The sequence below is a fragment of the Peromyscus eremicus genome, chromosome 3 (assembly GCF_949786415.1).
Source record: "Peromyscus eremicus chromosome 3, PerEre_H2_v1, whole genome shotgun sequence".
Lineage (NCBI taxonomy): Eukaryota > Metazoa > Chordata > Mammalia > Rodentia > Cricetidae > Peromyscus > Peromyscus eremicus.
This window is the reverse complement of record NC_081418.1, coordinates 53,176,317-53,239,732: the sequence shown is the minus strand read 5'-3', so window position 1 is coordinate 53,239,732 and position 63,416 is coordinate 53,176,317. Positions and strand designations below refer to the sequence as shown.

The 63,416-nt window shown below is 46.0% G+C and overlaps 2 protein-coding genes across 2 annotated transcripts; one reads left to right on the top strand and one right to left on the bottom strand.

Annotated features, from left to right (window-relative positions):
* The first annotated feature begins 22,073 nt into the window (after positions 1-22,073).
* On the top strand, positions 22,074-27,176 carry Fam131b (family with sequence similarity 131 member B). The gene is made up of 4 exons (XM_059256592.1): positions 22,074-22,161; positions 22,427-22,624; positions 24,383-24,526; positions 24,751-27,176. Exons 1-4 carry the CDS (start codon positions 22,074-22,076, stop codon positions 25,221-25,223), a joined length of 903 nt encoding a protein of 300 aa, XP_059112575.1. The 3' UTR covers positions 25,224-27,176.
* A 2,104-nt stretch (positions 27,177-29,280) lies between these two features.
* On the bottom strand, positions 29,281-58,460 carry Clcn1 (chloride voltage-gated channel 1). The gene is made up of 23 exons (XM_059256591.1): positions 58,275-58,460; positions 55,000-55,120; positions 54,430-54,561; positions 53,693-53,821; positions 53,379-53,512; positions 52,087-52,164; positions 50,957-51,035; positions 45,449-45,574; positions 45,049-45,133; positions 44,746-44,847; positions 44,190-44,274; positions 43,803-43,952; positions 39,018-39,087; positions 38,730-38,840; positions 36,525-36,738; positions 36,160-36,293; positions 33,373-33,605; positions 32,879-32,999; positions 32,531-32,610; positions 32,295-32,333; positions 30,329-30,433; positions 30,166-30,252; positions 29,281-29,655 (listed from the first exon to the last, which is right to left on the bottom strand). Exons 1-23 carry the CDS (start codon positions 58,458-58,460, stop codon positions 29,284-29,286), a joined length of 2,973 nt encoding a protein of 990 aa, XP_059112574.1. The 3' UTR covers positions 29,281-29,283.
* Between the last annotated feature and the right edge of the window lie 4,956 nt (positions 58,461-63,416).

The window sequence follows — 63,416 nt, the reverse complement described above, 5'->3', positions numbered from 1 at the left end:
TACTTGTACAATCCTTTATCATCCAGGACCATCCACCCTCATTTCTAGAGGATTGCTATGTTCTGGTTTATTGTCAGTCATTCCAAAATGACTCTACCAAGAGTTTTCAGTCATTTTAATATCCTTGTAGATGACTCTTCCCCAGCATGTTTCCTTTCCTGGCTTTATCCATTACCACCACTTCCCTCACAAAACATAATAGAAATAAAATATGAACCACACCCATAGCTTCTTTTAACATTAAAATGAGAGGCACTATTTTAATAATATACTTTTAAGACTTTTTTTTTTTTTAGTTTGGTCGTAGTTTGGGGGTATCTCATTTTCATGTATGTTTGTGTACTACTTACGTGCCTGGTACCTGAGGGGGGCAGAATAGGGTGTCAGAGTCCATGGAACTGGACTTGTGGATGTTATGAACTGCCTCTGTGTACTAGGAACTGAACCAAGATCCTCTGGAAGAACAGCCAATGCTCTTATCAGCTGAGTCATCTCCTCTGCCCCACAATATACCTTCTTAAACTGGTATTTTTAAGATCCTACCATTTCAATGTGTAACTGGCAGTTTAAAAATTATTAGTGAACTATTTCTTCTTGGTGCTAACTCATGAGAATTCACTGTGTATTTTACACTGTAGCACATTTTTGTTTTTGTTGTTTTGTTTTTCGAGACAGGGTTTCTCTGTGTAGTTTTGGTGCCTGTCCTGGATCTCACTCTGTAGACCAGGCTGGTCTCAAACTCACAGAGATCTGCCTGGCTCTGCCTCCCAAGTGCTGGGATTAAAGGCGTGGGCCACCACCGCCCGGCAGCACATCTTTTAAAAATATTATTATATGTTCCTTGGTAATTGCATATGTGAATGCAGTGTGTTTAGATCATATCCACTTCTCACATCTCCTTTGTAACTCTCTCTGGATGCCCACACACAGTCTCAAGCCATGGATCTCTTTTTCCTCTTCCCCTTCCCCGTCTATTTTATAACCCACTGAGTATAGTCAGTGCTGCCCATATATGAAAGAGTTTATCACCATTCCCTGGCTCACAGGCCACGTTGCTAAAGAGAACTGAGTCTCTTCTCAGCAGCCGTCATCTGCCAAAAGCTCCTCAGTTAGGAATAGGGCCGTGTGATTCCCCCCGAGAGCACATCAAGGAAGACAAGTCTCGTTTGTGTGTGTGTTTATTTTTGACATATTTCTAGTGGCCACCACATCACACGGTACAAATAGACATAGTGCCACTGCTTCACTCTGAAAGTCTAAGCTCCCCTCCCTCCACCAGCTTCTTTTGTCTTCTAGCCCCCTCTCTTCTTTTACTTTAATTCACATAATTCTTGGATCCCAAGACCAGTAATTCCTCTTTCCATTACAATGCTTCCATATCAGTTTACGTTCCTTGGACAAACAATTGATAACGCCACGCTCCTGAACCTGCTCTCAGTTCCCTTATGCCTCTCCCTTCCTCTTTGATTCTTGCAAAACCCAACCCTGGGTTAGGCTCCACTCCACTACCATGCCTGCACCTATATATTTCGCAGGGTTGGGGTGTAGCTGGAGTTTTCTCTCCAGGTCCCTCCAAGCCCCGGCAGTTCCTTAGCCCACTTATAAAATAAACATACAGATGCCTATATTATTTAAACTGCTTGGCCATTAGCTCAGGCCTATCATTGTCTAGCTTTTACTCTTATATTTAGCCCACTTCTATTAATCTATACTTTACCACGTGGCTTGTGGCTTATTGGTACCTTACATCTTCCTTGTCCTGGCGGTGGCTCCAGAAGACTCTCCCTCTGCCTTCCTGTTCTCTCAATTCTCCTCTCTGTTAGTCCTGCCTATACTTCCTGTCTGGCTACTGGCCAATCAGTGTTTTATTTATATAGAGCGATATCCACAGCGTTGGGGAAATACTCAGACCTTCTGGCCAGTCTCATTCGAAAATTCATGACAATGAACTTCAAGTGGCCCTCGGCAATTAATTCTGCTTCCTGATAAGTATCCCAACTTTCATGTCCATTTACTTTCCCAGTCTCTAGGAAGACTTGTAGACCTCATCCTTAATTTACTTATTCTTCAGCTTCATGCACAGCTGATAGCCTCGCTTCTGGTTTCACTGAAGAAATCAAACTAATTGAAAGATCTTCCCTAGCCACACTTCCTCCTACATTTCTGCCAAAATTATTCCTTGGCCTCATCTATTCATTCTGTTCCAACAACATATGCAAGATACACTCTATGGTAGTTTGAATGTAATTGGCCCCCATAAGCTCCTAGGGAGTGGCACTAGAAGATGTGGTTTTGTTAGAGTAGGTATGGCCTTGTTGGAAAAAGTGTGTCACTGGGGAGGCAGGCTTTGAGGTCTCATATATGCTCAAGCCACTCCCAGTGTCTCAGTTCACTTCCTATTGCCTTCCAATCAAGATGTAGGACTTTCAGCTACCTCTCCAGCACCATATCTGCTTGCACACTGCCACGTCCCACCATGATGATAATGAACTGAACCTCTGAAATATAAGCCACTCAATTAAATGTTTTCCTTTATAAGAGTTGCTGTGGCCATGGTGTCTCTTCATAGCAATAGAAACCCTAAGACATGCTCCTACCTTGGAGCATTGCACTTGACATTTCTTGTGCCTAGTTTGTTCTTCCACAAAGCTAGGCATGGTAGAACACGACTGTAATCTCGTATCACACAACCTTTCCTAGGTACACATATCTATCACCCCAGATAGGCACTGATAAAGAAAAAAATCCACCCAAGTGCATCTTGGTGAGTCAATGAGTTTATAAGGGGTTACACAAGAGCATGGGTGAGGGATTGCTTACAAGAACATGGGTGAAGCTAGCTTGTATCACCTAAAAATCCAATCCCAGCATTGGTAATATCTCACAAAGAGTTGTTCCCCTGAGTCCCAAACTCCAGTCAACCTCTAGCACTCATCCTCTAAGACCACATCTAGAGAGCAGGAGTGAGTGGTGACCAGTGTCTCAGAAGGGCCTTTGTGACTGCTCTCACCCCATTCTTTCTGTGAGGGGGTGTTAACATCCTTCTTACCATCAACATAGACCTAGCTGTCACTGTGTTGTTCTGTTTATCTCGTGGCCATACTTGTATTCTGTAAGCTATTATCATCTACTTCATGATAGCCGACAGTCATGCCATACATGTGCCAGGACATAGATCTATTACAACACCCTAGCTAGCAAAGACTCCCCCTCAAAAATAATCCAAATTAGAACAAAACAAAAGCACAGTGTTCTTCAGCTGTGTTATTTTTATATCACTGCACCATATTACCTGACAGAAGAAGGAGAGGAAGGATTTATTTTGACTCAGTGAATTAGAGCCCATCTTGGTGGGGAAGGTGTGTATAGGGCTTATTCTGGAGCAACAGAAATGTTCATGGTACCAACCAGGGCTACATCCAGAAAATGGGGCTTGAGCTATAATGCTTAAAGCCCATCCCTGTTGACCCATGTCCTCCGGGTGTGCCCCAGTACCTTGACAAGTTCCAGCTACCCCAGATAGTTCCTCCAGCTAGGGACCAAATATTTAAACATATGAGCCTGTGGGAACATTTTATGTTCAAACCATAACATCTACTCCTGTCCCCCACAGGTTCATGGCCATCTCAAAATGCAGATCATATCCAGTTCAACCTCAAAGTTCCCCATGGTATTAAGAGTTTCAGCATCATTCAAAAGTTGCAAGTCCAGGTCTGGTGGCAGCCATCAAGTGAGCGAAGATGGGTGAATACAAATACATCGAAGAACTACAGCAGAAGAAGTAGTCAGATGTGATGTACTTTTTTCTGAGGGTCTGCAGCTAGCAGCTTCTACACTGCACAGGGCTCCCCATGCCACACAGCCTGATAAAGCAGGCAGGCTGGGATTCAAGGCCTAGCAAGGTTATGTCATGTGTAGGATTCATGTCCTCTGTGGTGGCTATAAATGCCCCTGTTCCTAAGGATGCAACTTATGAATTCTTTGAAATTCTCTTCATTGATCCATTCTGTAAAGCTATCAGAAGAAAGCCTGACATGCAGTGGATCACCAAACCAGTCCACAAGCACAGGGAGATGTGTGGGCTGTCATCTGCAGGATGCAAGAGCCTGGACCTTAGAAAGGGCCACAAACTCGACCACATTATTAGTGGCTCTCATTGTGCAGACTGGAGAAGGTTCTCTCCAGCTCTACCATCTAATACACATAATGTTTGTAAAGTTCATACCCGCTGAACAAAAGAAAAGCAAAAGTTCAAAGTACTTTTGAGACTTAAATTTAACATAATGAAAAGGGGAATTAGATACTTTCAATATATAATGACAAATAGTGAACATCCCCATTCCAAACAGGAGGAAGGAATGGGGAAATAGCAAGAAAGGGTTGGACCGAGGCAAGACTGAAATCCTATAGGGCAAACATTAAACCTTGGGTTGCTATGAGGCATTCAGGGTTTGTGGTGGCATCATGTGGGCTCCCATAGGCTTGGGTAGTCCCACCCTACAGCCCTTTCATCTGCAGCATTTTGTAACCTTTCTCTTGGACTGACTACACTTGGTCCATGCAGGTTTCCTCAGCACATGTTCTATATTCCTGGCATCTCCATCATCTTAGGGTCTCTACTGTAGCTTGAGCGTCATCCTATGAGTTTTGTATATTGGCCTCTTGGGGCCTTCTAGAAGGAAGTCTGATTCTGCTGCACACTATCTAGCTTTGTTGATTGGATTTTTTGTTTTTGTTTTTTTTCTTTCTGAAACCTTGACTCAAGCCTCCTTATCCCTGTTATTCTTGCATCCTGCCTGTCTTCAAAATCAGCACCAATTAGATGGTACCACCTCTCTTGCCAGCTCAAGATGTCCTCTTCTGACAATGGCTCAAGTGCTTATGGCTGACCCAGGGGAGACATTTTCCTGGATAGCTTACACTGGAGTCTCTATCTTTGCAGGCACTTTTCTTTTCTTTAGTGCATGTTTTTTAAGTGAGTTTTCAGTTTGATGCCCTGGAGCCTTCTATGGGATGGGTGGTTCTTCCATATTGCGAAGTGTCTGGTTTCTCTTTAATTGCATCAATCTCCTTAACAACCGTAGCTGGCTTTCCCTCACCAATCTTGTCTGAAACTTGAAACTTCCTCATGCTCCTCTGCATACCAAACTACAAATTTTTCTCATATTTCTGCTCTACTTTCTGTTCCTTGTCACTGAAAATCTACATAAGAGCTGTGAGCAATAACCATATCACAGCCTGGGTGGTATGCTGTCTTCCAATTCCTTGCACTGAGTTAATTAGTTCATTACTTTTTAATTAAACTGTTAATCCTGCTGGGTGAGAATAAGGCCACTACAATAAATTTTGAGTCAAATTTGAAGCAAACTTTAATTTAATACTGGCCAGTATGATGGACTCCAGCCAGGTCCATTTGTGGGATCCCAGAAAATGGACATGAGTCACATTTTGCAGAGGCTTAAAAAGGCAACCCCATAAGGCCACTGGATTTCCCATCAGGTCCAATCAGGGGCAGGCATACATTCTGATGTATTTCCTGCCTACTGTATCTCCCCCCAACATGTGATCAAGCACATCTGGTGAAACTGGCTAAGCAAACTTGCTTAGGGGAGTGTAGCCTCCAGCATTTCAGGAAGCATCTGTCCTTGGGCAAGGGCCTTACAGGTTAGAGACATTTTCATTTTATGGATTTTGTAGGCACAAAATTAAAACTGAAAACGTAACTTTGGCTCTCACAAAACCTCACTAAAATCTTGGGGGTCACATGCATAGTGTAGCCAGATTCTTTTCCAGAATAATGAGAATGACCTCTAGCCCATCTCCTGATATAGTCCTTGTTTCTCTCTGCAGCCTCAGGGGCATAGTGTTTATTAGCCACATTTCTATCGGCATTCTGGTCTTCTGAACTCCCACCAGAGTGGCCTACTAAGCTCTGCATACAGCATCCTAGGGCTTCTGCAACTGGATGCCCCAAAACTCTCCCATTCTACCTGCAAACCAGTTCCAAATGAACCATATGGCTAGGCTCGTCGCAGCAATGGATCCTCTCTTGGTACAAATTTTCTGCCTTAGTTACTTTTACTTTACTATGAACAAATACCTGACAGAAGCGACTTAATGGGGGAGAATTTATTTTGACCCATGGTCAAGGGACTTAAGGTTCATCATGGTTGGGAAGGCATGGTAGAGTGATCTGTCTGGAATAGCTAAGTGTTCAAGAGCTGTTTGTTGAGCCAGAAAGCAGAGAGAACTTGGACGACATGAAGGCTAGAATATAACCTTTAAGGTTCTTCCTACAGTGACCCATTTCCTCTAGGTGTGTCCCACCTCCTACAGGTTCCACAATCTCCCAAACATACCACCATCTAAGGAATAAATGTTCAAATACATAAGCCTGTAGGGCAGTAGTTCTCAACCTTCCTAATGCTGCAACCCTCTAATACAGTTCTTCATGCTGTGGTGACCCCCTAACCATTAAATTATTTCCATTGCTATTTCATAACTAATTTTGCTACTGCTATGAATTGTAATGCAAATATCTGTGTTTCCAGTGGTCTTAGGTGGCCCCTGTGAAGGGATCATTTGACCCCCAAAGGGGTCACAACCTACAGGCTGAGAACCACTGTTATAGGGAACATTTATATTGGAACCACAGATATCTATATGGCTTACAGTATCATCTTTTTTATTTCCTTTCTCAAATGCTGTCTTTCCAGTGAACTACTCCATGACCATACTGTGCAGAACTATATTTACCAAGTCTATTTATTTTCCTCCTTACCTTTATTTTATTTCAAAGCACTAGCCATCTTAAACATATAACTCAGTCTTTTTCTTTAACATTAATATATACAAACATACAATTTAGTGTAAATCTAAAATATTCACAAATATAAATATATAAAAACTACATATATTTATATACAAATATATATAAATTGCAAATATAAACATAGTTTTATTTTAGAGGCATGATCTCACTGTGTAATGTAGTCTTGGCTGGCCTGGAATTCACTGCATAGGCCATGATGGCCACAGGCTCACAGAAATCTGCCTGCCTCTGCCTCCCCCATGCTAGGATAAAAGGCATGTGCCACTGCATCTCGCCTAGTTATTTTGTCCCAGTTAGCTTATTGTGGCCTCCTCCCCACTACTTTTGATTTGACTATAAGCCCCAAGATAGCGTGTGTTTGGGCCTCTAGCCACTGGAGCAGTACTGTTACATGGTAGGTGCTCCATAAATACATGTAACTTAGAATTAATGACTAGTAGAAAAGGAAAAGGGGAAGCCATGAGAAAGAAAAATACGGGGAAATGTTAGAAAGTAGTCAACTGTATGAAATGTTCCTGGTGCATGCACAAAGCAAGGTTGAGATGACCAAAATCTACCCACGTGCGGATACAGATTGCATGTGAGTTGCTTCAGGAGAGTGGAGATGCAGACAAGTCGGGCTGAGGACTGAATGGAAGTGAGGAAGAGGAGAAGACAGGGTAAGTGTCGGTGGCTTTTGCAACAATGTGTCTGTGAAGGAAACTAGAGAGATGCAGGGAGGAAGCCTGACACAGTCCAGCTCCCACCTTAGAACAGGAAGGCGCCTTCGGTCTCCTAACAGTTTCAGTAAAAGAAGTCGGCCTTGCCTGACGAGATGGTCAGCAGGTAGGGGAGCTTGTCGAAAGGCACTCCTGCAAACCTCTTGACCTGAGTCTGCCCCCAGGACTCACATGTCGGAAGAGAGAATCTACTCCTGAAAGTTGTGCTCTGACCTCCCCATGTACACCGTCATATGCCCACATCACAAAACATAGATAAATGAAAAGAAAATTCTACGGTGGCGCTGGAGAGGTGGCTCAGTGGTTGAGAGTGAATATTGCTCTGGAACAGAACCTGAGATCTGTTCCCAGCACCCGTGAAGGGCAGCTTACAATCACCCTTAACAGTTCCAAGGAATCTGACACCCTCTTCTGGCCTAGGAAAGAAACCTACACTCAGGTGCACATACATACAGACACACAGGCATACACATAATTAAAAATAAAAATAATCTTTAAAAAGTCAACCTTTCCTACCGCTAGTGCGCGCGCGCGCGCGCGCGCGCGCACACACACACACACACACACACACACATCAAAATGTTAATAATACAAGATACAGAGAGTAATGGTGGATTTTTTGTTTTACTAATCTGTGTTTAAATTTTTTTCTACAATGAATGCACATTTTTCATAACTTTTCATTAAGTTAAAGAAAAGCACACATTACCTGAAATTAAGTTTGCAGCCTCCTTTGAATTTTCTCATCTGGGGGGAGCGGCTAGCAGGCAGAACTATTGACTCACCTAGTGAACAAGGTACAAGTGGTCCCCCACCCCAGAGAGCAAAGGCTATCCCATCTCCTTATCATTGCAAAACCTTAGCTAAACAATGACCTGAACACCACCCCAACACTACACACCCATTCTTAAACACACAGATGTTCTCAGGAAGTCTTCACACACACACACACACACACACACACACACACACACACACACACTGTAGTAAAGCACACACCATGGGATCTGCTCTCTTAAAACAGTCTCTTAAACTAATGAGCAAAAGAAGATGAGTCCTGGGTTTATTTCAATAGTGTTTAATGTTACAGTGAAAAAATCATGGAAAAACAGTCTGACAGAACTACTGGGGAGACATAGATAGGGAAAAGAATGGCAGTCTGAGAGTGAGAGGACCTGCATTTTGGTTCCGGCGCTTTCTAGCTGGGTAGCTGTATAAGTGGGAGGTGGACTTTCTTTGTCTTTAGAAGATAGCGAGGAAGTTGCTTTCCCACTTCTAACATTCAGCAATGTGCAGCTGACACTGTGTGTGTTTGTTGTACTTGTGTTGCTTGGTTTTCTCATTATTGCCTGAGCTTTTGTTTGTCGGAAATGGGGTAGCCTTTCTATGTAGTCCAGGATGGTCTCAAATGCACTGTGTAGCCCAGGCTGACCTTGAATCCATGGTTCTCCAGTCTCATTTCCCAAGGGCTGGGATTACAGGTGAGCACCACTACACCCAGCCCTCGCTCCTCCTTTTGTTTGTTTTCATGTGTGTGGGGGGTATTTTGCCTACATATATGTCTGTGCGTCGTTTGATTGCAATGCCTGATGACCCAAAGATCCTCTGTCACTAGAGTTGCAGATGGTTGTGAACCACCATGTGGGTGCTGGGAGTCAAACCTGGGTCCTCTGGAAGAGCAACCAATGCTATTAACTGCTGATCCATCTCTCCAGCCCTTGTTTGGCCTTGGGTTTTTTGTTTTTTTTGTTTTTTGTTTTTTTTAATCAAAACAAGAGCTTTCTGAGGAGTTCAGCCTGGCCTGGAACTTACCAAATGGTCCAAGCTGGTCTCAGATTCACAGCAATCCTTCTGACTCAGCCTCCTAAATACGAGGATGACGGGCCTGTACCACCATACTCAGCTTTCACTGTTTTATGCCTGTGTATCCCTTCCCTGGGCGCAGCAGGCTTGCGTAAAGTAGGATGTGATGGGTAAGAGACACATGCGTCCACCACATAAGCCGGAGATTCAGGCAGGTGGATTTTGCAGCAGATCCTCACCCAAATAAGCATTTAAAGAGGGATCTGACCTGAGATTTTAATATACCTCAAAAGAGGGAAACTGGCATTGGTTACCTGTGAGAGGGAAGACAGACAGATAGTAAAGAATTCTATCCAGCAGGCTGCACAAGGCATGGGTATCTCCCCCAGAGGAGCCCGCACAAAGATGAAGGCTCTGGGGTACCCTAGAGGAGCCCACATAAAGATGAGCGCTCAGGGGTCCCTCAGAGGAGGTGGCAAGACTCCAGAGCATAAAAGGCTATTTGTTGCTCCCTTTTCCAACTGCATGAGAACTGCATGTGCTGTGGTGAGAAGCCAGATTTTCAGTGCTAAGATCTATTTGTACTCCATGGAAGATGGGGCATGGAACTGTCAGGAGGGTAACTGAGGCTGGAAGAAGTAGCTGCTCTCTGTCCTACAGACCAGCTTCTTCTCCTCCTCTGCCGCTCTTGGGTTTATAACAGTTGACTGCTTCCTCGACTTTAGAAAATCCCATCTGGTCCTGTTCTCTGAGACTTCTAAACTCCTCGCCTCTGACTTCTGATTGCCTAGATTCCCTAGGGCCTACTTCCTAGCATCCTATCTGGTCTGCTACAGCTTGTAACCTGGGCACAATGATAGCATCTTCGTGAACTTTGGGATCTGACAGGAAGCAGCAAGAAAGCACTAGACCCTTGGAGAGAGGAAACTGAGCTCCATTCATGCAGAGCGCTTGAGTTGACCTTAGTCTCGGGGTGTGTAGCTAGTGTCTTGGTCCACTTTCTGTTCTATTGCAATCAGTTCTACCCACCTGATGCTGGGTACTGGACAAGGAAAATATTATTTTGCTCATGACTTTGGAGGTAAGTAAGTATATATTTTGAGTACAATGCTCATGCTCAGCACAGCTGGTACATGGCATCACATGGCAAAAATTCATGTGTGAGCTATGAAGGGGGTAAGGAGAAGTCTAAAATGGGTGCTTAGCTTTATAATCACCCACACTTACAACACTGAGTCCAGTCCTGAGATTCCCAGCTCTCCTGCTAGAAGGGTGCTAATCCCTTCTGAGGATACTCCCCTCAATGATCTAATTTCCTCCCACTATGCTCCACCCTTTAAAGGATCCACCATCGCTCAGTACTGTTAGAGTAGGAAAGAAACTTCCAGCACATGAGTGTTTAGGGGAGGAACTATATCCAAGCTGGAGCAGATGGAACCTTCAAATCAAAAGTAATTCTCTGCTGAGCTTTCACACAGATCTGCTTAAACACACAAATAGTTAAATCCATCTCCTTGATGATCTGAAGCACATTTCCTGTGAGCGGCTCCTGGTAGCATGCGCGCATGCGCCTGCGCACCAGCCTCTGCTGAACAGGTACACGGGATCTTTTGGAGGATTTGGTGAGGCTGGCTTGCCCATGGTATCTGTTACTTTCTTAGCTGAGACAAAATACCTGAAGAAACAATTAAAGGAAGGCTCACAATTTGAGGGCATGCAGTCCATCATGGCAGGAAGGCATGACTACGGAAATATAAGGCTGCTGGCTACTCATCCGGAAGCAAAGCATGATGGATGCTGGTGTTCAACTTGCTTTCTCTTTCTCATTCAGTCCAGTACCTCAGGCCATGGGATGGTACCACTCATGTTCAGTGTGTATCTTCTGTCTCCTGTTAAATATCTCTGGAAACACCCTCGGAGGCACACCCAGAAGTATGTCTTCTATTCATTTCTAAATCTAAGTCGAGTTGACGGTGAAGGTTAACCATCACACCCAGGAGGGAGACTTTTTCCCGCAGGAGATGTGTGGCTGAGAACAGCACCAAAGAGAGCACTCGCCACCCTGAACCATGCCAATAAGCTTCCTTATCTGACTATACATGGGAAGGAACCTAGCTTCGAGCTGCAAACTTTGCAAAGGCTTCAGACTGCAGACAAGTAGCAATCTGTGTTGGCCTGAAGGGCTCATTCTTCCTCACTGTCTAGCAGAGAAGAGATCGGTTAGCTCAGGCTTTCTGTCTCTACTGCCAACAGAAGGCAGAAAGGTGGCTCATGTCATTTTATGGAGCTAACTCTCTGGTGCTATCCTTTGTCTCAGCAAACTTGTCTTGCCCAGTGTAGGACCCTCCACCAGCATAGAGGCTGGGAACCTCGTCTATTGATTGTTCTAAGAACCTAGCTGCAAGGGGGAGTGGGATGAAGAAAGCTCCACACACCACCATGAGGGAGGAGGATTCCCATAACCTCAAGGCCAGACTAAACTACACAGTAAATTTCAGGCCATCCTGGGTTGTAGTGAGAGACCATGTATCACCCCCCAACCCCCCAAAAAGCTCAAAATATATTAAATAAATATGTCTTCATTGCTAGTTGTCAGACTCCGTGATTTCCCATCAGACAAGGCTGTCCCACATCATTATTCCCATTCCCAGTGCCTAAAGCAAACGGCTCCTGTGAACAGCCAGCTATGAGTTGCCCTAAAGCTGACTCAGAAAGGGAATTTCCTGAACCTCTTCCTTGATGCTCCAAGATACAAACTCTTTTCATAGATGTTAAGTGAGATGTGAGTCACGAGTCCCATATGACAGCACCTGAGACTTCTTGCTACAAACCTCCATGAGGAAAAGTGATTACTTTTCCATTTCAAAAATTAGGAATGTAGGTAGATGTGTCCCTTCTTAGCTCATGAACATACCTTAATTAAAGAAAGTCAGGAGCAAAAGAATGGTTTTTTTTTAGTTGTTGTTATTGTTGTTGGTGTTTGTTTTTTGGTTTTGTCAAGACAGGGTTTCTCTGTGCAGTTTTGGTGCCTGTCCTGGATCTTGCCCTGTAGACCAGGCTGGCCTCGAACTCACAGATCCACCTGCGTCTGCCTCCCAAGTGCTGGAATTAAAGGCATGCGCCACCACCGCCCGGTGTGATAGAATGTTTATCAACTAAAATTCTCTTAACTGAATAACACTTTTTATTTATTTTAATTGAAAAATAAAAAGTCTCATACAATATTTTTTTTTCATATTTTCCTGTCCTCTAATTCCCCCCAGATCCTCCCCACTCCCTACCCACCCAACTTTGTATTCTTTTTATTTAAATCCTTTTTCTTTTATTTTTGGGATCATAATATAATTACACCATTTCTCTTTTCCCTTTCCTCCCTCCAACCCTCTCATATACCCATCCTTGCTCTCTTTCAAATGCATGACCTCTTTCTTCATTAATTGTTGTTACATGCACATATGTATAAGTATATACATGTATACTCCTAAATATAACCTGCTCAGTCTGCATAATGTTATGAGAATAAATGTTTATTTATTCATTTCTGCTAACCATTTAAAAGCAAATGAAGAAACACATAACCAAAGCTCTTTCCTACAATAGTAGGATGGAGGAAGGGTTTAGATATGGTTTCATATAACCCATATAACTTCCATCTGAGGAGGAGTGTGTAACCTCTGGCTTCTTTTCTTCTAGCTGCATAATCTTGGAGACAAGAAAGACAATTGAAGGGCTTGGGAAGATAGTTCAAGGAGTAACGTACCTGCTGTGCCAACGCGAGGACCTGAGTTCAGAGCCCCAGCTCCCACAGAGAAGCTGGGTGTGGTGGTGTGCATCTGTAACCCTAGCATTGGTGGGGAAGACTGGGAGGGGGATCGAGGCAGATCCGCAGAACTGTCTGGCCCAATCAGTGAGCACCTACTCCGTTGAGAGGCCTTGCCTCAAAAGATAGGGCTGAGGAGGAGGGGAGATGGCTCAGTGGTGAAGAGCACCGGCTGCTCCTTCAGAAGACCTTGGTTCAATTCCAAGTGTCCACATGGTATCTCCTGACTGACTGTAACTCCAGTTCCAGGGAATCTGACACCCTCTTCTTGCCCCTGCAGGCAATCAAAGTACACACAGCTAAAACACTCATACCCATAAAAACAAAATAAACATTAAAGAAAGATAAAGTGGAGAGCAACAGTGGAAGACGCCCACATTGACTCCTGTCCTCTGTATACTTGCACATGGACATACGCTAATATGGATACACACATTACACACACACACACACACACACACACACACGCACGCACACACACACACACACACACACACATACAAGGGTCTCAAATGCAAGGCTGACATGTCTTCCTATTCGGGCTTTAGTAAGTATAGGCAGAAAAGTCTTCTCCAGCTGCAACATGATATTTGCATATTATCTTTTTCCCTCTGCCACTCCCATGCCCCGACTCTCAATATATAAGCTTGTCTTCTACTTTCCAGAAAGAGATGCCATCAGATGGGAATCCCTCATCTTCCTAATGCTAAAGCCATGTGACCTGCTAGCATTGGCCCATATCCCCTCTGCTGGAGTGGAGGAGCAGTGCAGATTCCCTGTGTGTGAGCCCCTGCCCACCTCTTTACCTGCCCAGGGAACTAATCTTGCCTGTTCTTGAACTTTGAACTCAGCTGGAACTTCTCTTAGTTCTTTATCTTAATCTGATGTCTCCCATTAAAACAAAGACACAGACCATGAAGCTGCAGGGCTTTGGCACTCTCTATTGCTGAGGAACACCACAGGGTTGGGCAGTGGGGCAAAAGAAGTTTGTGTGTGGACTGTGTGTGGTGAGAACTGTTTATCCTCTGAGCTGAAGTGCCCTCTTAGAGTCCTCCCAATGAAAGGAAGCACACACCACCAATCTCCAGAAAATCCCAGTGTATTACTTGGTCATTCCATTTGTGACTTTTAATCAGATTAAACCCCCAAAGAATAAGAGAATCCTCCACTGTGTATATATTTAGAGTTCAGGAGGCTTGAAGTATTTTTCAATGCCCTGGATCCCTAATATAGTAACATAGATGCTTTTTATATTTATTTGTTTATTTTTAGATAGGGTTTCATATAGCCCAGATAACCTTGAACTTGCTCTACAGCCAAGGCTGACCTTGAATTCCTGGTCCTCTTGTCTTCACTTTACAGTAAAATGCTATTAGAGGTCTTTATCATCATATCCAGCATCAAATATTGTGAAAGAGTGACCATGAAGACTTCAAGAGCTGGAGATGAGGCATTCCATGAAATGCTGCCTTCCATGGCTGTGGTATCATGGACACACAACAGTTATGGATACCTAGAAAAGACTGGCTTTTCAGCCTTCCATTACAGATAGGGAAGGTTCCTGCAAGGCCCTTCCTATGGAGCTGTTGATTGTTAATGGTTGCCAGAATAGGGGAGAAGGGTGTCATTTTCTTCAATGGTATAACCACTGGGGTTCTAGGGAGAAGATGGAGTTCACAGGAAAAGGGATAATAAAGAGTAGTGGGAGCTAAATGTAATCATAACACATTGTGTATGTATATAAAACTCTCAAAAAATAAATAATTATCATTGGCTTAAGTAAAACAAAACAGAACTCAGGGCTTCATGCATGATAGGCAAGAGCTCTATCACTGAGTTATATCCCTGAGACCTCTATTGCTTCTCCGTAAAATCATTAATAACAGGTGTAAAAGCAGATGTAATTTTAAATATATATTTTTTAATAATTTCAAAGGAGTGGTGAATATAAAGACTACCAGAGAAAAAATTCCCAATGACTGTTTTGTAATATAAGCATTTGTGATTTTGACTGGTGATGAAGACACACTACCTGTAACACTATTGTGGATTGTTGCCTATATGTGTAGCTCAGGTAAATGCCTGCTATTGAATATAAGTGTAGTTTCTTCCCATACAAGGTTATGGATTTTTTTCATTCTGTCCATGGATCCTGGGACAAGAATCTGCATAATATACAGTATTGTCCCTGAACTTGATTGTGTCCTTCTGTCCAAGAGCTGGTCCAAGGAGACACAGGCATGCACTAGTAACAAGAGAAGGGAAGACATGGTTTCACCTTGGGATTGTGTCCCAAAGGGAACCAGGTAGGATGTGTCACACAGGGGCATTCTGCCAAAGCCTTGTATTGGAAGATTTTGGAAATGAACCAATTAATATAAGGGTTTTGTTGAGGATCAAACTGTAATCTTTGGTTAGGTTGGAGTTGTGTAAAACTCCATTGCTCAGGAAATTCCACCAGTTACTTGGACAGAAAGACTGATATCAGGAAGGCAGGAAGGATATGTATGTATTTTAAACAAAAACTAAAAACTATAATTTTGCATTATAGCCTGATTTTAATAGTATTAAAAAAAATCTGTTATGAATGATTTTCCATGCCAACTAATGTAGTTATGAAACATTATTATGGGTCACATACTATTTTGTTACAGATATGTACCACAATTTACCTAGTTCGTTCCAGGCATAATGTAAGTTGTGCTGTGCTCGCTTCGGCAGCACATATACTAAAATTATAAGTTGTGCTGTAAGAGATGCAGGTTAAATTTTTGTCCATATTGTATGTTTTTTTCCTTAGAATATTTGTATAAAAAGAATAAATGTATAATTTACAACAAGAACAATGCATATGTTAAGGATTTAAGGAGTGTGTGTGTGTGTATGTGTGTGTGTGCTAGTTAGGTTGTTGTTTTTTTTGTTGTTTTGGGTTTTTTTTTTTGTCAACTTGGCATAAACTAGAGTCATCTGGGAACAGGCACCCTCAATTGAGAAGATGCCTCCCTCAGATTGGCCTGTAGGCAAGTCTCAGGTACCCAGCCCACTGTGGGTGGGACCCCCTCTGGGCAGGTATGTGGCCTTGGGTTATCTAAGAAAGCAGGCAGAGCAAGTCATGGGAGCAAGCCAGTGAGCAGCGTTCCTCCATGGCCTCTGCTTCAGTTCCTGCCTTGATGTTCTTGCCTTGCACTCCTGCTCTGACTTCCCTGGATGATGGACTATAAGCTGTAAGATGAAATAAACTCTTTCCATTTCAAGTTGCTTTCAGTCATTGTGTTTATCACATGATGGGGGAAATGTCTTTCTGTAGGCTGCGTAGATGTGTTGCTCTGATTGGTTGATAAATAAAGCCGTCTGGCCTATGGCAAGGCAGCTTAAAGGTAGGTGGGAAATTCAAAGAGAGAAACAAGAGGAAGGCGGGAGAGACACCAGCGAGCCACCCAAAGAGCAACATGTAATGGGATGCAGGTAAAGCCATGGAACATGTGGAGATACATAGATTAATAGTTATGGGCTAATTTAAAATATAAGACCTAGCTAGCAAAAGGCGTGAGCCATGGCCATGGCAGTTATAATTAATATAAGCCTCTGTGTGTTTACTTGGGGGACGCGAGTGGGAGAGATTTGGCAAGTGGCAGGCCGGGACACAAGAAATCTTCCTACTACAATCACAGCCATAGAAAGCTGACTAGGACAGGGTGTGTTCCCGGGAATTGAACCTGGGGCCTTGCATTTTCTAGGCAAGTGCTCACACAGCCCTTCTGGATTCTCAATCTTTCCACTAGGTCTTCAGAATAGCTTGTGTTAAGGTATAATGTGTAAAAGCAGATTTTAAATATTTTATATATATTATTAGTACTGTCAAATTGTCTTCCAGGAAGCTTGTTTCAGTTATGAGAACTGGAACATTTAAGCCCCGGCTCAAAAGATTCAGAGAATGCCCCTAAGTGGTGAGAAGTCACTGTCTTTGCAGAGATCAGAAGGCAGCTGGCCAGAACCAAGCCCCCATGTTCTTCTGTTCCAAGTCCACCTTCCAGATCTGCAGTTAGTGTCAGTGCCTGATAGAATTTACAAGAGGCCCTTCAAACCCATGACTTGGACTTAATCCCTGAATTCATATGTTAATGGTATTTAGAGTCAGAGTCTTAGAGCAATAATAAGGATTAGATGAGGTCACAGGGGTTGGCACCAGTGGCTTTATGAGAGAAAGAGGCCCGTGCTAACACAATCATCCTGTCTCACCGTTTGATGTCCTCTGAATGTTACAATGCATCAAGGCCCTCACTTGCAGTAGTTGCTAAACTGGGCTCTCGGCCTTCCCAGCCTCCAAACAAACTTCTACTCTTTATAAACTTCCTGGTCCCAGGCATTTTGTTATGGCACCAGAAAATGAAAGAAAGTATCCTCTCCCACATATTCATCTGGGGTTTCACAGGATGTAACTTCTCAATCATAATCTAAATGGCACAAACTTACGTCTGTAAGACTTGCCCTTTCTCTCTGCTTCAAACCCACAAAGGCACCTGCCCCATTGTCCTCTCTAGACCCAGGAAGGTTACAAAACCTATGGATTTGTATCCTGAATTAGTGATGGCTTCTCTTCAGTGGTACCACCCAGACCCGCGTGCTCACAGTTTGCGGTTACTGGTTTTGCTAAGACGAAAGGGTCTCCTTATCCTTTCTAGTGTGTCTTCTAGAGTCTTCCTGCCAGTTGTGATAATAGTGCCCCTTTGACTCGCCTTTCCCATAGGGCCCGTGGTGCCGTGCTGACCCCTCTCGGCAGGGGGCAGTATGCTCCCTTTGCTGCTTCCGGACATTCACATAAGGTTCAGAAAAGTTAAATCTGATTTAAAACCATGTCTTGTTGCCGGTTTCGGGTCCTGATATTTTCACTTCTCTATAGCTGCAATAGAATTATTCCCATTCTCCTCCCATCGCCACCCAGGCCTAGAGCTAGATTACCTGCTCCAGCCCCACACCCATCCCAGAACAGCTAGAGGACAGGGAAGCATCTCGCAACATCCACTGGCGAAGACTTTACGATCTGTTTGGGTGGGCAAAGCAACGCACGTGAAACGCAAGGCAACCAGAACAGCATCCAATCCCGATTCGTGCGTCCCAGATGCAGCCGCAGGAAGAAAACAAGTGTTTGCGGAATTTGGTACCCAAGGCTATTCAGCAGGGCGTCCTCTCATCTCCGCCCCACTTTCTCTCACGGCCTTCTCACCCCGCAGCCCTCAAAGTCCATCAAGCAGATCCTAGGGGTGGGCCCTGGGTTCCTGACCCGGCTCCTGAGACCCAAGCCGGTTATTATCCACTCTCCATCAGCATCTCCTGGGAGCACCAGCGGGGATGGGCGAGGAGCGCAGGGGTGGGGGCTGCGAAGGACAGGCGGAGGGACGCGGCGAGGGGCGCTGGGAGCACGGCTGCCGGTCGGGGGCAGGGCGGGGAGACGCCGGGCGCAGCCAATCCCCAAGCAGCCCCCTCCTCGGCCGCCGAGAGCGGAGCGGGGCGGGGGAGCCAGGCGGTGGCGGCGGCGGCGGCGGCGGCGACGGAGGCTGCCGTGGGGAGGGATGGAGAGGGGAGGGGGGAGCGGAGCCGAGCGGAGACAGCCGCGGCGCTGCAGAGCGGCTGGGGCGGCGGCGCGGCTCCCGGTGCTCCCCCCGGCGAGCGCCCCGAGTCGGTGAGGGCCGGGCCCCGGCGGCCCCCGGAGTCATGGGCTGCATCGGCTCGCGGACTGTGGGTGGGTACGGCGGCCAGGCGCGGGTCAGGGGGCAAGCTTGCCCCGGGGCTCTCCTCCGACCCCCTCCCCCATCCCCATCCTCGCCCCTGGGGACCTCCCTCAGGTCTCGCCTGGCCCTGCCTCGCGCCTTCACTTTCCCTCCATCCGCTGTGGTCCCTCCATCCCTCTGCCCTCGCGCCTCCAGGGCTTCCATCCCTCTCGGCTGGTTGCCTTCTCTCCATCGCCCTCCCGCAGGCGCGGTCCTTCCCCGATCACCTCTCCACCAGCTTCCTTCTTTGCTGTTCCCCACTCCCGGTGGCCCCATCCCTCCATCCCCAGGCCATCCGCGTCTACTCCGCCGTGGCCAGAGCCTCCCGGCGCCCCTCTTTCTGGAGCAGCCCCTCTTCTCAGAACCTCCTCCCCAGCCCGAGCCCTGACTTTCTTCCGCACGCCCCCTCCCATCCTCACCCTCCACCCTCCCCTCCGTATGGCTTGTGTGTTTTGCCCCCAACCATTTCCCTCTTGGTAGCCTTTTTCCGTCGCTCCTGCCTCCCCCGATTTGCTTTGTTCACGTGCATTTTCCCTCTGGGGCGGGGGCGGGAAGAGCGTGTGCCACCGGGAGGGAACGGTTCCACGCCCGGAGGGAATGGGCTTGGGCCAGGGTGCTTGGGAAGAGCTGTGGACTCGGGGAGGAGGTGGAGGTTTACCGCCCCGAGAGGGGTCGGGAGCCCGCTTCCCAGAAGGGTGGGGTCCGCCTAGGAACCCTGGGACCCGCCTGCACCTGTCAGCGGGGGCAGGCGGGGCAGGGCCGGCTCTTTATTTACCTTTGACAGGAGGAGGGAAGAAAGGCGCTTCCTTAACGGTCCTCTTCCTCCAGCCTCTGCCTGCCTTACTACCGCCCCCTTACCCCCACCCCACGCATCCACTCCACTTTAGGGCTGAACACATTAATACAGTCCTCTCCGAAACCCCCCAATTTTCCCCTTCCTAACTCCCAATTTCTCCCGCCTACACACCCTAGTGACCTCAGGCTGAGAGAATAATTCGTATTATTATTACAAACAAACTCACACTCCAGAAGCCTGATTTCTGAGATCCAGTTTATTTCCATGGAGACCCTCCTCTGCTTTCACCTCTTTCCCCGTTCTCCTTCCCTCCATCTCTCTGCCCCCCCCCCCAGGCTCTGACTCAGCTCCCCCTCTTCCTCAAAGGCCACCTCCCCTCCCTCCCCTTGCTCCCACTCTCCTCTTAGAGCTTTCTCTGCCTGCCCCATCACTGTTAGGTTCAGCTGTCTTTCCTCTCTGACCTAGCCACAGGTCTTAGAGTCTCAAGAATCTCATCATCTCACAAGATTCCAAGAGAGAGCAAGACAACTTGGGGTGTACGGAGAGCCCCACCTTTCAGTTCCTGGGACCTCCATCCTCTTTGTTTTTCACCAGTTCTGTTGCTGGATGCTGGATGCTTCTTCATGCCCAAGACCCAGCCAGTACACTGCTTCAGAGAAAGGACCTATAATCCTAAACCCCAAAGGCAAAAGTTCGTGTATGCAATGGCTTTAGGGCAGATGGCTCAGGCTGCCCCTTGATTCTTGAATCTCTCTGTAAATACTCAAGAAATTCTTCCCCAAGGCTTCCAGAGGATACTCTGAACTCAGGTCAGGAGTCTCCTTGGTTCCTCACTTTTTCACGAGTTCTCAAAGTGTCCTGTCCACCTCCCCCACCATCTTCTCTCATCTCACCTTGAATTTCTGTTCTTTTAGCTCTGAAATTAGGAAGTCCTCTTGTTACCTATTCCCATCTCTGTCTCTCCTCTTGAATCCATTTCCTGTCCCCTGAGAGAATTGGGCTCAAAGTCTCCATCTCATCTTCGAGTTCTCTGGCTCCAGGGGAAACAATCTCAAGTCCTCACCTACCACCTGCCTCTATCCCCACCATATCTTTTCCTATCAACCAAGTTCCCTGACTAGTAGGAAGGCCAGAGGGGGAAGCCACATTCCTCTCATCCCTCAAATATCACAGCCAGCTGCAGAGCTTCCCCTAGAAAGCTGTGTCCTTGTTTGTAGGGCAGTTAATTGGTGAGAAGTCTGGATCCAATAAAGACAATCTCAAAGATTCCTCGGCACAGAATGGAAAATGGTTTTTCTGATACAACCCAATCTCTGACCCCTCCCTCTCTGTGTAAACAGCATCAGACAGGGCCAGGAAGCATTTTTTTCTAAGTGTGCTATTCCCCATTGAGCTGAAAATGAGTGTTTTGCTTCACTTATTATTTCTCTCACCAGAAATTTGGGGATGGTAAAGACATAGAAGGAAATGGGTAGTCAGAAATCATGACCATGGGGGGCAGGGGTAGAAGGGCTGGACCTTAGGGTGTGGCCTCTGCCTTTTATGGGAAGAGAGCAAGCAGAGATCCATGGGAATGAGGGTGAGCAACTAACCTTCTGGCTGCTTCAGGGAACGAGGTGATTGCAGTGGATTGGAAAGGCCTCAAGGATGTCGATCAGATCAACATGGACAGCACCAGCTCACTGCATGGCAGCAGCCTCCACCGGCCTTCTACAGAGGTAAGGCTGGGTGCTTCAGAGACCCACCAACTACAACAACCTTACCCTCATCATCCCATAAAGTCCCAAGGGGGAATTCTCATCATAAATTCTACAGCAACATCCCAAACACTCCTGTAGATTGAACAGACCACATCTTCCTGCTTCCCCGAAACACACACCAAATGTTCCACCCTGAGATCTTTCTCAGTCTCAGGAAGGGCTACCTCTCTGTGCATATCTGGAAGTCCCTCAGTGGAAGTCAGGATTGCACTTCTAGAGGTGCCCGGATACCATCCCCTCTCCTCTCTCCTACAGCAAACACGAACAGATTTCTCCTGGGACGGCATCAATGTGAGTGTAGCCACCTCTAGCCCTCCTCAATCTACCCTGACCCTTCTTTTCTTATGTTCATTGGGACCCTCTATAGAGAAGCTGCACGAGCACCCCCCTCCCCCGTTCTGCTGACCTCCCAGTTCTCAGGGGTGTGCCAGGTTTATACTTCCTTGGTTTTCTTTATTACTTGCTTCCTTGGGTATCTACCTTCCTGGGAGCCAAAAACTCTATTCTACATGTAAGTCACCCCATACCTTCTTATTCCTCTGCCCACTTTCTTACCTTCCCTGTCCTAGCTCTCCATGGAGGACACCACTTCCATCCTTCCGAAGCTTAAGCGAAACTCGAATGCCTATGGCATTGGAGCCCTGGCCAAGTCATCCTTCTCAGGTGAGACTCCAAACCCAGAGATGGGAATATTGACAGGATCTTCCTTGTGCCCCTGCTCCTCAAGAGGTTTCAGAGTTCATCCCCACAACTTTGAAACATCTGCCTTCCTGTCCAAGCATCTCTTGTCCTGAGGCTGCCCCTCAAGATGCCAAGGGGATACTTTCCTCAGTGGATGGAATCCCACGGAACCTGGGTGGGGAATGATGGGAGGATCTGCTATGAGTGTTGTGTGATATCCTGATGGATGTGGGTGTTGATTCCACAGGGATCTCTAGAAGCATGAAGGACCATGTGACAAAGCCTACGGCCATGGGGCAAGGCCGAGTGGCCCACATGATTGAGTGGCAGGGCTGGGGGAAGGCACCGACAATTCAGCCACAGCACAGCCACGAGGCTGTGCGCAGGGATACAGATGCTTACTCCGACCTCAGCGATGGCGAGAAGGAGGCTCGTTTCCTAGCAGGTACTTGTATCCTAAACTCTCAAATGATACAGGTTTTTTGTTTGTTTGTTTGTTTGTTTGTTTGTTTTTTTGGGTTTTTTTTTGATAGTCAGAGGCTGACCCTCCAATCTGCTCCCTTATGGCAAAATGGTCTCCCTGCATGTTGACCACAGGCTCATATTTTCTAACAGCCTTGATTTCAAGTGTTTTCCTTTTCTTTTCTTTTCTTTTCTTTTTTTTTTTTTTTTTTTTTTTTTTTGGACTGGTTAATTCTGATAAGTGCCCAACATATATTTTTATTATAGCCTTTGAAAATGGGGTTCAGATGAGATTTGTGAGGCCATGTGTCCCAGATGTTTTCTTTCCTCTAGTATGGTACTGCCTTTCCCCTAGCCTCTCTTAGTATAGGCCTTGGAAAACACAGTGGCCTTGGACTTCAAATGACTCTGCTTCTATTTGTTTCTAAAAATGAAAGAGGCCTCGGGAATTTCTTCTAGCCATGCTCGTCCACATTTGATTTCATGAATTGACTTACTGGACTCATGACTGTGACAGCTAGTGGATGATGCAGGGGAATGGCCCTGTAGACGGTAGTTTAATTCTGATGACAGTGGCATAGGTCTGATGACACGGGATGTACATACAGAGGTGAACTAATCCTGCTGGCAGGGGTCAGGAAGATACCCAAGAAGAGGGGTAGGTCTGAAGAGAAGACTTTATGTGCTGTTGCTATGAGTGGTGGGTGGTAGAGGAAGTCTGGGTGGGGCTGGGTGATAGACGTGGAGGGCAGAGAGGGAGGACAAGGTAATAGCAATGGGAGCTTCAGCTTATTCATGGCTGTGAGTAGACTGGGAACCTGCAATGCTCTCATCCTCACTATTCTGCCCTCCCTTCTTCTAGTCTCTTGATATAGCCCCTTATATGACTAGGGACCCATGTTCACCTGATGCTCCCTTGGGAATTCTTCATTGATCTTGAAACCTACTACCTACATTCCTCTGTCCTAGACCATCTGAAACTAGGTTCAGTTTATTTCTTTAAAAAATATTTATTACTTTATTTATGTTCGTGTGTTTTTGCCTGCATATGTTTATGTGCTCCACATGTATGCAAGAGACTCTTGGAGGCCAAGAGTGTTGGAGACCATGAAGCTCGAGTTACAGGCTGCTGTGAGTTGCCTGGCTCGGGCTCAAAACCAAACTCAGCTCCTCTGCCAGAGCAGTAGGTTGTCTCACCACTAAGCCATCTCTCTAGCTCCAGGTTCAAATTCTAAAACCTCCAAAGACAAACTTCTGGAACATCTAACTTTACTCTCCCTGGCTATCTCACCAGAAGAGCCTATCTTTTCCCCCTAGGAATTCTAAGTGTGACCTTCTGGACTATCCCCCATGGTCTAGCCTTGTTTCAGAGTAATAGAGTAGTCATTGGCTACATGTGGGTATTGAGAATTTGAAATGTGACCTGTCTCAATAGAGATGTGCTATAAGTAAAGTACCAAGTGAATTTCAAAGACTTCATATGAAGAGTGTAAAATACCTCATTAATAATGTTTATGTTGATTGTATATTGAAAGAGAATCATATATATATAGACTTAAATAAGATTCGTTATAAAAAATAATTTCACTTGTTTCTGTTTTGTTTTCTTAAATGAAATGATACATGGTTTATATTTTACTTCACTGAACCATGCTGCACCAGGTTTCTCCACACCCCTTTCATGGGTCTAAGGGTTACATGAGGACTCTTAAGATAATTTTAATTTCATTTCTTCTCATAGGAGTCATGGAACAGTTTGCTATTTCTGAGGCTACACTTATGGCCTGGTCTTCCATGGATGGTGAGGACATGAGTGTGAATTCGACCCAGGAGCCACTGGACTGCAACTACAGTGACAACTACCAGGAGCTGATTGAGAGTCAAGGTGAGAGGCGGTTCTAGAATCCAACCCCTAATGCCTAAGAGGCTTCTCAGCAATTTGGGCTCCCTCTGCCCTCTTCTGTTCTTTTAGGACTTTCCTGTTTGTCTCAGCTTCTCCACTGCCCCCATACCTGCACCGTAACCACATGATAGGAGTTCTGTGTGCTCTTCTCACTCGCTGTCTGCGATGTTCTGTGGCTTCTCCAACCTTGCTCATTCTCTTTACAGATGCACTAGCTCAAGCCCCCATGGATGGATGGCCTCACTCCTATGTGTCACAGGGCATGTACTGTCTGGGGTCATCAGATGCCTGGGAAGCGAGTGATCAGTCCCTCATTGCATCTCCAGCTACAGGATCCTATCTTGGCCCTGCATTTGATGACTCACAACCTAGCCTGCATGACATGGGACCTTCCCAACCTGCTTCAGGATATTCTGCTCAGGAGCCTCCGCCTTTCTTGGGGGTGGACACTGACTGGGCACCAGAGGTTGGTGGGGTGGACCTGGCCAGGGGATCTGTAGAGGAAGAGAAGAGACCACTGGCTCCCGAGGAGGAAGAGGATGCAGGATGCCGGGACCTGGAGTCACTTTCTCCACGAGAAGACCCGGAGATGTCCACTGCTCTTAGCCGGAAGGTGTCTGATGTCACGTCCTCAGGTGTGCAGTCCTTTGATGAGGAGGAGGGGGATGCCAACAACTAGCTTCTTCCCGCCCCACTCTGACCTGAGGGGCATGGCTGCAACCCATACCCTCCCAAGCTCCAGCAGCACAGATGAAACCCGGGCAGAAGACAGCAGGGAACTGGGAGCTTCCAGCCTTCACCAGCCCGCTAGCAGCCCTGGAAAGGGAAGGACCAGCAGGGGGTTTTATCTAGGCTTATACTCCAGAGACCATCATTCCAGGAACTGAGACCCAGGCAGTTAGGTGGCTGTGAACCTGGCATGGTGGTGGGAGATGAGCCATCGCTATGGTTCTGGGGTCCATGCCCAGGTGCGCCGTGTTGAACACTGAATCTCAGTTCTTACACCCCTGATTCCGTCTTCCAGGAGCCTTGGCTGTGCTGTCTGAATGCCTCCTTTCTCCATTTCACTCCTGCTTTTCTGATTCTGTTTTCTCTGGCTATGGCATCAGTGCATCCCCACTGTGGGAAAGCAGGCCTCAGGGGCTGTTGAACATGGCTTGGCGGTGACAGGAGAGTGGGCTGAACGGCCGGCCCTTCTGTGTTTAGCATGGACACTGTGCCCAATTCAGGCAATCTTTGGCTTCTGGGATCAGGAGCCAAGGACGAGATGGACGTAGCAGCTGGGATTGACAGAGGTCACACAGTATGATTCTTTATCCCAAAGCCCACTCAGAAACAGGAGGGTCACCAATGAGACAAAGAATAAACACAGCCACTTGAATGTCCTGTGGCTGGAAGGAGGACCTTTAGGATACGGAAGAAGGCCCAGTAGGGTTGGTTACTCCAATTCTGGCTTCCCTTTATACCTTCTTCCACTTGGAGCCCAGACCCAAGGAGGGTGAGCGGGCACTAGTCTCAGATTGTTGACCTAAGGATGCATTGTCCCCGTCAGTGAGGGTACCGTGAGGGCTGGGCCTCCCTCTACCTTCCCCTAATTCTCTGGAGCTGTTTACACTTTTCTCTTTGCCTTTTCTACATTTTTATAACTTCTTGGGGACTCAGGGTTGAGCAGAGTGGAGTGGGGAGTCTGGTGCTGTCACTGCCTTGGCTGGGCTGGGCTGATGGCTGAGGGCCAGGGTGGACACTGGCTGCTTCTGCGTTCCTGTCAGCTGTTCCCAGTGCTCCTCCGCCCATTGTTCCTTACAGGACTGGTTGTGGTGAGACATAAGCTTGCCCTCCCACACCTCCCCTGCCATTTGGAGTGGACCATGAGGCCAGGGAACAGCAGCAAGTCAGTGCAGTATTGCTATGAGGGTGCTGGAGCAGCTGCAGCCTCAATCCGGCCCTTGGCTTAAACAGTTTCGATAGGAGATGTCCAAGCTTGTCAGCCCATTTTTCTTCTTCCTCCTGTCTGTCCCTGGCTCCAGTTCCAAGGCTTTGTGTCCCACTCTAACTGTCAGGGGTCCTACTCCCTCACCCACAGGAACGACGAGGCTCAGAGCTGGAGTGATTCTGTTCATCCGTGACTCTGTCCTGCACCACATTCATACACTGACGTGTAACCAGAGTCGGTGTCCCACATCCTCCAGGGGAGGGGGAAGCATGGGATCCTGGGGTCCGTTCATGTAGGAAACATGGGAGTAGACCTGGAGAGCCAAGAGAGGCAAACAGTCACGTAGCTCATCTAACGCTGCCTGAATGGGAGAGGATACCTCGTGTATGCCAGTGTGTTGTGATTTAGCCTATCAGGACCTCATTTCTAGGACTAGGAAGGGCTAGCCTGCCAACCCTGGCAACTGCCCCTAACCCCTGGTCTCCTGTCCTAGCTCCCTGGGAATTTGCATGTTCAAGCTAAACTACTCCCAGGGTCTCTCTGCCTTGTCTAGCCTGCTCTATCAACACGTTTGTCTCATCTCAGTGCCCCCGCAGTCTTCCCCGAGGTGACGGTGGACATCGAGTCCAGTGAGCGGGTTTGTTCACGTGGACCCCCTTTTGCTCAGGGCCCTGGAGAGTCAGGAAGACTAAAGTAAAACAGGTTTCCTTCCTCGTCCCACTCCTCAAGGAAGCCAAATGGCCCCCTATGAAAGACTACAAAGGCCCTGAGGGAACTTAGTAGGGTTTGTACCTGAGCAGGGCTTGGTTTCCCTAGGCTGCTGGCAGACTGCCACAAAGGCAGGTGAGCCCCACCCCACTCTGAAGAGAGAAGACTCAAGGAGCTGGCCCAGGACCATTTTGAACTCTTTTGGAGGGAGGGACCACCTCTCTGGTGCTGGGGGCAGGGTGCATGGGGGTTTGCTTCTAGCCTACTTTAAGGGGAGGGTGGGGCATGTGCAGGAAGAGGCTGTTAGGGGTGGGTGGGAAGGGTTGCTTTTCCTTTGGGGTTAAAGGCTGTGCAGCACGTTTTACAGCAGCTGGGGAGCAGGGCTGTTTTTTATATTCTTGTGAATGGAACTGCTCTTGCGGAATGATTTTTTTTAGGGGGGGTACACTTTAATTTTCAATTGACTTTATTAAATGAAAATCCAAACCTTCCATTCCTTCCCTTCCATTGCCCTCCCCCAGTTCACACACCTCCCTTCTTTTCCTTGTGTTAAGGAGGGAATCTTGAAGGATGAGTTCTTAACCCTTTATATCCCACACTCTGTCTTCCAGGTCTGAGACATACCCATTTTTATGGTCAGTCTTAGCATGTTTTCTTAATGTGAAACTCACCCCAAGCCCAGGAAGGAGTCTATGACATATATTACAGAGAGAATTCTATATAAATATATATAAGTATTATAGATTATATACACATGGGCATGGGCTTGGATGCCCCTTGCTAATTCTCCTACCTAGGCCTCAGTGTCTTTCTTGGCCTGGGAAGGTGGAGGGAACCCATGTTGAAGGCCAGAGGCTGTGTTCAATGACACTAAACAGAATGTGGTGGCATCCTCTGACTATGAGTGTCTTATTTGGGGGGACAGAACAGACCTGGGCAAGGGGGAGGGGCAGAAGGAGAATGTCTGAAGGCTCAACTGCCGAACTAAAGGCACACAGAGAGGGAAGGAAAAGAGCCCATGAATGGAGCTGGGCATCTGGATGCTCAGAACATGTGGCCTCTCTTTCTAGGTGAAGCAGGCGAATGCTGTGCAGGACAACTGTCAACCTGGCTGGTTTAGAAGGAAAAAGATGGGAGTCCTCTAAGGATGGGGCAAACTAAAGCTTGCTACCCTCAGGGCACCCCCAAGTCTATGCCAGAAGATCCCGAGGAGCTATTATAAAGGACTGGAATCTGCATGACCCTGCTGGATGAGAGCCTTACTGGTGCTCGGGGAGGAGCTCCAGGAAGAGTGACTCCCAGGCAGGGATGACTCTTGGCAGCTAGGCCAGCCACTGCGGCGGACGAGAGGGAATACGCACGTTCTGGGGGAAACACGGAACTAGGCAGGGAGACTGTGATACAGGAAGGCTTTTTGCTGCAGCGTCAGACACATGCACTGGGCCATGACACCTGCCTCTCCACACAGAGCCTCTGCCAACCTCTTCCAGGGAACTGCACTTGGTTTCCTGGAAGCAAGGGTTGGCTTTTTCAGCCCTGAAAATCGGCCTGGCCGGGGACAGGCAGTGGCAGCAATGACTAGGTCTGGAAACAGATTGCGGGGAGCAAATAAGAAGATGGTGGGGCTGGCAGGTTGAGGTGCCCATTGTCAGGTGGTCAGTCTGCAGGGCAATATTGTGGTCCCACATCCCTTCCAATGTGGCACTTGCAGAGTCAATCAATCTGAGCCTCCGCTTACCTATTCCATGTGGAAACCGAAATCTAGACAGGCAGGCCAGGATGGCAGCTGAACAACACTGGGAACTGTGGGAGGTTAAAGACTGATGGGGACTGAACCTGCACAGCAGGAAAACACAGGGATCTTCCAAGCTCGGGGCCTTGAACCCTGCCTGGAAATGGGGGAAGGGGTCTGATGGACCCAAATTCTTCCCTGCTCAAGGCCAAGTTCTCCTCAAGACCATCACCATCACCTTCACAGTAGGGGTAGAAACAACATGAAGTGGGAGCCTCCTCAACTTCAAGGCACCCCTGTGACACACAAGCCCACTTCCTGGCATGGGCCCCATGGTTTTTATGAAGAAAGCTTGGAGGGGGTTATTCACAGGATCAGCTCATCTTCATCTTCCTCATCAGTGGACCGAAGGCTGGGGCCATGCAAAATGTCAGCCAGGTCCTCCTCAGGTCCTGGGCTTCCCACCATCTCTAGCTCCTCCAGTTCACCCTCTGCTCTGGCTGGGGCCACACAGTGAGGGACCTCAGGAGATGGTGGTGGTACAGGAGTCTCTGGCATGGGAGGAACCATGACTTCTGCTCCAGGAGCCCCATTTCCACCCTCAGGCAAACTCCAGCCCTCTGCAGGAGGGGGTGGCCCCCCTGTACTCTTCCGAGTTGAAGTTGTATTCCGGAAGCTGGCAAGAGGAGGGCGGAGCTGCACGCCAGATTTGGTGTGGCCCTCGATAGCTTTCTGTAGCTGGGGAGGAAGAGGAGAAGTAAAGACATAGACGATGAGAAGGAGAAAAAAAATGGGGGACAATGGGAGAGACCGCAGGAATAGACAAAACAGGGGAAACAAATGGAAAGAGTGGTAAGGAGAGAAGCAGAGACAGACAGCAAACGATCAGAGGGAAAGACAGAAAGACAGAACTATTCCTTCACATCACCTCCTCGCCATCCTCCCTGAGAAAGAACCTCCCAGGAGACACTTTGCTCCTAGTGACTGCTTCACACCTCCCACATATTCCCACACCCTTCCCCATAGCTCACCTAAACCCCACTCCTCAAAGCAGGCCACTGGGAGAAACCACATGGGGTCCCTTCTGGGCTGGAGAATTATGTCATCTAGAGGACTGTGACTACAACATGCCTTACAGTCTCTCCCTTCTGGAGGGACATCTGCTCTACACATTCCCCACCCATGTCCCCTTGTCCTGGGTCCATTCCTCCCTCTCTCTCTCATCAAGTGGGGCCTAGTCATCCTTACCTCTTCTAGTGCCAAGACACCTCTGAGCTTCCCCATGCTGGTCACATAGGCAAGATGGAGGCCAAGAAGTGAGAAGAGTGTGTGAGTCTGATGGGGAAAGCACAGGTCAGCATGTCCCCACTTCTGCCCTCCCTAAAGCCCTGGGCAGTCAGCAAGGGCTTGCCTTGTGCAGCGTGGTCTGCTCCACCAGCTGGAAGGGAGACTGGTCGATACAGCAGCAATCAAAGCATACAGGCTGGCGCAGCTGCTCCTGCTCCCAGGCCTCAATCTGTTGACAGAGTATCACAGAGACCCCTTGAACTTCAGGAGCTCAGCTTTGGCCCACAGGAACCATCACAGACATTCTTGATCAACAGGTACACCTTTTCTTCTCAGAGAGTCACAACATCCTTCTCCTCCATTATCTGGCCTCAAAGGCCACCCTTTACCCTCAGATACCCAGAATATGGGTCCTTCTTGTAGTCTTCTGTGTCCTCCTGGTCTCCAAACACTTATTAAACTCCAACCTTCATTGTGTGCCATATTGACACTCCCATTCAGATGTATGTTTTGCTATCTAGTAATTCCTATCATACCTTGACATTTTGGGAGCCTTTGCTTTTCAGAAATGGCATTGTTTATACTCAGCCTTCTGATGGCACTTGCCTTTCCTCTGCTGACTAGATGTACACTCATTGGTCGGGCTAAGTGATATCAACAGTTGGAGACCGAGGAAGCTACCCCTTATGAGTAAAGCACGGTGAATAGTTGCTGAATCTGAGTAGACTCCCTGCACCACTTGGTATTTAGTTGGCTTGGACTGTTTATGTTTTGCTTTTTTTTTTTAAGTCTGTTAACCAAATCATTAAGGCTCAAAGCTAGCTATTATCTTGAATTACATACCTACAACCCAACATGCCAGATAAGCCACTCTCTCCAGGACTCATAAATTAATCTAAGATGTTCTTTGGTCCTACCGAATGATGTCACACTTCAACTCTCTTATTTGTCCAAATCTGTACTCTAACCTTCAGAGATTACCAGCAAAGGCTAGCTTGCTCCTTGTCCTAGGATTGAGCTGTGAGTCCACATGGAGGCTCCCTCCATGTGTCATGTTCTGTTGACATTTCTGGACACAGCTATGGGTCCTCTAAACTCCCATGGTCCTGACTAAAGGTTTACATGGAGCCTAACTGGCTCTTAGTATAAGAGGATGCTTGTCTGAAATGTTGCAAAGAGGATGGGGTTAGAGGACTTACATAGGACTCATTTTCTTGGTCTTTCTGAGATCATACCAGGCCTTCTCAGCTACCCCCACTCCTCTTTTTCCCAGTAACAACAGCAGCAACATTTTCAGAGAATATTTGTCAAGCACTTCATCTGTACTGGGCAAAATTCTAATTGCTGTCCATGTCTTACTCATTGAATCCTCCTAACAACTCCACTGCAGACGAAGGAGTGGGGACACACAGTACCAGGGGCTCCATAGGCAGTGACTGGAGGACTCTGGCATTTGTGTGCTGACCACATACCAGATACATCTCCAGTTTTTGTCCAAAGGGAGGAGGATGTTGCTGCTGGATCTTATGAAAAGTTCAACACCACTTAGAAATCAGAGCTCTCACTATGTGAGGCTTAAATCACAACAGGGACAGCGGATGAATTCTTTTCACTTTGAATTCTTTCTCTAACTTCTATATTGACTCAATATGATTTTTATCAAAATCTATACCCTGATATTGTCAAGGTTGTCATCTCTCAAAATATATGAAATTTTTACTTTTATTGGACTTTGTTCCTTAGAAATGTCTCTTCAATATCTGGTTTTGGAAGGTATACACTAGAAATATATAATCAGTCTTCTTTTTGTACCTAGATGCATGTCATTTCTAACAGGCGTTAAAGGGACATATTCATCGACTGGCTGGTTTCCAGTCTTCTTGGTACAATAAGAAATGGCGGCGTACACCTTTAATCCCAGCACTTGGGAGGTAGAGGCAGACAGATCTCTGTGAGTTCGAAGCCATCACAGTGAGTTCCAGGCCAGCCAGGAACTGCACAGTAAGACCCTGTTTCAAAAACACAACAACAAAAAAAAGCAATACCTTCACTGGATGAAACAATCCATTCCAGGCTTTGGATTTTCTTACCTCTTCAGGTGACATGTTATCCACTAAATCCGTTGAATCCTAGGGAAGAAAGACACAGGGCCAAGTTCATTACCTTTCCTTCTCAGGCTAGTTATAGTTTTCAATGAAGCAGAAACCATGTCTCCCTGGGCAGGTGAGTCCAAGAAGCCACCTTTTCAAACCATCACCCTTGGTAGGACCTCTGCCCTTCTGAGGACCTGACCTTTCCTTCTTCCTCTAGACACATCTTCTCTTACCTGGGCTATTTTCTTCTTTGTAGAGTGAGCTCTGCCCAGTAAGCAGCGCAGCAGGCACCGGAAGATGGATGATCTTTGACCTGAAAGGAAAAGTGAGAAGATTGGGGGGTGGGGTGACCAGGTGCTTCCAATGGCCCCTGACACTGCACCACCCAAGAACTGTACTTCCTCTATGCTGTACCTCAGTGGATTCCTCTTTTCTACCTCTGTTCCAACTCCCTAGGACAGCATCATGGGATTTATCCATTAGAGTCAGCTCTTGAAATCACCTAGCCTCACATCTTACAAGAGTAGCTCTTAGTAAAGGTGAGTCCAAACATAACTCTCAAGACATGCTAAGGTCTTTACCTGCGGGGTCTGGGGCTTCAGGTGGCTGTTTGCGGTTGGGCAGTGGCCCATTAGGTTCTTCAGGGTATGATGGAACAGTAGGAAAGAGAGGAGGTGGAGGAGGAGGAGGAGACAGTGGAAGCTGAAAATAAAATAAAACATTCTCAGTCTCAGAAAAGAGGCCACATGATACCTTGCTGCCTTTACTAGCAGGGGCCCTGGGAGATCTAACTCTATACTGCCCCCACCCCGGCCCCCGAATTCCCTTTTCCCCTCTCAAAACACCACTCAGGCACTGGTGTCTTTTGCACTGGATCCAGTTTGGTCACTTTCTCACTTGCCAGTGTTTCCCTTCCTCTTTCCTTTTTCTAGCACCTGTCACAGCAAAGCCCAGCGCAGCCCAGCTCAGCCCCATCCAGTCCAGCCCCGCCCAGCACAATCCATCCAAGCCCAGCTATCGCAAGAGAGATATCACTAGCGACCCCTACTGGCATTTTCCCTTCTGTCTTGGTTACCTCCGTCTTCCTGGAGAGGTCCTCGTCTTCGTCCTCATCCACAAAGGCGAAGGACTCGGGTCGACCGCCAGGGTACCACTCTCCAGCCGGCCGTGCTTTGCCATCAAAGGGCAGCTCCGATAACTTGCGAGCCATATCCTGGGCAGCCCTCAGCCTTCGCTCTGCACACAGGTGGCGCTGTAGGAGGGACTGCAGTTCTGAGCGTTCCACGGAGCCCAGCAAGATCATTGAATCTGGGGGACAGGGACGACAAATGCTTCCCTGAGGGCCTGCTCCACACCTGCATGTCTATCAAGTCATGCAGCAGGAGTTCAGGGCCTTTTCTTGTTCCAGTTCTTACATTTTCTTACCAAAAACTTCATCTTAAAAGTCCTCCAGGGTGGCCTCCCTTGATCCCTTTAATTTCACACATTTAGCACGTACAGACCCAACTGGCAGCACACTAATTGGTGCTAATCTGTACTTATCTGTATGATGTCCTAATACAGTATTTGCAGATATGTAAGCTCGCTATTAAAATATGCTGATCAACCCTATCCAAAAGTAAAGAAACTTGAGAGGCAGTTGTAACAGTCTGAAACTCAGTCTGAAACTTCTGAAAGAAGTCTACAAGCAACACTAACATCGGGTCCTCCATCCTGGAAGAAGTTTCATCCCCTAAAGCACCTAGGCCCTGATAGGACATGAACAAAATGCTCCCTTTCCAGGAGGCCTTTTATGTGTTTGTAGAAATTTCGCTACAGTGCTGAACATGTTCTTTAAGTTAACTGCCATATCCCTGCATCAAGGGCACTAAGACAGGCCTCACTGTTACATCTTCGTCATCATCATGAAAACTTGGCACCCCAATGACTGCACCCTTGCTCTAAGGAAGAGCCGTGGCTTCAGAAGCTACTTAGAAGGACTCCGAGCTTAGGGCAATGTCTGAACTAATGTAGTTTGAGAAATCTGGATGCTCAGAGTGTCTGAAGTCAAAACTAACATTACTCCTGGCTCCAAATAGCTCCTCATGTCTATTTTCTAATGCACTAATTCACAGACTAGAGAAGCAAGTACTGAATGTCCAGGAAACGCTTAGAACTCTAAAATGCAGAGATTGCGGTCTCTACATTCAAGGACTACCCAATCTAATGAGAAAGATGACTACAGTGAGAAGCAACACACAGCAGAGCCAAACGCCAATGGCGGGCAGGAAGAACGGTGGATGAAAGGGAAAGGGAAATCAACATTTATGAAAGCCATTTACTTCTCCATGAGGAACAGTTTGCACTCTCCCTTAGGTTGGCCATTAAAGAAATGACAGAATCTAGTTAAGTAGGAGAGGGCCCAAGATTTTCAGTTGATCCACATTGCTTATGAAGTCTCTACTTCTGAAATCGCTTACTGGCCATGAACATACCTTTAATTCTGATGCTAGAGATGCTTCCACCGTAAATCACAGACGTGCACAGAACAACAACAAAGTGAGCTGCCTGAATCTCATGCTCCCAGCTGAGGTTGAACAAACACTCACCCAGCCTTCTCATTTCGGCCCAAGTAAACAGTGTTCGGTTAGCAGTCTATCTAATGCCACATTGTTTTTGGACTCTTTGCACTTTGTGTGATGAGTCTGCTGTGAAAGTGTCCCCCAGATGTACTGCTGAAGTGCTGTCTACTGATCCTAAGCAGGGGAAGAGGAGGCTGTGCTTTGCCTTGTTGAGAAAATATGTTAGGTGAGTTCCATTTAGGTAGGATTGTAGTGCTGTTGGCCATGAGTTCAGGGTTAATAAATGAAGAAATGTCTATTAAATAAGGTATCTTAAAACAGAAAACATGGTTATGTATTGATTGCTTGGGAAAAATTCCATGACCAGAATCAAGGGACTTAACTCTGTATTTCCTCTTGGAGTATTTTTCTGAAAACTGTTCACTAATTCCAGGCTCATGGAGACTTTAAAATTCATGGCTGCCATGAATAGTCAGAATTGCCTGTGTTTTCTTAATTGGATTTTAACTGCCTTTGTGTGCCTGTGTCATGGCTGTGTTTATCACATCCTAAAGGAAGAGCATGATCCTCATTAGTATAAGCTGAGCTTCCCTTAGTAGCTAGAAAGCTCTAAGTTCAAGTCCATCCCTGTGATGGTGAATCCTACTGTCAGCTTACCTGGATTCTGAATCACCCAGGAGACTGGTGAGGCACACCTCTGGGTGTGTCTACAAGGGCATTTCTAGAGATCAAATGGGAGCAGGAAGATCCACTCTGAATATAGGTAGCACAATCTCATGGCTTTGCCTCCCAGAAAAATAGAAGGAAAAAAAAAAAAGAATGAAGCCAACTGAGCACCAGCTTCTTCTCCTAGGCATCTTGGCCTGCCACGATGTGTGCTGCTCTGTCCCACCATTCTTTCTCTACCACAGTGGACTGACCTCTGAAACCATGAGCTAAGCATTTCTCCCTTAATCTGTTTATATTAGGTGTTTTTTGTTTGTTTGTTTTTTCTTTTTTAGATTTATTTATTTTATTATGTATACAGTGTTCTGTCTACATGTCTGCCTGCTGGCCAGAAGAGGGTGCCAGATCTCATTACAGATGGCTGTGAGCCACCATGTGGTTGCTAGAAATTGAACTCAGGACCTTTGGAAGAGCAGCCAGGGCTCTTAACTTGAGCGATATCTCCAGCCCTATATTAAGTGTTTTAATATCAGTGTTAGAAAGTAGCTAAGATGACACTGGTGATCTCTGCCTCTGGACAACTCTGCTTTGGTCACCAGCTGGGTAGTCAGTCAGCTTCCTTCCTTCCTACTTACCTTTGGAATCAACCAATGGTAAAGTCTTGACTGTGGTGGTCTGGAGTAGGTTTCTCAGTTCCCCATATGTGCAAGAAGCTGAAACAAACTTCACATCACGTACCATGATGTCCTCAACAAAGATTGTAAATTTGCTAAGGAGGGAGAAAGCATCCTGGGTTAGCCCACTATTGGCCTATGCTGCCCTTCCTTCTTCCCACAAGGTCTGCCATGCATTCTTTCACTCACAGTGTTTATTAAGTATGTGGAAACATGAAAACAGTAATTAAAAAAAAAAAGCATGCTTCCCGATGCTAGCCTTGTTCTTACTTCAGGACGTCCCACATCCCATCATATCTGAACTAATTCTGGCTAGTGGCCCTGACCTGAGCTGGTTCCAACCAAGGTCTGGCAAGTAGGGAAGCTTCTTGACCTGGATGATGCTGTCATAGAGAGAGGGCTGCAGACTCTGAGCCACCATGTTGGCCAAGATAACAGCCACCATCATAGGCAGGATGTGAGCAATCTGACCGGTTAATTCGAAGCAAATCACAGCTGTGGAGACTGTGTGAGAGACAGCCCCTGTCAGAGCTGCTGCTCCTGGAATGAGAGGAATGCACTGATGGGTTAGAAGTGTCTTTTCTGACATGAAGAATCCATGAGGGTACGACGAGAATGACACAGAATAGGAGACAGGACCTCGGTTGGTGCCAACAATCCCAGGATTACTACTTTTCAAGAGTAGGGCTGAGAATGCTGGCCTTTTTGAAAATTATCCATTTGATCTAATTTATATATAACCTTCAGTAAGTCACAAAGTCTATGTACATGCAGAACTTTTATTTATAATGTGAGGAGAGTGGTATCTTATCCATTCTTTGCTTTTCAAAGTTTGGCTCACTCTCAACTGAACATTTAAAAATCCAATAATGGAATCTTATTTTGAGCCTCAGGTGCTGATGCCAACAGTTCATGAATGAATAGCATGAAAATTCAAGAACCTTGTTGTGGACATAGAGCAATAAGGCCTCCATTGATCAGGATCCACAGATCCTGACTCTGTTTCTACCATATGAACAATGTTTACTTCCATGAGATACCATGCTCTCATTCACAGAGTTATTTAACTTCTAAAATTCTTATGGATTTAAATCATTATGATTCTATAAGCTCACCAAAAGTATAAGCAATCTAATGTATTTTTAAGTTGTATTCTTATCAACTCAATAGTTACTCATATTTTAATTGTACTTCTTATTCAAATATGAGGGAAAGGCCAGCTTGGTCTATACAATGACTCCCAGGACAGTCAGGGCTATGTAAAGAGACCATATGTGATGGTTTGAAAGAAAATGGCCCCCATAGGGAGTGGCACTATTAGGAAGTATGGCTTTGTTGGAGTAGGTGTGGCCTTGTTGGAGGAAGTGTGTCACTGTGGAGGTGGGCTTTGAGGGTCTCCTATGCTCAAGCTACACACAGTGTGGCACTCAGTTCACTTTCTGTTGCCTGTGGATCAAGAAGTAGAACTCTCAGCTCCTTCTCCAGCCACCATGTCTGCCTGCATGCTGCCATGTCCAGCCATGATGAACATGGACTAAGCCTCTGAAACTGTAAGCCACCCCAATTAAATGTTTTCCTTTATAAGAGTTGCCATGGTCATGGTGTCTCTTCACAGTAATAGAAACCCTAACTAAGACAGCTTGTCTTTAAAAAATCCCCAAAGCTAAAACTAGTAAAATAAAATGATGGAAATATCCATTGGGAGAATACAGGTGAAGGCTTATATGAAAATATAACAATAAAAGGTCACAAAAGTCTAGTATTGGGAGATATGACCTTAGTTGGTAATGAACAGAGCATTATTCAGAACATAAACCACATAGTATGTGTATACTGGGAAATGTGCATTATGGAAGATGAGAGATACTTGACAAGGCATGAAGAGAACAGAAGATTCCTATTGATAAGTGAAGCTTTTATAAATGAACTAGGATCAGGCAGTAGAGTGCCATCCATAAGTCTACCTCAGAAATCATTTTAGAAGTCCAGGGCTCATGTTTCTCAGCTCTTACTCCTGTGTTATTAGTCCCTATTACATGAACACAGTCCAGTTTGGATGGACCAGACCCATCATCTACAGTATTGGTTCCTTGATTCTTAGGAAAGAGCTTACTAAACATGCAAAGATAATGCAAGGTACCCTATCCTTCTTCTCTTTTCTTTTTTTGTTTTTGTTTGTTTGTTTGTTTGTTTTGTTTTGTTTTGTTTTGTTTTGTTTTTTGAGACAGAGTTTCTCTGCGTAGTCTTGGCTATCCTGGAACTCACTTTGTAGACCTGGCTGACACTGAACCATCCTTATTTCCTTATTTGATTCCTATGATCCATTTCCCACAGGCAGAAACTAAGGCTTATTAAAAAAAAAAAAAGTGAGAGGCAGAGCCAAGAGCTGGTTGTTTGAACAAAACTTGAATTAAATAGTGTTGTATTTAAACTAAATTGCTGTATCTTGAAAGAAGATGTATTAGAAGACTTTGATTGTAGGAATTTGGGGTACTCAATGTCTGGTTATAGAGGTTAGAAATATGTCTCACCAATTACTGCATAGCCCCCAGGTAAGATCTTGTAGAGGAAGTCATCAAATAAGATACCCTCGGGGAACAACATGGCCATGATCTCTCCTACCAGCCTTCCAAATGCAGCTCCTAGAGGAAGATAAAAAAGGCAAGTATTAAGATAAATTTTCTTTGTCTCTATGTTTTCAGCATAATCTGTGTTTAGGCACTAAGACCACACACTCCCAGGATGCTAGCTAGGTTCTTCCTTGTTTTCTCACCATCCACCCAGATTATAGCTATCAACACGATGCCATCAACCCTTACCTAGCACAAAAACAGGCATGAAGCCTCCGCAGGGTATGGGCATGGTGGTGGCCACAATGGACATCCAAAACTAGGATTGAAAAAAGAAACATTAGAATACCCTTCCCAAAAGTGTCTCCATGCCCCTCTCTCCTCACTGCCCTCCTCCTACCTGCTTCAAAAGTCATAACAGAAATGTCCTGGGATAGCTAACCCTTTTGGAAATCTCGTCTATCACCATCCTCCAGGACCTGAAAAACTTGGCACTTTCAGGCTGAGAGATCAACAAAGACATCAGGATAAGAAAGTTCCTCCAGATGGCTAACACAAATCCTTCCAACTTTGAGTGACTATATTTTCCTCTTGGCAATCTAGAACAAGGAAGTCCCAGAGGATCCCTCTTTCACTGTTCCCAAAAGACCCTCACTCAGTGAACTGAGTCAGCCCACTCCACCTCTGTGCAGTAGTCTGAGACACTAAGCTGGAGGATGCTTTTTCCTGCTCAGCTGATGTTTCTATAACAGAGTCCAGATCAATGTGGCAGACACTTTAAAGTCTACTGAAATTTTGTATGGTTAATTTAGCTTTGATTTGATCATTTACAAAGTCATGGAAGAGGTAAGCCTCACAGAAACCCGAAGAGAAGACTGCTCTGCTTGAGCCTTTGTCTTTGATATCAAACCACCTTAAACAAGGATCAAAATTTTATCTGGATCCTGGGGACATAGTGATAGAGTGTATTCTTAGAATCTGTGAGGCCCTGTGTTAAATCCCCAGTACTGAGAAAAAAAAAAATCTGTCTTGGCTGTACCACAGGGGCAAACTGAGAACCTGATTAGTCTTTCAATATAACAGAAAAGATATCCAAGGTCAACTTTGCAAGGCATTATTCCAACAGAAATTGGGACAATTATAGTAAAAGCAGTAAGTACACTCTGAGGCAAAGAATGCAGAGGAATTGAGAAATAGAGCAGAACAGGAATAGTGGCTGAACATCAAATATCTAAAGAAAAATGAAAGTGTGAGATATAGTTTTGAAAGTAATTCCAATGTAAGTTAATCAATCTTAGAAAAGGATTCCAAACTAATTAGGTACAAGATGAAAACAGCTAGATGTCTAACAAGCTGTTACGATTAAAGTATTTGCAAGTCCTTGAATCATGTGTATGATATACTAATGAGAAATAAATTTCTTAATTTTATGAACTTTAGAAAGCACTCTTTAAAGCCTAAGCTGAACCCAAGAGGCTGTGAAGAAGACCCCAAGAAAATTTTACTCTAGAAGTGTGAGACAAAACAGAACATCTACTTCATGTCAGAACATGATCATTGAGATAGTTGGGAACTGCAAGTTAAATGTGTAAAATGAAAAGAACACAGAATGACGATTTCTTGGGGAGAGAGGGTGAACCTTGTTATTTCTGCCTTCTCTTCAGAGGCACAATGCTCCATAAATGTAGGTAGGAAGGAAGTTAAGAAAGACAATATGTCAACGGAACAATAGTCATGAAAAACAGTAAAAGATTCTCACACTCCAAAATAATAATGTTCATGCAGAGACCTTGTTGAAAATGCAGATGAGCAGAGGCCTCTGAAGACTATTCTACCAGACAGTCTAGAGGCAGGATCCATGCACCTGTTGCTTTAGCTTGTTAAGTGATGACATTTAACACACCAAGAAGCCTTATGCTCTCGTGTACCATCTCTTTAGAATAAGCACATGGGAATCATAAGGGATTCTGTAGGGTTGGGTTATATGAAAGCTCCAATGATACAGATGATGGGTGATGGATAGGTCTAATTTCAGAGGGTAAAGTAGATTATCTTCACAGATAAGTGGAACACCTAGATCAAGACCAGGGGGGTACTGAAGTCACAACTCCCATGGTACAAAGTGGGGTGATTGAGATTAGCAAACTTTTTTAGCTATTGGCACATGAAGGGAAAAAAAAACAAGAGTGATGTGGCACACAAGTAACTTCTAAGATTTTAAAGCTCCTTCTGAAGAACTGAGAAACTAGAAACCTGTTACCACTGACTTCATTATATTTAGACCCATCACAAGAAGAAATAATATGAAAAGCAGGCAAAAAGGCTTCCACAGAGCTTCAGGCTATGCTGAAACTCAACAATACTAGGCAATGCTGCTAGCCTTATTAAAAGGGAGCAAGATGTTGGGATTATATTCATGTTCATGGGAAATCTCTTGATTTACAACATGATGATATCCTGTACACTCTGAAATTGGGAAAACTGGGGAAATAGGATGTTCCTTTCCCAATATTAAGAAACAGCTGAACCAAGCCTAGAACCTACCCCACTGACACTGTCGGAAGGCCACATGGACTAGATTTCAGACCCAATTGCATAAAAGTAGTTCTAGTCCCTGCTTTGGACTGAACACAATTTGGATGTCTCCCAGGATTCCATTTGGAAATGTCATCTCTGTTGTGAGATACCAAGAGGGTGAGGACCTAATCCAGCTGTGGTGCTGTGAAGTGGAAGCTTTCAAAATTCTATAGGATTAGGCAAGTCACTAGGGTGAAACATCAGTGCTAGCTTCCTGGCAGCTTTCTGAGGACAAGAACAGAGGAGATGCACACAGACATGGGTGCTCCTTGTTGCTTACTGTGTGATGTTCTGCACAGCTTAGAACTCTGCTAGCAAGAGTGCCATCACTGGTGTGATGTCATCACTGTGATCTTGGATTTTCATAATTGTGAGCCAAAAATACCCTTTTCCTTATAAGGTAGAGCCTGTCTCAGATATTTAATTACAACAAAAATAGATGGATATAAGCACTTTTATATTTTAATTTGGCTACATGTTCTATTTGCCCATTTTAAAAAATAAGAGTACTGTTATGAGTCCAATGATTAGGCAAAGAAAATGCTGGGAAGCAGTGGCTGGTAAAACTGAATTTGCAGCAAGGAATACTTTTGTAATTAGAAATATTAAAGAATATTGGAGACCTCCTGTAAACTGTTGGGCTTGAAATATAGCCCAGAATGTGTTTCTTTTTCTTATACACTTACAATATGAATGTTCTCTAGGCTGTAATTCAGTGAGAAGTTAATTATAGTGACATACAGATGAGTCCTTCTATATCATCCGAGTGGGGTTCTGAAAATAAGCTTGACTTCGTGAAGATACTTAACAGAAAATCTGGGGATGTGGGTAAGGTAAAGAGTAAGTGTTGAAAAACATCTATTTTATTTTTAGAAAACTTTAAAAAATCTTGACATTTTAACAGTCTACAAGACCGCAAAGGTAACATACAGCTTAGACCAAGCTGTATCATTACTAGATCATAGATCCTGAAATACCGTCAAAACATGGACTGGGTTACTGCAGATGAGATTAGAGACTTGACAGGCAAGTTGCGGTCCATGTGCTGGGCTCATGCTGTAAATCTCAGCTTTCAGGAGAGGATAAGTTCATGACTAGCCTGGGTTACTTTACTCTCCATATTTCCCTGAAGCTTAAACAGTATAGAAAGCCAGAACTTATAAATTAGAGAAGATGAGACTTATAAATAAAAATCTAGACATCAAATCCCTACCAAGATTCTTAGAATATCTTTATGAAAAATTATCACGTATATTAAAGGAAGAAACACAAAGGGTAAAATAAACAAAGTGTCCAAAATATGGATGCTATAGATTCAGTTAGTCCACCTTTGGTGATGTAGGGAAGTAGAAATCCACAACAACACTCGAGAGCCTAAGCCTGAGATCTGCGACCTGGTGTGTAAAGCAGTTGGCATTTTTATAATAATATCATTGAAAAGTACATTAACAAGCAGCAGCAGAAAACAAGGAAATGTAAAATTAGCCAAAGGCCAATGACCAAGAGCTATGTATTTGGCACATGCTGTTTCATAACATTGGATAAATGAATTCACTGTATTATAAGAACAATATCAATAGAACAGTGATGCATATTCTTGTACAATATAGAATCACAAATGCATCATAAATAAGAGCAAGGTATTGAAAAGCATGAGAGTTTAGGCTGGACAGAGATACCTATACATAAGGCATGCTGTTAGTAAATGAGAAATCATCAAAAAGGAAAAGACAGACAATCTTCTCAGCTAAAATAGGTGTCACAATCAGGTTCGGAAATTTTTAAAAAATCTTTATACAAGGTAGTAATATGAAGCTTCTACATTTATAATTTGTGATGGGCAGATCTGAAAAAGAAAGGAAGTAAAAGGAATTTACACTTATTTCCCAATTAGGAAATGTTAGAAAAAACTGTTCTCGTCTAGAAAAATCATTGTACTCTCACCGCCTAAGTGGAGAATAATTACATTTGTAAAAATTATTTATAGTCATTAATAATGTTGATTTGGTATTCCTTTACCTTCAAATTTCTAGAAAGAAATGAGAGAGTTGAGTGCAAATCACCTAAAAGTGAATAAGAGATCCACGGAGATTAAGGATCTAATTATCTAACACGTGGGAGGAATTTGGTTAATTGGTCTGGGGTTTTTACACAGTTATCTCTATTGCTAACCTCTGTCTTGCTCGAATTTACTTGACTGCTTTGATGCCTTAGAAAGATAACAAGTGGAACTATTAGGGTTATTAGAGTTACGGCAAACATCGCGAAGTTGACATGAGCAGAGCAATTAAGCTACATCCTGGTTCATTTTGATAGACAGGCCGTTTATGCTGCGGTTTCCTCCCAGTTTCTGTCTAGGTCGGACACAGACCAGATGAAGTTCTACCCTTCCTGTGCAAGGCCTGGGTTCCTCTACTGAAAACAGAAACATGGAGGGGCTCTCATGGGGCAGAGTACCTTCATGATGAAGAAGAGAAGGATGATGATGACCACGTTGACCTGGGGGTGAATCCACACAGCTGACTGGCCCAGGCTTTGGGGGTCACCTATGTGCTTTACCCAGGTATTATTGTCAAACAAGGTACTGATGGCTTCACGGGGCATCAGCTGTGAAGGAAGAAGCAGAGGAGCCAGGTTTTCCAGCAATGTACTGTACCTCCTGTGTTACAGAACTCACCCCCAGCCTCACTAGTCCAGGACTTTTTGTTCTTTTCTCCTGGAGAAAGTCTACCCTTGGGCAAAACTCCATAAGCTCCAAGTCTGAGCGGCAGCCCCACCCTTGGCTTAGAGACCCAGTCACAGATGCGACCTAACCCCCTGCTCTCAGACACCCCTGGAGCTGACCTCTCCAGCCATGAATTGACCCATTCCTGGTGGAAAGGTGAGTGAGGCGATGACAAGGGTAACAATTCCAGGATACAGCAGGCGGCTGAAAAAGAAAGGGAGTTAACCCTACCCCCGACTCAGCCAGCCCACAATGCATTCATACTCAGCTTCCAAGCTGTTGTTTCCCATAGTCTATTCTTTCAGTAAAGCGAACGTATTCTCTTTGCCAGGAAAGCGATCTCTTGGGAAGAGCCAGCGTGGCTAGCCCCTACCGACAGTATCAGAGCTTCCCCATAGCTGTGCACAGCAGCTCCACTGAAAGCAATGGTTATCAACCCTTTAATACAGTTTCTCATGTTGTGGTGACCCTCCCAACCATAAAATCATTTAGTTGCTACTTCATAACTGTAATTTTGCTATAGTTATGAATTGTAATGCAAATATCTGATAGGCAGGACTTGACCCAGAGGTTGAGAACCGTTGACCGACAGGACCTAAAGTTCCATCTAAAGAAGGGACTGCTGGGGGAAATCAGAGGTAAGTGGGCAGGACAAGGGGAAGGACAGTGACTCACTGCTTGGCAAGAAACTGGCTGAGAGCCTTGTGCTTTCGGACACCGAGCATGACTTGGCGATGCAGATAAACGAAAACAGCTCCCAAGAACCCGCAGCAGATCCTGCGGGTGCAAGACACAGGGCTTGACGCTCTGACCCAGACACTGCAGGGGGGCAGACAAGCCCCTCCCCTTTCTACCAGCGGCCTCGCAGTTCCTGCCTTTACTCATGCCCTCCACAGCTTATCCCGGCTCCGGTCCTTCCAGTCCACAACCGCACCCCAGTCCCTGCTCCCCACACCCAGAAAGAGTGGTCCCACTGACCCAATGACAGCAAATGCTGGAAGTTCCTTCAGGTCAAAAGGGAAATCCATTCGGAAATTAGTTCTGAACAGAGCGGTAATGGTGACTGGAGGATGAAAAGGCAAGCGTTAGGGTGGGAACTCACAGAAAGCCACAGGTAGGGCGAGAGAAGTCATGTTAAAGTGTCTTCCCTTCCTTCAATCCCAGCCTCTTCTCTTTCATTTAATTTCCTTTTCCCTACTAGCATCTCTCCGTGGTTATACTCTCTACACCATGATCTAATCCTCCCCTATACCCCGAGCCTTGGTCTGGCTTCCCAAAGGACACCAACCCATTCCTTTTCTGATGCGCTCCAGTCATACCTCCTGCCACTTCACCACCATCCCTATTCCACACCACCTCCCCCGGGACCTCCGGTTACCAGCATCCTTGTTCCACACCGCCAAGACACGGAACACAAAGGCACTGAATGTGGCTGCAAAGAATCCTCGCCAGTAATTCCGAACAGCAAAGTAGGTGGAGGTGACCTCGATGCTGAACAGCACTCCTGTGGAGCAGGGAAGCAGGTCAGGTGCAGACACTCCCACACCTCCCACTGCTGGGATCCCAGGAGCGTCACCTTAACTGCGAGTCTGGGAAGGGCCGGTGGGAAGTGATGCTTTCTTCTTGTTCTTTGTAATAAACCACATACATACCTATGGAAGCCCCCCATGCCCACCCGCAGCCCAGACCAGGAATGTGGACCAATGAGATACAGAGCCTATAGGAAACGGATAGGCTCTTAACTCCCTGAACTTCAGGCTCAAGTATCTGTGCACTTAAAGTAAAGGACTAAATGGGCTTCACAACTATCAAATATCCATGGAGATTTATGGACAGTTCTGTAGAAATATTAAAAACGGAAGAAGGTTCCAGAGCAGGCGGTGGTCAGTGCCATTGCCAAAGGGAGCTCAGGATTTGCATATTCCTCAACACCCCCTTATCTCCCTACTGCTTCCTATATTTTAGGGCAAGTTTATGAGAAATAAGAAAAATAGGATAGGGCCTTATGAAAGCCTACAGGATTCAATACTCCAGGACGAGAAAGCAGAGCCACCCTGATAATGATGATGATACTTACGAAATGTGACCCCCAAGGATCTAAGCCAGGAGGACAGCCAAGGTGAGAAGAAGGTAAACTACAATGCTTAGAAAGGTGAGGGAGATAAAAGGAGAGCTGGCTATCGGTCACTAGTTCTTGTTCTGAGAGGAGATGCTCAGAGGAGAGGGAGGAGGAGGGAATGGAGCATACACATGAGGAGTACTGAGCCAAAGGAAGCAATGCCTATGAAGCCAAGAACGCACCATTGGAAACAACAAAGAAGAGAATCTGTAAGCTTTAGGGCAAGGGAGTTGATCTTTGATTAGGTCATCAATAACACGACTAAAGCTTGGCTAAGCCTCATCCATAGCAAACAGGAGGACAGAGAACTGAGATAGAGGGGGATGAGGACCAGCCTAAGAGGTTAAAAAAAAAAAAAAAAAAAAAAAAAAAAAAAAAAAAAAAAAAAAAAAAAAAAAAAAAAAAAAAAAATGAACGAGGCAAACTTTGTCTTTTTCTTTTTTCTACGGTGTAAATTGTTGGTCTGTTCAAGACTGGCCATTCCCTCCCTCTTCAGACAGCAGCTCACATAATAGGAATTCTCTTCTTCCCATCCTGTACTCAAATCCCTCATGACCTCCACTATCCTTTTTGCAGGGGAACATGATTAAGTCAAATTGAGTCTATGTACCAAGGAGATGGTTGCTGGGTGCTACTGTCTCCTGGAGCCAAAGCTGTGTTTTGGCAGAAGATTTTCCCAATGTCTCCTTGAAAAGCCATCCCGAAACTTCCTTGTCAAGTAGAAACCATCCATTTCTCATCCTAGTATGTCTCATCTTGGTATTTTGGGTTATTCTATTTTCCACTTTCAGATCTAGCTGTTTGTCCACATTGCTGAGTTTCCCTGGGATTGGAGGTTCCTTGGAAACTAAGCCCTGGCACAGTGGTGAGCACCCACTTGGGGCTCAGTGCCTATACTGGGATGGGCAGGAGAGGAGAAGATATGGAGAAGGAAAGAACACAGCAAGAGAATTTCCAAGAATGGAAGCAAGGGTGTTGGAGAGATTGCTCAGCAGTTAAGAGCACTGGCTGTTCTTTCAGAGGACCCAGGTTCAATTCCCAGGACCCATGGCAGCTCACAACTGTCTATAACTCCAGTTCCAGGGGATCTGACACCCTCACACAGACATACATGCAGGAAAAGCACCAAGTCACATAAAATAAAAATGAGTAAATCATGCCAGACAGTGGTGGCACACACCTTTAATTCCAGCACTCGGGAGGCAGAAGCAGGAGGATCTTTGTGAGTTCAAGGCCAGTTTGGTCTATAAAGCAGGTTCTAGCACAACCAGCGTCACACAGAGAAACCCTGTCTCGAAAAACCTAAATAATCAAACAAACAAACAGAAAGAATGGAGCCAAGTGATGCAGAGCTATGCCAGCCACTCTTTCTGCCCTGCTCTTCAAATTCTAAGGAGGAGAAGTCCACAGTGGGAATCAGGTGGGTCTCTCTTCTTTGCCTTGCCATAATAAAAGTAAAGCCAGCTTTACTTTGCCTGGGTGCAATTATCCAACTTATATGTTACAAGCATTTCCTTCCCATGATACAGACCTGGGAGGCTTTTTTCTAGCAGTTTGTCACAATGTGATCAGGAGTGAGAACCAACTTTCATATTACCTGAGACAAGCATAAGATGTGCTGCTAAAAGAAAAGAGAGCTTTAAAAAACATGAACAGCTGCTGGAAACTCTGGAGTCTTAGGTCTGGCATGCTGTTCTCTTCTTCCACTCTGCGTTCCTTCTCTAATTTCTCCTGTGGTTCCCATGCCTCTGTCCAGTGAAGGCATTGCTCTTGGTCTCCCTCTCCTGCTACTTGCAGACATAATTTCTTTCTCAATTTCACTTATGCCTGTGGCATTAACCATGGACACAGGCTACTGATTAGATTCAGCTCAGTTCCTGGATTGTAGACTCATCGACCTAGCTGCCTGCTTTATACTATTTGGCCATGCCATAGGAACTTTAAACTCAATATCCTCTAAGTAAAATTGGTTCACTCCCCTCCAGACAGAGCTTGCTTCCTGTGCCCTCTTCCATAGTCACAATGCCACTATCTACTGCATTTCCAGTGTTGTGAGCACGGGTGTTGGCACCGAACTCTGTCTCCTATCTTCACATAAAATAAGCCACCAGGCAGCATCAATTTGACTTGATATCACTTGAGTTTCTCGGCCCCTCCTCTACCTCCTTTGCTGCCCAGTTCTGTCTGTCATCATCCAGCATCAGGACGATGACAATAGTCTTCTTGTTAATCTTAGATCAATCCTGTTAATCCACAACCAATTCTATCCTGCACACATGTGCCAAGGGGATTGGATGGGCAGGCCGAGCTAACCATGTCACTTCCTTGTTTTAAATCCTTCCATGGTTTCACTTCACCCACGACAATACCACACAAAGTCAGTCCCATGAGATGACACAAGTCCTATGACATGGTCTCTGCGAAGGGGGCTTGGTGGGAAGGGCTGTTTGCAGCTACCCTGGGTGTTCACAATGCATCCCAACATCTCAGATGTTCTCATAACCTTTCCAGTTCAATAGTTTTTAACTACTTATTTATTCCCCTTTAATCATACATTTTCTAACCATTGGAACTTACAATGGGTTTTCACCAAGAAGAACTGTGCTCTGTAAAACATATTTGGGCAAATACTACCCTAGAGGATAAAACCTGTATTATTCTGCATGACTTCTGCAGACCTTCATGATTCAGCCCCACTTATCTGTTCGGAGTCACTTCCTATTATACTTTCCCATTCTCCCTAGTACTACTCATTACTGTAAGGGCAGATATTGACTTTGGATCCTGTCCATTCTGTTTGGAATTTCCTTTCCTCCTTGCAGGCTCCTACTTACTAATTACGCCCATGACAAACACTGTCTCTTTCATAAAGCTTCACAGGCTCCCCCAGGCTGCCTTGACGGTTCATTGCACTTTGCCTAGGAATGCCACAGGGTCATTAACTGCCTGTGATGATCTCAGGGTCTGCCTCCCTGAGCCCCTTGAGAGTGCAGCACTAATCCCACTACCTGGCACACAATGGAAGCAAAAGGGCTTTGGTTGTTTCGACAGGATGCCAAATTATATTCCTTCTATCAGTATAAGGAATTAGGAGTTGCCTGTGTTGTGAGTAAAAGATCTCAAAACTACATTTTTTTTCTTTCAGTTATTCTATATTCATAAAAAAGAATCAAGCACTGCCACCTGCAGACAGGTTTGTCATTTGCAGCATAATGCAAACAGCCCAAGGATAGCCCCTTCACTTACAAGTGCTTAACAATTTCTTGCGTCAAGAACAATGCTTTACGGTAACTTTCCTACGGTGAGATTCCCATCCTTCGTCACAAGGCCAGAAAGAACCTTTTGACTCCTCATATAAGCTGTAGTCTCGGGAAGAGAAGGCAGGTTCTCTTCACTTTAAAATGTTTCTAACAAAACCAAAACAACCACAAATTCTTCTTTGATCTGGAAGGCTAGGGGGTAAATAAAGGCAGTGTGTGTGTAAACCCAGGTGCGAACGTCTGACGTGTAGAAACGCAAACACACTACCATTCACTGGCAGAGGCTAATGACTTTAATGACTAGAGCTGACAACGGAAGTGCAAATGGGATGCCAGGGATGCACACGCGTCCTGGATCTCCTTATGCTGCATGCTTCCACCGTGTGAGAACAGGGACATGAGATGTGCTTTCTGTAAAGCACCATTTCTGAACTCTCACCCATACACCATTTCTGAGGCAAGCCATTTCAGATACCTGGAAAACTCATCTATGAAAAAAAGACTAATTGCCATTTCATCATTGAAAAGAGCCTTCTAGCATCTGATTGTTTAAAAAGCATACACCCTTCCTGTAACTGTATTTCTTCAGTTATCAACATGGAATTTCATCATCAGTGATTTCAATGAAAGAGCCATATAAGCCCTGCCCTGTTAACATAGCCACAGCTATTTCTGACAAGGAAATAACAGGTCTTCCTTTTGTGACTATGTCCTGTCATTAATAACCCATGATAAAAGGAAGTGGGAATGCAGGGTAGGTTGCAGGGGGGGAAGGGGAGGAAAAGACTGGGGGTGGGAGGAGCGAGGAGAGGAGGATCTGTGATTGGTATGTAAAATGAATAGAAAATGTCTTAATAATAATAAAATTGAGCCATGTGGCAGGATAAAGAATTAACTTACACACACACACACACACACACACACACACACACAAAACCCATGATAACATCACTATTCTCCTTAAATGGATAGAAAGAGCTACACCCACTTGTAAATTGCTGGCATATCAAGAAACAACTTTCTTTAAAGCTCCCGTAAGTACTTCCCATTCTAAAGTTCACCATTAATCTATCACAGTCTACCAAAACCCTAGTGTCGTTAATAAAACACAACAAGAGGTAAGTTTTCCCCCGGAGAAGGAAGTACAGAAAATCTCCTGCTACAGAACAGTATGTGTCAGGCGAAGGTACTGGCAAAACAAAAAGGCTTTAGTGTAAGTGAGGCCAGGGGAGCTGCTGGGGGTCTAATCTCTGGCTCTGTAGGTGCTACCAACATGTCTCCTCCAGTCACTGGTCTTTCTATAATGCAGTTCTATCAACCCGCACTCACAGCGTTAGGTGGGAATCCATGTAAAATGGTTAGAACAAGGCTCAAGGCATATACTTCCTAAGAGTAGCTGTTCTTGTTATAGTGGAAACAGTCCAAGCTCTTGGTGAAGCTGACGAGAACTAGCTGTTGAGCAAGACAAGGCAAACGGGCCCATGCACTGGGGATGGGACAGACTTGCCTCCAAGTGGTGTTCCAAAACAGCAGCCGACCCCCACGGCACAGCCTACTGTCAGGATGTCAGTGTAATAGTATGGCTGCTACTAGGGAGAGACAGACAGACAGACAGACAGACAGGTAGGAGGGGGAAGGGCAGGGCAGAGAGATGGGAAACAAAGAAGAATGAGAGACCTACATCACAGGCATGAACATGGTCCCATCATCCCTGTGGTTCCCAGGCCAGGAGAAACTCAATGAGTTTGGCAACCACGAAGTGACCTCCTACACTCAAGGCCAACAACTGAAAACAAACTAAGGAAAATGTTAAGTAAATAGACATCAGGCAGGCAAATGAACAGATAATGGCCAAACAAAGAAGGGCCGAGGATAAGCAGCAAGAGGCAGGCAAGGACTTCACTCCAATAGAAAAGTAGTAGAAACGCCTGCACGAGAGAGCAGCGGTGTCAAAAGAACACTCGGCTCTGTAGCAGAAAGGCATGGGTCCCTGGAGACCACAGGCAACGATCCAGTCACTCCCTGGATGCCCACCCATCAGTCCCTTCACTGGCCCCTCTCCCCAAAAGCTACAGCCGACACCCACCCGCCCCTCCGAGTCTGGCTCAGGCAACCCAGGTAGGGAGGAAGTGAAACTTGCCTCCAACAGGGGCTGCAAAGCAGCATCCCACGCCCACTGCACTGGCTGGCACCAGGAGATCAAGCTGCCCAGGCACGGTCTGCAACAGAGAAGCACGACGGGCAAGGCAGGTGGGACAGACGGGCAGTATGTAAACCAGCGTGGGTGGGTGTCAGGAACTACAGACGGGCGGGGCGGCACAGGAGGGAACGTGGAGAGGGACTGACCCAGTCCGTGTCGGGACGAGGGTGACACGGGGCGGGCCTGGCTCAGGTCGCCATAGGGGGCACAGGTCAGGAAGGGCTAGACACTAGGAAGACAGACAGAAGCTGGACAGAGGGGATGCTATGGCTAGGATCAGCAGGCACGGACATGGGGAACTGGAGCGTGGGTTAGTGAGATGCCGCCTTCAGCACCAAGGCCAGCCCAGAGCAGGCAACCCTCCCCTGCTCTCCGCACACACTGAGGGCTTCCTTCTACCAACCAGGCCCTGCTGTGCGGTACTGCCTCACCCTCACCTCGTAGACACCACAGAACACGGACATAAACTTGCTCAGGACAGCAGCACAGATGCTGGCAATGTGAACAAAGGGACCCTGGAAGAGAATGGGGGAGCCAGGGATCAGGGATGGAGGAGAAGCACGGAGACTCCGTTGAACCAGAATTTCCTGCTCCAGGCCCTGGGCTAGGTGATAGAGAGAAGCCAGACAAGAGCTTCATCCCAGGGAGGAAGAGATGATGAATCAGTGTGTTTTTCAGATAATGCTAGGGCTAGGAAACCAACCAAGAGGAGTAAGGCAAAAGAGGTAGGGTGGGGAGAAGAAGATGTCCTCCCCTGGCCAGTCACCACCCGGGTTAGTGCCTTGAGTGATAATTACATGAGGGAGTCTCATGGGTGTCAGAGGACGAGTGTTCTCGGCAGAGGGAACAGCAAACGCAGGGGTCCTGACTGGGACAAGCATGACATGGTGGACATATGGAAAAAAAAAGCCTTGTCATTCAAGCACAGGAAAGCAGGCAGGTGGTGAGGCTGAAGACCCAGACAGACAGGAAGAGGTGGATCAGCCTGGGGCTGGTCAGCTGTTGGGAGGAGTGCAGATCTTATGTTAAGTGATATGGAAGGCTCATGAGACAATATTGAGTAGAGGGCAGGGGTGTCCAGTTCCTTTCTGTTTTGAAAGATGCTTTAGCTGCTGTGCGGAATTTTGATGCTAGAGGGCAAGTGTGCACACAAGGCTGGAGTTTAAGAAGCCTAGCTGTCACCTTGAAGAAAGAAGTCTCATTCTAGGTCTCAGTTTTCTCATGTCAAAATAAGGGGAAACCCAAGGACTGTGCTGATGAGGCTAGCCTGGGATACATTTAAGTTTCCGGCGAGCCTGAGCTACAGGATGAGCTCAAACAAGCAAACAACTAAACACCAAACAAAAATAGGCAATAAATAAATGAAAAATAAATTGGACAAGGAGATTGGTTCAGATTATGTAGAGGACAGACATTTTGTAGAGACGTTCTGGTTGTCATAATTGGGACCTGCTACTGGCATCTATAGTTAGAAGTCAGGGATAATGCTAGCATCCCACAGGGCACAGAGCAACATCCCTTTTCCCAGCAGAGTTTTCCAGTCCCAACCCATACTTATGTCCAGATTGAGGGGCTGCTGTAAGGTCTCCCCAACTTTAACAGTCTGTCACCAATGACAGGGTAAGGAATGAGGGTGAGGAACGTCCAAGGCTTCCCCCTGTTACTACCCTTTGGCCCTGGCTGAGTCCAATCAGCTCTGTCAGCTCTTCGCTCAGCTATGCAGACCTACCTCCTTCCCCACAGGGATGCCACTGCCCAGCCCAGCTGTCAAGGCCACCACCTTGGCTACAAAGGCCTTGAGTGTGAGGTACTCCTTCAAGACAACACCACGAAGAATTGTCTTCATCTCAGGGATTCCAGAGCCTAAAAGCGTTAAAAAAGGAAAATGTACAGGTTCGAGCTAGAGTTTAAATGGGACAGGAAAGCAGAACTGGAGAAGGAGATAACTGTGGTGAGGCCTCAAAGGAGTCTGGAGGGTGGAGGGAGTTCAGAGTGGGAGGTCCGTAAGGAACCAGACTGCATCATCTTATAGAAAGCACTCACCCACAGCCTGGGGAGAGATGAGTTGGCAAAAGAGGGCACTGAAGAGGATGAGGATAAGTGGGAAGGTGACCCAGGCCAGGTACTGCAGAGGAAGGCTGGGCTGCATCTGGGCATAGGTCCACTTGTAGGCTGCAGGGACATGAGCACAAAGCCTGGGACAGTCAGGGTCTAGGAAAGGTTGACAGTGAGACCATCTCGCCACCACCCTCACATTCACACCACCAGATAGCATGCCAGCTTGCTCTCATGCCCTGGGCATCTTATATGCCTGGCCCCAGGGCATTCCTTTCACTGTACAGTAGGAACTCTGAGTTGAGGGAGGTGGCTATCTGTCCAAAGTTCCCTCTGGCAGAGGTATCTATGTGGTGGCTGTGGTGCATGTCACTGTTGAGTAAGAGACTGTAGCACCTGGCTATAGGCCAGAGGGTGACCACTGACAACTGAAAGGGACTCCTGAGACTTGGAAATTTCAGTGATGAAACTAGGAGGAACCCTGGGAAAGCTGCCCAAGTCAGTCAGCCTGTCTAAGGGGCACTTATAGTTTGGGTGGCAGCTGGCAGGAAAGGCCTAGGTGGTGATCCAGTGTTCAATTAGTTTAGTTTTATCTGGAGTCAAAGTCATACCTGACCACCCATGCAACATGCTCAGCCCAATCACACCTGGGCTACCCGAGACAAGAACTCAGAAACAGTTTCAATATGGAGAAGGTAGAGGGCAACAGTCCAGGGAGAACCTACCCTGAAGGCTCTTGGCACTAACATAGTCCATGCACCAGCTGACTAGAGCCATCAGTAGGCCCAGGAGCACAAGAAAGATCCAGTCTTCCCCCAGCTTCCTTCTGACCACGCGTCCCAGGCGGTGGACACAATCTAGGAAGAGGGAAGGGTCAACAAGGGGGAAAACAGCTCTCTAGTCATTCTTGGGGAGCAGGCTGAGGAGTGGAGATGGGAGCGTCTGTATATTAGTCACTGGGCATCTCTCCACACCTCTGCCAGTTGGTGTGCCCATCCTGCTGGGAAGTACTACAACCATACTCTCTGCGAATACATGAATTTCTATGCAAAACTCACTTCTTTCCATTGAGAAAGAAGAAACAAAGCAAAGTACTAAGGAGGTGGAGGGGAGATGTCTTTTGCTTACTCAAAAGAGGGCTTTGGTGTGTGACAGGTTTGTGTGTGTGTGTGTGTGTGTGTGTGTGTGTGTGTGTGTGTGTGTGTGTGTTGGGAGATGTGTGATGTGACATCCAAGGTACTCTCTCAACCCTGTACCTCCTATTCCAGATTCCTTTAATTCTCAGTCCCCATCACCTTGACATTTAGAATAGTGGTCCTCATCCAAGGTGTCCACGGTAGAACTGGAGCCCGTCTTCTTGGGCATCCCCCTGTCTTGTTCCTTACATGAATATTTCTCTTTGTGATGGCCATATATCTGTATGGGTGAAGAATGGTCAGTGTCTATCTCGTTGAAGAGTCAGAAAGAATACAGAAGACATCACGTAGACTTAGATTTGCAGAGAAGAGGGAACAGGTTTTGAATCTGGACATTGAAGGCTGCTGTAGGGTACTTTAAGGTCATCCCATCTCACATTTTTACTGTCTGTTCACACATGTGTTTTCCATTTTTTATCCAACCCTGCTTCTGTTCCACCATTTTCCCCCAAACCAGGCACATCTTGATCCATAGTAGCTTTATCAAGGAAGTTAACTTATTCTTGGAAGTGAAGGTACTAAGTACTGTGCAGAAATCATACATCCATATCACGCAGGCATTTCATGTGTCGCCCTGTGTTCCTCATGTCTCTATATTTTCCTGGTACCTCTGCATTTGACTTCCCACCTCAGGATCCCAAATTAGACACAGAGAGGCTGTACTAACCTAGCTAGCAATGGACTCTATGTTTTTACAGGGCCAGATGGTGGCTGCTTGCATTTTGCCTTGGTATGCTTGTCTGCCTGGAGACACTCAGCTTCCTTACTGAAGTTGTACAAAGTCCATCCTGCTCACATTCCAAAGCTTGTAGGCACAAACAGGAACTGGGCTCAGAGAGGCAACTTAATCTACTTCCCAAAGTACCCTAACTGGGTTCTACCAACAAGTGAAGGGGAGCAGACCCGCCCCACTGTTAGCATTTGTGCTGTGAAGGATGTAAGAGTGCTAATCATTTCATGCTGGCCCCACACACCCTACATCCTCTGGGGCCAGGGTCAGGCCAGGCCATGTGGCTCATTCTGGGAGAGCCTGGGTAGAAGAGATCTTATTTCACAATATGAGCAGCAGTTTGATGTTTTGGTCCTGAGCAGGCACATACTAATTATCCTGCTCATGAGTCTAGTGACCAAGGAAAGCAGCATTTCTCTTCAAACTCTGACCATGACCCAGAGATAAAAAGTACTTCCAGCTGGGCATGGTGGTGCACACTTTCAGTCCCAACACTCAGGAGGCAGAGACTTTGAAGCCAGCCTGATCTACATAGAAAGTTCCAGGCCAATCAGGGATACATAGTATGATCTCATCTCAAAAACAAACAAACACAACAAACCAGAAAATATTTCCATTGAAGATCAACTATTGGGGCTGCCTAAGCACTCTGAATTGTGGGCTGGGAGAAATGAGGAAACAGCGTGCTCTCTTCCAACACTCAGGCTGGGGAAACACTGTAAGAGCCAGATGTATTCTGCTGGTCCAGCAGTAACCACCACACTATGGCAGGTTTAGAGAGGAGCGAGAAATCAAAACCCAAATGTACAAGTGATGGAATGTCTGCAAAGTGTAGAGAGTCCTCTAGTGTGTGCAGGGCTGAGGGTGGCAATGGGGGACAGAACCATCTTGACAAAATGCTGATGACTGTTGAATCCTGGGAGCTCATTACGGCATCCTAGTCTTTGTATAAGTCTGTATTTTTCCCTCACAAGCATTAGACAAAGAAAACATTACATTCCTGCTTGCTTTCAAAGTAGGTTGGAATCTGGATAAACCCTGCTCCCAAACTAACTTGCCTTTTTTTTCTACACGAAGCATCAATTCTTTTAACCAAGTGTCTTGTCATCAGAAAGGGCTCTAACTAGCCAGATGGTGGTGGTGCACACCTTTAATCCCAGCACTTGGTTGGCAGAGGCAGGCGGATCTCTGTGAGTTCAAGGCCAGCCTGGTCTACAGAGTGAGTTCCAGGACAGCCAGGGCTACACAGAGAAACCCCAATCTTACCCCCCCCCCAAATGCCCTAACTGCACCTTTGCTCAAGTGGTCAGCCTGCCTTTTCCAGAAATGTGGCACTAGGGTGAGAATGAGCTGGCTTTGACATTTATATCCTGATCTTCAACACACCTCCCTCTGCACTGGGACCTGCCCTTAGCAACTGCTCAGAGAATGGATCCTCACGACCCTGTGCTGACACCATCCACACAGCCCACCTCCAGGTTCCCAGCCTGACTCTGTCAGCAACACCCTTCTGAAGTCTGATCTCTTTCCCTCAAGACTCTTTCCATTCTGTCCCATTCTGCATGCTTGTAGTTAAGAGGCGCACTTATTTACATTAATAGTGACTTGTAAATCTCCCAAAGCAATTTCACCTTTCCTGTCTTGTGCCCATCCCCATTTCTCTTCTCTTAGTTGTCCATATACCACTGATCCCCAAGTCCTGGATGGAAATTGCCTCTGGACACAGCTCTGCACTTTCCTAAGTATCTTACATTTCATAGGAATCTTAAATTGTTTTATAATTAATGTGTGTGTGTGTGTTTGCCCACACCCGCACGAGAGAGAGAGAGAGAGAGAGAGAAAGAGAGAGAGAGAGAGAGAGAGAGAGAGAGAGAGAGAGAGAGAGAGAGAGAACACAACCTGTAGCAGTGGGTTCTTTCCACTATGTAGGTCCCAGGAATTGAACTCAGTTTGTCAGGCTCGGAGGCAAGCACCTTTTACTTACTGAATCATTTTGCTGGCCTTTTCACAATTATAACAATACTCCAAAAAACAAGACCCCAGAAACTCACACAAGCTAGGTAAATGTTCCACCAGAATTCTATCTCTAAGCCCTTAAAAATTGGACACCATTTCTGTGCCCATTTTAATACTGGTCATTGATCATTGATAAATCATTTGTTTCCCTTGCTTGTCCCAACGCCTTTCTTCTGGCTTTTGTGGAAGTGTGTGTGTGTGTGTGTGTGTGTGTGTGTGTGTGTGTGTGTGTGTGTGTGCATTCTACAGGGCATTCAATGAGTGAAGAAACCCCAGTCTGTCTGCATGTAGGTGAGGGTAGAGGAGATCCTCATAGCATTTACAGTTCCTACAAGAACTTACACTCTGGTTACGTAAGCATGTAAGCATGCATTCTTCATGTTAGCGTGGCTCTGCTGGGTTCCCACACGGTTCGAATAGTCTGCTAGTAAAGGCTATTTGAAAGTGCACGCAATTCTTAAGTAAATACACTAAGCTCAGCTCTTTAAAAGGCTTTCATATTTTGAACGTATTTACCATTTAATTTTCAAAATAAACACCGTTCCTCCTTCTCACCTAACTCCCAGGTCCCACCAATCCTCGGCCCTGCTGACACCTGCCTGCTGTTTCCCTCCCAGCCAGACTTTACCTGTGTTGGGTGGGCATTGTGCCTGGGACCCACGTCCTTTCGGGGCCGGTGCTGAAGGCCCCCATTCTCTGAGGGCAGTCCATAGCTGGTACAATGTTCAAAGGGCATGTACTGGTACTGGGGGGCACTGCCCCACCAGCTTTGCTCACCCCCATGCTGCTGGGAGTGGGACTGGGACCGCTCCATGTGTCCTCCCCCAACCCCCAGCCAGGCCTTGGCCTGCTTGCTCCCACTCTCCCCCCAGTAGCTCCTTAAGCCTCTGCTTTTGCCTGTCCCCAAGGCGTCTGGGGCACCATGCCCACCTCCAGCTATTTATAGCTATCACTCCATCACATGACACGCCCCCCCTCACACGGCCACATCTGATCCTCCTGGGGTCGAAGCAGGTGTGAGTTCAGTGTGGGGGGTGGGGTTCGGATGAAAACCTATGGGACTGTCCAACAGGGAATTCCCTCCGAGAGCCAGCAGTATTGTCCCTTCCCTAGGAGGCTCACAGCTCCAGGTCACTAGTCCCTCTATAAATATCATTAGGACTGCGATGAAAAATTTCCTAGTGCAATTTCTAGGCTGTGTGTAGAACTGAGTGTAGAACTTCCTTGAATACTTCATGGGAGGTGAGGGGAGAGAGAGAAAGAGTCGAATGAAGCCACTCAGAATTCTGGTAACATGAGACAGGCAACTCACCTGGAAGAGTAGCTGACGCCTCTCTGCCATCTCTCCCTGTAGGGCTGTCTTCAGCTCGGTATCTCTTAAGGGTTCAGTCCTCATCTGGACCCTGAATTTTTCTGTGGCCAGCTCTCCACATATATCCCATTCCCAGCTTTCTGCCCTTGAGTCTGCCAGAGGCGGCTAAAAACACTTGAGTGCCTCCCCCTTGATCCCACCCTTATCACCCACTGGGTGTGGAATGTTGTGGGAAGCAGGGGTAATAGCCTTGGGTTCTGCAGTGTCTCTCAGTTCCCAGACATATGTGCTAGCCCCATCAGCAGCTCAGATCAAGAGGGAGGGACTGAGCTTCCATCTGCAATGTGATGCCCATGACAGATCTACGCAGTAGGTAAGATAACAGGTAAGAAGAGGAAGTAGGCTAGAGTCATAGCGAAGGTGGGAGTGGGAACCCAGCAAACCAAAGAAGATGGAGTGGTAACCTGCTCTTTCCTAGTCAATAAATTAAATTTGACGAAGGACAAAGTACTCGACAAGGCATTGCGTTTTTCCCATCAATTTTTCTAAGCCATTCTTTCCCGATGAACTCATTATAGAAGAAACTAAGACCACCATCAAGAGTGGTCAGGGACTAAAGGGTATGGACACCGAATCTCTGGTCTGCAGTGATTCTGACCTAAGCCAAATGGAATTGCTCAAAGTGGGAAGCTAGACACCGTTAAAAGTACTGTTTCTTTTGCAATTAAAAAAATTCATTTTTACTGTCATTATTTTTATTACGTGTCTGTGTGAATGTACACATAAATACAGGTGCCCGTGAGCCCAGGTGTCAGATCCCCCTGCAGTTGGAGTTATAGCAACTGTGAGGGGCCCAACACGGTGCTGGTGGATCCTCTACAAACACAGTAAGTCATTTAACCATTGAGCCATCTCTCTGGCCTTAAAAAAAAAATCAGTGTGTGTGTGTGTGTCAGAGGACAACTTTTGGGAATTGATACTCTCCTTCCATGTGGATTCCTGGGCTTGAACTCAGGTCATCAGGCTGCAAGTGCCCTTACAAGAGTAGTCTTGCTGGCTCAACAATACCTTTTCTAGATGTTGAATAACATTTATCAAAGAGAGGTATACATAAAAACCAGTGAGACATCACATCACACCTGTTAGGGTGGCTGACACCAAGGACAAGTGTGGCCAGCACTGGAGAGGATGCAGGGAAAAGGGAACTACTGGGTACGAACAGTGGGAGAAACTGTCATGGTCCTTACGGTAAACAGTAAGTTAGAAACAGCTACTGTATGACCCAGACCCTACTTATGTTTATAGAGGAAAACAAACCACCGTCTCTCAGATATCTGTTCTTTTGTTCACTGTGGCATATTCACAACAGCCAAGATACAAAAACCACCTCCAAGTCTGTCAACAGGTGAATGCATAAAGGACATGGACACACATGACTCAGTGGCAAAAAAGACACTTTCTTTTAGACAAGGCTAAGATGTCAGACATATTCAAATACTGTGCTGGCCGTTTATATGCAGAATCATAACACATACAGAGTTGAAGGCCATGGGCTGAGATGGAATGGGCTTTGGGAGTCTTGGGAAGATGCCGGTCATGGGCACACTTGAGTTATTCAGCTCTGAGTTTTTGAGAACTAATAAACATGGTGGCTACAGTTAGCAATACTGTACTGTGTACCTGAAATCTGCTAAGGGTGCATGCATATACATATAGGTAATGTGGGGTGACGGTTAAGAACCTGGATCCTAGGGATCATTTCACAATGCATATATGCTAGTTTATCACGTTGTGTGCCTTCACTATGAATACCATTTCTTATAGTCAAGCTGAAAATAATAAAAACATCATTTCTAGAATCAGTCCTGAGATTGCAAGACTTACAATCCACCCACCAAGTTACAAACATGGGATGGGAGAGGGAGTAACAGGTCAGATGAAGACAACAGGGATTCCTAATAAAGAATGGAGACTGTATATTCTTGGAGGCCTTCAGACAGTCTTTACACGTGTGGAGCCTGGCTCTCTGGAGGTGACCACTTTCTGCAGGAAATTTTCAGAAACAAAGTGTCAGATGTGATCGCTACTTCCAAAGTATCCCTGAGCACATTAGTGCCCTAAAGCAGAGCTGTGTGGTCATGGACTGAGATCCGAAATCAGAGATGAGCAGGGACTGCAAGGAGCCCACACCTTGCCAACCTGAGTGGGGAGGCATTCGGTCCACAGGAAAAGTACCAGCTGCAATTATAAGACCCGGACTCTCAAAGCAGGAGCATCAACGTATATAGGCTACTAGTGTTGGACTGCAAAGATTTAAGAGTTAAATAGCTTGTGTTCAAAATTAAGAGTAGTTTAAATGTCATGAGCTAACATTTTACAGGAGAACTAAATGTAAACTATGCCCACCCACTACTCCAAATTCTTATTGGGCTTGGTGCTTAAGCTCTAACTTAGAAGGTCCCAATGGGCTGTGGGTAGTCCTGCAAAGGTCCTAAATTTGGAAACAAATTCATAAGCAAGCATGTATGTATACTCTCCTAAAGTTTTAAACCATCTCCTATGGTCCATGATACTAAGATTTAAATTATACAAGAAGATGGGGATATAAGTAGCTGTGTATGAGATTTGTCTTTTAGTATATCTACCCCCAAATTTTAAGAACTGATTGATTTTCTTCCCAAGTTATGCTCGTTATCTGCTAGTTTGACCTCCCCACTGCCTAGGGCAATAAATATGACTGTAACTTTGCAGTACTGGGGACTAAAGTGAGGCCAGGCTAGTCAAGCATCCTATCACTGAGCGGTACTCTCACCCTAACATCACTGTGTCTATGTGTGAAACAGGCAGTTCATTACAGCCAAGTGAAGCATGCCCAAGGGCAGATTAGACAAGGGGTTTGACGAAGGGTGTGATGCAAAGGGGTCATACCCTGAAGCATCACTCTTTAAGGATGTTTTTATCCATCTCTTTTCCTGTGTGTATCCAGGCAGCATGGAATCCATATCCACCTACTTCCTGTAATTTCAGCAAGCACTTCTCCAAGGCACTTGGTTTGCAGCAGGCCTCACTCTATAATACTCTCTATCCTTTTAAAAATCCTTGGTGTAACAGGCTTTGTTGACTTCCCCAACAAGGAAGCCTTACCTTGTTGGAGGGAATGGGGGGTGGGTTGGGGAACAAGGCTGGGGGGGGGGGACGGAAGGGAGGGGGATCTGTGGTTGGTATGTAAAATGAATAAAAAAAAAAAGAATCCTTGATCTTTTCCCATGCTCTGCAGATTAGGCCTTCTGGTGTAGTATATCCACTTTTTCATCTGCTCCTTCCTGTCTTGTTGAACACAGTATTTTCCTGGCATCCTCATTTTTAACCCTTACAGTGATTTAAGACATAAACCTTTTCCTTCTTTTTAGGTAAGGGCAAACAGAGACTGTTAGCTACCAGTGTCTCCGCATCATTAAAGGTAGTACTATCATAAAATCAGCTCTGATTTTATGATAGTACTGCCTTCAGATTTTAGAGGACATGTCCTCAAACCTACCTACCTTTCTTTTTTTGATAGCTCAAAGTCTCTGAGCCTTGTCTCTCCTGGGGAAAAACAGGGGAAGTGACTCCCTTATGCGACTCCAGGGAAGCAGGCTCCCAGGTAGGTGGCTGCAACACTCCACCAGCTCTAGCCCTGTAAGTCTTCCTCTTTAGACACTCCCCTCCCCTTCTTACAGCTTTGCTCTGGTGAACAGTTTCATTTCTTCCTGTTTTCCTTTCCTGTTTGAGAAAACAGGATGGGGAAGGGCAGCAGAGGGCGGCCCCCACCTCAGGGAGGGGGATAATTTTAGAAGAGAATCCCCTGGCAGAGGTAAGTGGGGGAAGGGAGGAGAGCTGTGAAATTCAACCTGACACCCTTATTCAAGGGCGGGTGGGAAGGACATGGACTCCAGCTCAGGCGGGCACTGCTCTGTAATTCTCCAACAGACCACACCTCCTGTCTTTGCTATCTTGAAAATGGGTACTTATGTCCACTTAACTTCTAGAATTTTGTATCCTCCCTCACCTGAGCTACTTGTTCTTGTTCTGGTACTCTGGCCAGTCGCCCCTATCCTATGCTCCTTTGCCCCATTCTCCCACCTGCACTCTCTCCGCTGGCGACATGCTTTGACTCAGCTGGTTGACAGACACCCGTCATCCCTCAGCAGCTTTCCACAGCTCTTTATTCTCCAATGCTCCAATAGAATGTCCTGCTTCTCACAAGCCTCCCTAGCCACAACTCAAACATCTGCCTCTCCATGCATGCACCCCAACTTAGAGTCCATTGCTTACATCTTCTTATGGCCCACCTAGAATCTTCTACATTTTTGTCTATTTTGAAAAACCTTCAATCTAATTTGGGCCAAATGAAAAATGGAATTCCAGTATCCTCCCCACTTCTACCTCCCCTTTTCAGCTCTACCTGCTTTTCAGCCT

What these genes read in the sequence shown, in the direction of transcription:
- Clcn1 (XM_059256591.1), bottom strand. Translation starts at nt 58,460, where the DNA reads ATGGAGCGGTCCCAGTCCCACTCCCAGCAGCATGGGGGTGAGCAAAGC. An exon ending in ATAACATGTCACCTGAAGAG is followed by an intron (nt 30,434 to 32,294) that starts GTAAGAAAATCC and finishes CTCTGTCAACAG; the next exon opens with ATTGAGGCCTGGGAGCAGGA. An exon ending in GTGTCTTGGCACTAGAAGAG is followed by an intron (nt 29,656 to 30,165) that starts GTAAGGATGACT and finishes CTTCCTCCCCAG; the next exon opens with CTACAGAAAGCTATCGAGGG.
- Fam131b (XM_059256592.1), top strand. Translation starts at nt 22,074, where the DNA reads ATGGAGGACACCACTTCCATCCTTCCGAAGCTTAAGCGAAACTCGAAT. An exon ending in GGCCAAGTCATCCTTCTCAG is followed by an intron (nt 22,162 to 22,426) that starts GTGAGACTCCAA and finishes TTGATTCCACAG; the next exon opens with GGATCTCTAGAAGCATGAAG. An exon ending in GGAGCTGATTGAGAGTCAAG is followed by an intron (nt 24,527 to 24,750) that starts GTGAGAGGCGGT and finishes TTCTCTTTACAG; the next exon opens with ATGCACTAGCTCAAGCCCCC.